General features: G+C 44.3%; 2 protein-coding genes across 2 annotated transcripts; both read left to right on the forward strand.

Moving 5' to 3' along the window:
- The first annotated feature begins 8100 nt into the window (after positions 1–8100).
- Tagap (T cell activation RhoGTPase activating protein) lies at positions 8101–16970 on the forward strand. Its single transcript, XM_057762233.1, has 10 exons — positions 8101–8188; positions 8892–8973; positions 9098–9151; positions 9596–9662; positions 10908–11074; positions 11624–11785; positions 12258–12367; positions 13622–13817; positions 14388–14502; positions 15142–16970. Exons 2-10 carry the CDS (start codon positions 8950–8952, stop codon positions 16374–16376), a joined length of 2130 nt encoding a protein of 709 aa, XP_057618216.1. The 5' UTR covers positions 8101–8188; positions 8892–8949; the 3' UTR covers positions 16377–16970.
- Positions 16971–20001: 3031 nt separating this feature from the next.
- On the forward strand, positions 20002–49604 carry Rsph3 (radial spoke head 3). Its single transcript, XM_057753868.1, has 9 exons — positions 20002–20005; positions 25961–26678; positions 33084–33171; positions 40185–40326; positions 42169–42314; positions 42960–43163; positions 44965–45127; positions 48398–48484; positions 49029–49604. The coding sequence occupies exons 1-9, from the start codon at positions 20002–20004 to the stop codon at positions 49367–49369; spliced, it is 1893 nt and encodes a 630-aa protein (XP_057609851.1). The 3' UTR covers positions 49370–49604.
- The last annotated feature ends 22090 nt before the right edge of the window (positions 49605–71694 follow it).

Here is a 71694-nt window from a genome sequence, read left to right on the forward strand (position 1 = left end):
GGATGCTAGGGAGACACAGAGGAGGGGGAACATACAGTACAGAGCAGAGATAATGGAAGCGCGGGACACAGCACAGAATAGAAACAAGTCAAATTGTAAGAGCTACTTGGAGAAAAGCCTAAGTTAAGACCAAGCTTTCATGATTAATAGTAAGTCTCTGTGTCGTTATTTGGGGCTGGGGGCAGAAAAGGAAGTCCAGCTACATTTGCTTGTGGTTTCCAGTCAACATCTGACAAGGAGAGATGTGAGATCACACAACTATGTCTAACGATTTCAAGAGCTCCCTATGTAATTTTATGGCCCAAAGTCAGGAGGAGTCTTGTTTCTTGTTCTTGAATTCTGTTTCTGTAGAGAGACCAGGAGTAGTGGGTCCCAAAGATCACAACTGGGGCCTCCTCTCTGCCATTCCAGGATGACCCTGGCAGGAGCAAGCTGAACATTTAAGTGTGTGGGTCACTCCCACAGGCAGTCTCCAGGTGCCCTTGCCCTGGGATCATCCCTCTGGGGCCACTGTGTAAGACTATTGCCTGCTGTCTGCTTGTGGGAGACACTCACCAGCCCCAACTCCTGCAAAGTAACCACTTAGTGACTGCCTACGCCACCTAATCCCTGGCTCTGCCACCAGAGCCCATTGCTAAGGGTTTCCCAAGTAAGCGTCAGACCTTAAGAAAGGAACCACGTGTTCAGAATAAAATATTTTAAAATTTTAAGTAGGGGCCCGGGCATGATGGTACACCCCTTTAATCCCAGCTCTTGGAGGCAGAAGCAATTGGAGCTCTGTGAGTTCGAGGTCAGCCTGGACTACATAGTGAGTTCCAGGATAGCCAGGACTTTTATTTTATTTTATTTTATTTTATTTTATTTTATTTTATTTTTGGTTTTTCGAGACAGGGTTTCTCTGTAGCTTTGGTGCCTGTCTTGGAACTAGCTCTTGTAGACCAGAATGGCCTCGAACTCCCAGAGATCTGCCTGCCTCTGCCTCCCGAGTGCTGGGATTAAAGGCGTGCGCCGCCACCGCCCGGCTCAGGACTTTGTATTGAAACTCTGCCCCCCCCCCAAAAAAAAGAAAAGAAAAAAAAATAAACCTTTAAATAGTTTAAATAGTAAGATAAGACCACTGGGTGAGCCCTCCCCTGCCCCCCTACACCCCTCCCCACCAGGACAAAAGAATTAAGTGCTAAGAAAAACAAAGCAAAAACCTCAAACTAGACTACAGTAAACATCTCCGAAAGATGAGGACGGACAATTCAAACTTGTTTCCTCAGTTTCTACATTTTTCATCCAGACTTTTACAAAGGCCACATCTGAATTTAGCTACTAACAAAAAAGCTCACTTGCCAGCTTTGCTAATGCTTTGGTCTTGTTTTTCTTCAAAAAGTCACTCAATTGCACCCTAAGAGTTGGAGCTCCGGGTTGCTGTGGTAACCTTTCTGCCACTGTGCTATCTTTGCTCACATATTTTTCAGGTCCAAATGGGCTCAGAAATCTTTTCAAAGGGGGGTGGGGATCCTTTGGCTCCTCCAGTGATAAATGCTGTGAATTGAAGCTCCGCCAGTGGCACCGTGGAAGTCTGAGACATCACAACGCAGATCCTAATCTCCTCTTTGCAGGATGTTTTATTTCTAATTCTTCGTCGGGATCCCAATAACCAAGAAAGGCAATTTGCAAGAATCATTTTGTCCCAACCTTTCTTGGATTTCAAACTGGCTTTCTGAATACATAGAGTTCCTCAAATATTATTTTATAGTGAGGCCATTTTATATTCTGACACAAAGATAAATTAATTATCGCAAAATCTGAGGTGAAAATTTAAGTCACTTGCACCAGCACTGCAGAAACACAGGCGGTTGTAGGTGCAGGGCATGGTTCTGCAAGGTGCGGCAATGATGTGCATTCTTTAAGGGACTCTGGGGTCCCAGCAAACCTCAGAGAACCTTAGGGAATCCTTGTTTGATAAAATCTGCCTGGGGCAGCCTTTTTCCTACCAAGGACAAGAGAGAGGGGAAGGAGACAAGATGGGGAGGGATAGGAGAGAGAGAGAGAGAGAAAGAGAGAGAGAGAGAGAGAGAGAGAGAGAGAGAGAGAGAGAGAGAGAGAGAGAGAGGTTGTAAACTTAGTTTATTCTGGCCCAGACTGGGCTGCTGTACCCTGCCTGCTCATCAAGTGTCCTAGAAGGTTCTTAGGAGACATGCAGATAAGAATTCACCATATAAGGAAACTCAGGGAGGCCAGGATATTAGGCAGCCTCCTGAATTCCAAGTTCTGACTTAAAGCTGAGAACCAAACCCCACATGGGACAGAGGACTGATCTCTAAAATATACAAAGAACCCAAGAAATTGGTCATCAAAAGAACGAATAATCCAATAAAAAAAATGGGTATGAATCTAAACAGAGAATTCTCAACAGAGGAATCTAAAATGGTTGAAAGACACTTAAGGAAATGTTCAACATCCTTAGCCATCAGAGAAATGCAAATCAAAACAACTCTGAGATTCCATCTTACACCTGTATGAATGGCCCATATAAAAAACACTGATGACAGCTTGTGCTGGATGTGGGGTAAAGGGAACACTCCTGCATTGCTGGTGGGAGTGCAAACTGGTACAGCCACTTTGGACATCAGTATGGCAATTTCTCAGAAAATTAGGAAACAACCTTCCTCAAGACCCAGAAATATCACTTTTGAGTATATACCCAAAGGATGTTCAATCGTACCATAAGGACATGTGTTCAACTATATTCATAGTAGCAGTGTTTGTCATAACCAGAACCTGGAAACAACCTAAATGCCCCTCAACCAAAGAATGGATAAGGAAAATGTGGTACATTTACACAATGGAGTCCTTCACAGAAGATAAAAACAATGACATCTTGAAGTTTGCAGGCTAATGAATGGATCTAGAAAACATCATATTGAGTGAGGTAACCCAGATCCAGAAAGACAAATATCATATGTACTCACTCATAAGTGGCTTTTAAACATAAAACAAAGAAAAATCAGTCTACAATTTACAATCCCAGAGAACCTAGACAACAAAAAGGACCCTAAGAGAGACATACACGGATCAAACTACATAGGAAGTAGAAAAAGACAAGATCTCCTGAGTAAATTGGGAGCGTGAGGGTCATGGAAAAGGGGGAAGAAAGGGACAGGAGTGGAGAAAAACGTATAGTTCAATAAAAACAATAAACGAACAAATAAATAAATGCAAAACTCAAAACCAAACCCTGAAAGAAAAAAATCCTGTAGAAAAAAATAAAAGCTGAGAACCAAGCCCCAACCTGGCTACAGGACCCATGAGGATGGTGAGGCTGTGTTGCTTCCTAGCAACCTCAGACCTTAATCCTAAATCCTGATTCACAGGCCTCTTCCTTCTCATGTAATAAGGATGTCCCCAAAACAGTGGGGTGTCTAAACTTACCGTGTCAGGAACTTGGTACTAAAGAATCCAAATAGAGCCCATGGGGACAGAATATCTACAATCCCTGCCACTGACTCTGGTGTCTGAAACCCACATGTGACAAGCCCCCCTTGCTCAACACTTATAGGTCAGGGCTCAGATCTTAACCATGGCTGTTCACAGACAATTGCTAATGGTAAGGACAAGGGGCAAAGACTTCACCTTAACCAGAAGCCACTCCATCAGCCTTTGCTTTATCATGTAAATAGCTTTCTCCAATAAACAAAGATAGTGAGGGGATTGTGTGTGTGTGTGTGTGTTTATACGTGTGTGCATATTCACTGGTGTGGATATATGGACACATGCATATGGAGAGCAGAGGTCAACCTGGAGGTTATTCCTCGGGTTACACCCCACCTTGCTTTTGACTTGGAACATGGTGATTCAGCTAAACCCCAAGAATTGCCCGTCTCCCCCTTCCTGGCTGGGATTATAAGCACGTACCATCTCACCTGGCTTTTTTATATGTGTTCCGAAGTGTTCTTGTTTACACAAGCACTTTACCAACTGAGCCATCTCCCCAGCCAGACAATTTTTAATCTTGGAAAATTCACAGTGAGCTTGCAATGCGCTCATTTCTCCAAAGTCTTAGTAGAAAAATAGTGATGTGCGGTGTGACTGCAGAATAGGAAACACTATTCTGGATGTGTCCAGGGATAAAGTGACCACCGTTCCCTGCTTCCTAGAGGCTGTCCAAGGGGGACGAGCAGGGAAGGGTCCCTCTGTGGAGGAGATGGAACTTCAGCTAGGTTCTGGGCCACGGTGGGTTTTCCCCCAGGCAGATGCTGGACTGAGCCTCACATCGGCTTAGCAGATGCAGAGGACTGGAAGAAGATTTTAGTGAGTAGCCAAAGGCTGCCAGCACATGAAAGGGGTGGGAGAGTTCACAGGGGAGCCTGGCTTCCCCTTCAAAATAATCCATAGCTTGAACTTTCGAGACGATGAACCTATCAGTCAGTTTGTAGGTAGCTAGGCAGGGGCGTGGTGCTGGAGGCTTGAAGGAAACTGAACTCTGAGAAAGCAGGAATTTGTGCAGAGAGCTATTGATGAGAAGAAGGAATAAGAAGACAGGGACCTGAGCCCCTAAGGCAGTGGTTCTCCACCTTCCTCATGCCGTGACTCTTTAATACAGCTCCACACAGTATAGTGATCCCAACCATAAAATTATTTTTATTGCTACTTTGTAACTGTAGTTTTGCTACTGCTATGAATCATAATGTAGCCATCTAATATGCAGGATATCTTATATGAGACCCCTGTGAAAGGGTCGTTCTCACCCTCCACCCCCCACAAAGGGGTCACAACCCACAGGTTGAGAACCACTGTCCTAGGTGGTCCTAAGGGAGAAAAAGATCTCTGCACAGAACAAGAAGACTAAGCAGTAAGTTGGTGCTTCCCAGGAAGGCAGGGCAAACAGTTCCGCGGTAAGTGATTCACAAAGTCCTGCACACCACAGGCAAGACAGAAGTGGTCACCAAGACTGGAAGTTGGAAAAGGAACGATAGGACTTCCCCAAAACTCACACACACACACACACACCGCAGTATGTGAGGCACGGGCCCTACAGCAGAGCCTTTGGTCTTTACAGACTGGCCGCAGTGAGAGCAGAGCTGGGTCTCCAGAGCAGAGCTGGGTCTCGGAGCAGAGCTGGGTCTCCAGAGCAGAGCTGGGTCTCGGAGCAGAGCTGGGTCTCTGGAGCTGGCTGGAACCAGGAAGCAGGTGATGAGAGTCCTGGAATTAGAAGCCTGATTACAAGCATGGTTCTCACTGTGGTTTTCTTCAGCCTGACTGACCCTGCAGAAGCCATCTGGGTTCCTTCTCATCAACTGAAGACAAAAGTTTGTCATGCAGGAGGATATGAGTTTGCTCTTCAAAGAAATGGGCTGGAGAAAGAAGATGTATTAAATAATAATCATCACCCTAAAACAGATCATTTCATCCTTGGAAAAATAGAGCTGGAGAGATGGCTCAGTGGTTAAAAGCCCTGGCTGCTCTTGCAGAGGACATGGGTTCGGTTTCCTGCATCTGCACGGAGGCTTACAAAGATCTGTAACTCTAGTTGCAGAGACTCTGGCCCCCTCTCTGTAGGCACCAGGCACACACATACATGGTGCAATACATACATGAAGGCAAAACACCTATACACATAAGATAAGGATAAATCTGTTGATCTTAAAAAAATAAAGACAAGAATACTTGTACATCACATACTGTCTGTACAGATAGTTCTACTGCTAAGAAAGCTGCCACCAATGTTATTGTAAGATTTTCCAAATCAGGGGGAAGGCTTGTCTTCCACGGACAGCTCTGTTTCCAACTCCGCTCCCACTGCATGGCATCTGGGTAGCACCACACCGAGGACAGAATATTTCTACAGTGCCACAGCAGACCATCTGCCATTGGCGCCTCTCTAACAGTCCCACAAATGTATCTATTAATTAGACTCTGGCTGTTAGAGTTTCCAGGGGCGCCAGTATTGATGTATGCCTTACCTCTGGGTTCCGTTATCAACAGCTGGGTCCTATAAAATCAACATGTTTCTGCTTTAGAAACATGAGGTCCCAGCTTACTCTTTTATATTGCCGTGGCTACTGCTGTATTTTAGCCCTAATTGCTCAACATCTCCCTTAGTTACTACAAGTTGGACAATGTTGGTCCATGGAAAGTTATGGATATTTGACAAATTTGTCAGTGTGGAGGTCTGGAAAATGACTCAGTTGGTAATGGCCTGCTGCACAGATACAGATAACTGAGTTTAGATTCCCAACACCCATGGAAAGGCCAGAATGGCAGCATGATCCTATAACCCTAGTGATGGGCAAAGGATGGGCATGGGGCTCTGTCCCAAAAGTAAGATAAAAGAGAGGAAGAAACCTAACTGTGGCCCCCGTAAGCACACCTGAGCACACATACATGTCATATGCACAACACATACATGCCCACACAAATCTACAGATAAATCTACAGATGTAGCTATTTCTGCGGCTCACCAAATCACTGACAATGTGGCTTGCATTTTATTTATTGTTAGAGAAAATGACAAATGGGGCCTCTTAAGTTTCAGGATTGTGCCTGTTCTAAATCTGACTCCCTGCTAGGTAAGTGTTCCTCATGAGGACCCCTGACTTGTCTGAAGAAATTAATAAGCCGGACATAGGCAACTTGCCTTAGCTCACAATTGAACCGCTTGAAGAGCTACCCTGAGAGAAAACGTCGGCACATTTGGGGCTCCAGATCAGAAGGCACATTCCAGCACAGTGTGCTGATATCTACGGGCAGCGAGGTACTTGAAGATACCCAAAAGAGTATGTGGCACCCGTAAAGGTTGGGAAGTACGGCTTCGCAAACTTACATCTTAACCTCTGAACCACGCGCAGAGTTCACGGTAACGCCGAGAATGAGAGCTGGTGACCTCGAGGACAGTGTTTGCACAAAGGCGCTGAAGTTTTTCCACTCAAGGAAAGTTGAGATATGGCCCTTTGGGTGATAGCACAGACACGGAATTAAGGTGAAATGCCTTGGGAAGGAGGTTCCATCTTCACATCGCCAATAGGCCTCCGTTTGGTGAGGAGAGCCGGCGTTGGTCAGAGTAGCAGAGCCCTTGACGCGGAAGAACACCAAGAGCAATCCTGATCAGGAGTGCAGCTCGGCGGTCAGAACATGTTCTGAGGGGCAGGTTTCGATCTCCAGCACCGAACGTGACAACCAACCTGGACAATTGGAACCTACAGAGCCAAACATCAAAGCCCTATCCCGAAGTGCAATGTAGGCCGATGTCCACGCGGGACGTGATGTGGTCTCAAAGCAGAGGAGTGATGTAATAGAGGATGGCGGCTTGCCGGGCCACTTTTACGTGCAATATGATTTACAGCATTTGCTTCTCCACCATTTCTTTCTGTTAAACTTGCCAGAGGTGCCACGATATTGACAGACACGTGACCCTTGACTCCACTTTTCAAAACAACTGATCCAAATGAACGCGGCTGTGCTGGGATAGCTACCTCTGACTGTATTTCGCAGTAAACATAGAGCTGTGGTTCTCTACATGAGAAATAAATATAACTCTCAGTGAGCATTTCCCCTAATTCCAAAGAAACTGAAATAGCTTTTGAGGGTGATGATTTTTCAAAGAGGGAAAGCCATTCCTTGGTCTCTGTTCTGCTTTAGAGTAACACCCTGCATCTAGATGTGCCATTAGCATCCGAGGACGGAGAGGGTGGTGGGTGAAAGGGAGGGACAAACGGGATAGACAGAGCAGGGAGGGGGGGCGAGATAACCGCTTTTGAAAATAAAATGTTTACCCGGAGAATAACAAAATTTCTCACACACGCACACTACCTTCGACACTAATCAAAGCCTCTCTCTTATGTTCACTATGTCATGTTTTCCACCCCCTAGGAGTTTGTAGAAATTTTTACTTTGAAATGGGGTGGGAGGGGGTGCGGAAAGAACCCTCGCCGCCCTAAAAGGAATGAGGAAGTGAGAGCTGAGCAGTGTCTGGCTGGCTCTGTCGGTGTGACAGCCAGTGATGCTCCTTCCGGCCCCAGTCATGTTCTAAGTTTCCACCTGCCCGCCCCCGCCACATATAACGCGCGGCACATGAGCCTGAGGGCTCCAGAGTCTTGTCTCTGTGGGTGGATTCCAAGGGTCGGGGTGTCATGCTGTGCCTCCTGCCGTCCACAGTTCTCTGCGGGTAGAAGAATTTCTGGTTACAGACCCTCCCGGGGTAAGTACTGTAGAGCGACAGGCCAGAACACAAACCTCCTTGAGGGTCCTGAGTCTTGGGTCCCGAAGGTTATACGTCACCGGGAAGGCTCTGCCGAGGAACATGTGTTGTTTTAGCAGGGCTCTGGATGCAGAATGCTCGGCTGTCCTGTGACAGCTGCAATCTGGGGCTTCAGGAATTCTGTCAATGTTGGATTTAATTTCTGTATACTGTAACTATCATCTTAGAAATAACTTTCTTTCTAACTTGGGTTAGATTGGAGTGTAGAGCATTTAATATAGGACGTAGGAGCACTCAAAAAAAGTGTTATAGTTGTATTCAGACACTCCTGATAGGAATATAACAACAGACAATGAAGTTTCAGAGTAGTAGAGACAGCTGGCTTAAGGAATTTAGAAATATGTTTCTCAGATGCTGTTCTTAATAATAGGTGACATTTAATAAGAAAGAATGATTTTTATCTTGTTTCATGGAAGCATAGGAAATTTTATTTCATTTGGGTAAAAAATGCAAATGAAAAATTGGATGGGATTCTTACACCTGTCTCTTAGTGGGAGGCTGGCTTCAAATGAAACCTTCTCTTGGCAGTAGCTTTAAGCTCACAACTTTTTGTTTTTGGTTTTTGTTCTTGTGTTCGGCAATCTGACTCTGAAATTTGCCTGGTTATTGTATTGTATCATAAATACAATATGATTTATTGTAGACAGAATCGGAGCCTCACACTGGTGAAATTCCCCCTTGGACTGTCAGCCCCAACTCCAATGAAGTTGACAAGCAGTCTCGAGGTGCGTGAGTCCGCCACGCTTGTTTATCCAGCTTGTCCACACACGAGAGCTGTTAAAGCATGGACACAGATCCATAGGCTCTGATACAGGAGACCTTCACCCATGCTGTTTTCCTCTCTTTCAGTCAAAACCACTTAACGCCAATGACATGGAGACCTTAATTGAATGTCAGTCAGAGGTAAGAAAGGAATGTCTTTAACATTTTATTTGCACTGTGTTTGTTGAATGTTTGGGTTGTTTGTCAGTGTAAAGTGAACATCAGATTATAAATTAAACATATGTATTGTGTTTTTGTTATTGTGTTTTGTCTTCTACAATAACGTTGGCCTGAGAAGGATGAAGGCAGAATCAATGCAACTGACTTAATTTTTAAGATGACTAAAAGGCCGCCTGTGTATCTGTGGAGAGGGAATGTGTGTCCGTGGAGAGGGGCTGTGTGTCCATGGAGAGGGGCTGTGTGTCTGTGGAGAGGGGCTGTGTGTCTGTGGACAGGGGCTGTGTGTCCGTGGAGAGGGACTGTGTGTCCGTGGAGAGGGCCTGTGTGTCCATGGAGAGGGGCTGTGTGTCTGTGGAGAGGGGCTGTGTGTTCCAGGTCGCTATTTTAACTTGAATACATTTCCAGGGCGATATCAAGGTTCACCCACTGCTGACATCGTGTAAGAGTGAAGACAGCATTTGCCAGCTCATTGGTGAGTTTTGAAAACATACCGCTCTCTTCTGTGGGCCAACCTAGCGCGCTCTCGGTTTGCAAAACCACAGGGCTTTTACTTTACTAGGAATTTGTTTTCTAAGAGTTCCGAGAGACCGCAGAACATTAACCCTTGACTCCAGCAGCAGGTGCTGCAGGAGGGAGCCGGTCTGCAGCTGGTGTCCAGCTCCACAGGGGATTTCCAACAAGGCTGGCGAGCCTCGGGCCTTGTAGACCTTGAGGATAAAAGCGTGCACATATTGGAGAAACACACACTGCTCTTCCTGCCACTTGCTTCCCTCTTTAGCAGGGATGGCATCTAAGAGTCCCTGAGGCAATTGTTGATCTCAAACCCCAAAGGATCAGACACCCACTGTTATTCTCTTTTATAGCGTATTTTATACAATGTGCATCGGATCTGATCACCCCTCCCCCCAAAGTATCAGGATGGGCCTCATTCTCCTCGTCTGTCTTCCACTTGCCAGGACAAAATATGTGAAAATAATGCCAGTTGTTTAGGAAACACAGCCTTTAAAATTAGAAGTGGGGGAAAGGGAAGACAGATAAAATGGGGACTTTTGAGTTCTGATACCCATTGCACATAAGTTTTATGACTATCAGAAGGATCAGATGCTCGGCAAAGCATCAAGTCTGGGTGGCCGCCTGTCTGGAGAACCATATGTTAGTTTCTGAAACATGCAGACTGGGGGACTGCAAGATTGCCTGGGTGATGTAGCCCCCTCTAGTGGTGGCTAAATGATACGACGGAGGTGACCAGGCAGCCCTGCTCAGAACCTTTGAAAGGATCTTGAGCAAGACACTTGCTCTTTTTGTAAATTTCACATTCGAAGAAATAAGTTAAAATAATACCCATTAATCAAAATATTCTCTGTAGTTATTAGGAACAATACATTAAAATGGGTGGCTTTGATGTACACGGTTAAATTTTGCTGGTTTTCTGTAGCTGATAGCTGTGAAGCTAGAAACAGGAAAGGTGGGGCTTTGAGGAACTCTGGTTGCTGATGTTTAGGGACTGGTTGCCCTGGAAACAGGGTAGTTGTTTGGGGTTAATTTTTCTAGATTGAGGATTATACCCTTGGACTTCTCAAGTTTTCAACAGTTTTGTTTTGAATTTTTTTTTCAGTGTGACATGATATAGATAGAATAACGAGGCCAACACCACCTATGTCTTGGCTTATTATTAACACTGTTTCTTCTCTTTATCTCCTCGCTGCCTTGGCTACAGAAGTTAAGAAGAGAAAGAAAGTGTTGTCCTGGCCCTCTCTCATGAGAAAGCTCTCTCCTTCTTCGGACTTCTCTGGATCATTGGAACCAGAGCTAAAAGTGCCACTGTTTGACCAACCCTTGTCAGTCATCTGTGGAGAAAATGACACACTCCCCAGACCCATCCAGGTAGGATAAACCTGCTTCCCCTTTCTGTGGGACCTAAAAAGGCTTTGGGAACTCTGGACATGGTGGAACTCCTCTTTTGAGGCCTCCCGCTGCTTCCCAGTGCAGCAGGGGAGCCGTCTGCCTACTGTTACCCACCAGTGTGCAGTGTTACCCCACAGAGTAACTTGTGGGGTGGAGACGGCAGAATGTTTGTAACTTCTAAAAGCTCTGCCGAGAGGGAGAGAAGGTGCTTGTGGGAAAGCTAGTGTCTCTATGAGAACATCTGAGAGGGGAAAGGGGGCCCACAGTACTTTTCAAATGTGCAAAATTAGTGGTTTCACAATTGACCGCCTCGGAGAAAAATGAGTAAAGGGGCATCCTTGGCAGCGCTGGCCTCGGTAGCTTGTGAAGGCTCTGCTGGCCTCGGTAGCTTGTGAAGGCTCTCCTGGCCTCGGTAGCTTGTGAAGGCTCTACTGTAACAGAGCCTACGGATCGGTGTCCGGTGCTTTAACAACGCCAATGCGTGTGTCTCCAAGTGACCGTTTTCTGCTGTTGTGTCTGCTCCCGCAGGACATCCTCGCCATTCTCTGCCTTAAAGGCCCTTCAACAGAAGGAATATTCAGGAAAGCTGCCAGCGAGAAAGCCCGCAAGGAGCTGAAGGAGGAGCTTAACTGCGGGGGCGTGGTGAATCTGAAGCAGCTGCCCGTGCACCTCCTGGCTGTGGTCTTCAAGGTGAGCCTGCTGCTTTTGTATCAGATGCCGTTTGGGGGGGGGGGGGTGGAGGAGAGAGGAGCCGACAAACCCATCAGGAAAACCAGCACCCTGCAGGCAAAGTCAGCTGATCTGAGAGTTTAGTCTTTCCTCAGTTAAACTTTTTAATTATTCACATAAGCACTCCTATTTCAGTGGTCCCAGGTTTCAACAGAAAGGGTGGCATGTAGTTGTCTCAAAACATTATTTGATTGCCCCACGGCCACGTCCATTGATAAATCTGGAGAGTTCACCTACCTCTGGACTGTGCACCTTATTATGCTGGTTACTGGGAGGTTCCTGAGTACAGTGTGAGCTTGGAAGACGCCCCTAAAGAAAGCAAATACAGGGATGTGCCTGGCGAACAGGGGCGCCTGGCGGAAGTGGGACACAAGGAGACAAAAGACTCACTGCACAGCACAGACAGGAAAACACACCCTCTTTCTTCCTCCAGGACTTCCTCCGAGGGATCCCCCTGAAGCTGCTATCCTGTGACCTCTTTGAGGAGTGGATGGGCGCCCTGGAGAAGCCAAGCGAGGAGGACAGAATCGAGGCCCTAAAGCAGTAAGTCCTCTGTCTCCATCCTTCCTCCTTCTCAGCCTGTGCAAGAGCTTTGGGATTCTTGTCTCACAGAGACCGTGAGGTCCAGGGAATCTGAGTGCTCACCTGCTCCCACCACAGATGCCAGAAGGAGCCCTGGGCATTTACAGGAAGTAATTCTACCCAAACAAGAGAAAGACCTTCTTAAAAAGAAGAAAGGAAACTTCAGTACTCACAGATCCCAAGATAGGAGGGAACCTAAACGCAGGAGTAGTTTTAAAGGCACAGAAAAAAACTCGGAGCTGTGAAGGCTTTACCACAGGCTAGGCAGCCACGGTTCTCTCTGATACCCTTATGGCCCAGCAGAGCAACTTGGAAGGGATTGTTTTGTTTCTTATGGTTAACAAAAAGGGGGGGGGGAATAGGAAAAGAAAGAATTCCAATAGTTGGTAGAAATCACATTTGAAATCGAAAGTGTGACCTCTGCATAACTGGAGTCCCAAATGCTTTCTGTCAGTGTCAGAACCTCAACCACATCCTGAGAAAGCCCACCACTGTGCAGGAGTTGTCCCCTACACCCAAATATTTGCCATGAATATTTACCAAGAGGAAGATAGTTTCTGTTCACCCTTACCCCAGAATTCTAAGATTTTCATAATAAATTTCTACTTGGGTATAAAACTCTTTCAAGAAACTAACACTAAGAAATGAAAAGATCCATGTGTTGGACTCACTTCATTTTTTGAAATACTGAAATGTAATAAAACAATCTATTTTTTTTATCACTAGAACAATGTATTTCAGTACTGCCTGACTCTAATTTTAAAAACACGCTTTTATAGAGTGGTTGATTCTATCTAAAGATTTCTCAGAACGATATAAAAATGGGTGGTCTTGCTCTAAAAATTACGTCCAAAGAAGTATGAGAAAATCAGTCTCATGGGGCTCAAAACAGGAATTCTGACACAGAAATTTGACAAAACTTTCAAATGCAAAGCAGATTGTGGCGGTTATACGGGCATTGCTTCCTGAGCAGCATCTCCATATCTCTATGGATAAGAGAGAAAGCTACTAGTGGAGTCCCAGTTACCACAACCTTGTGGTTTACTGGTCCCATCAATGTCAGCTGATGCAGCTGCAAGAGGGTGAATGAGCATTTCACAATGTCCCTTTTGGAAATGCACCTTTCTCATTTTAAAGGAAGTCCGGTTTGGGTAGAATCTCCTGAGAGGTCAGGCTAAAGCCATGTGAAAGCCTTCATCCCTCAACCTTTTCCAGGGTTGCGGATCGCCTCCCCCGGCCCAACCTTCTCCTGCTCAGGCACTTGGTCTACGTGCTGCACCTGATCAGCAAGAACGCTGAGGTCAACAAGATGGACTCTAGCAACCTAGCCATCTGCATCGGGCCCAACATGCTCGCTCTGAAGAATGACCAAACCCTGTCCTTCCAGGCCCAGAAGGACCTAAACAATAAGGTACATCCTGCCTCTGTAGGAGGAAGTCCCAGGCCATGAGTCTGCCCTCTACAAAAGCTGAGCACCGAAATGCTTCAGATTGGAGTTTCTCAAAATGATTCAGGGCCCACAGTGGATGTCCCAACTACAAGATGTTTCTCATGGATCCACTCTCTTAGACAGCATTTCCTCGAGTGAAATACGTGTATCCTCTGTTGTCCTGGGAGACGGGCCAAAGCACTCACTTCACAGCATTAACTCCCTGGCTAGAAAAAACACTTTGTTCTTTTTCTCCTGGGTATCACATTCTGCCTGTTCAACTAGAAATCTGAACAACTACTTCCTTAAATGAAAACTTCAGTTACTTCAAAGTAATTTTAAAAAATTAAAAGAAAATGTATACCTGAAAAAAAACATAGAATAATAAAGGGTGTTATTGGCACCAACCCAATGTGCTTTTCGGGCACATACATGTACCTAGTTCTATTTCTGCCACTTCCCTAGTAGTTGACCCCGATATGCCCTCATTCTTTTCTACCTTCTCTTTTATGAATGTATTTAGGCTGACAAACTGCTTTTGTTTTCTCACAGGTTAAGACATTGGTGGAATTCCTCATTGACAACTGCTTTGAAATATTTGGGGAGAACATTCCAACACATTCCCGCATTACTTCTGATGACTCCCTGGAGCACACAGACAGTTCAGGTACGGAACATTCTGTCACTGATTGTGCTTCTGGGGAGAAGCCCATGCCGGTCCTCAATTCAGGGATGAAAAGCATCCCTGGTATTAGAAGCAGGATTTGCCTTCACAAATCAGAAGTGTGTAAGAAAGTCATTAACTGTGGGGGCCTTGCTCTTAAATTCACCTCCTCACGCCAAACTCTTTCCCATCAATCTGGAACTTTCTCCTTCCTATCCTAAGGCACGAATAACTCCTGATTCTACTTAATAAACTTTAGTTATGGGGTTGGAGTAAGAACATTCCAGCTCTACAAAGGAGTGTGAGTCCACTAAAATGGAAATTGGTCCAATACAAGAGCTACCCAAAGGATCAAGCTTATGAATTCAGATCAAGAAGCCTTAAAGAATATTGTCATTGCCATCTTCCTTTCCTGATAACTCTTTCCCTTCCTCCTCCCTCCATTTCATTTTCCTATTTCTTTATCATTTAAAGATCATTTTAGATAGAGACAAAGTTTTAATGTAATCAATGTATTGACAGATCAAGCTCCAGTGTACTCCACCAAATCGCCATGGGGATCATCTCTAGAGTAGCCTACAATAAATACTGTTGCTAAAAGACCCTGGACAAAATGTTCACCTCTGCCTTAACTTTTCCCAGATGTGTCGACTCTGCAGAATGACTCAGCTTATGACAGCAATGACCAAGATGTGGAGCCGATGAGTGCCATCCCTTCTCCCAGCAAGCAGCTGGAGGGGCCCACTGGCCTGGATAACCGGGGCCCACAGGACACCTGTGAGTCAGGCTCAGAGCCCATTGTTAGCATGGTAGCCAGGTTGAAAAGCTCCATTGGCCAGCAAGACAGGCGATTCTCTGAACCCAACATGTCACCCTCACAAGAGTCTCTCATGAGTCAAATGACAAAAGAAAAGCTCACCAAGAGTGAGGATAACTGCACCATGCCCCAGGAAGCCTCTTGTTTTGAGGGTGATGAGGCTGAAGATCCATTTACAGAGGAAGTCTTTCCAGCAGTTGAAGGCACGCCCAAGAGACCAGTGGATTTAAAGATAAAGAACTTGACCCAAGGTTTAGCATCACCACAGGGACTGGGACCCAAAGTTTTCTCCAGAGTCTCCCCAGGTAAATCTTTGGACAGCTCACCTGTGCCTTCTCCTTCCTGTCCCAAAAGAAGCTTCTTCACCAGACACCAGAGTTTCACCACAAAGACAGATAAGGTCAAACCCCAGAGAGAAATGAGAAAGCACTCCATGTCCTTTTCCTTTGCCTCTCAGAAGAAAGTGCTGCCCCGGACCTCCAGCACTGGTTCTGAGAAACCCAAAGACTTTTCTAGAGACCAAATCAAGAAGGGTTTGAGGAAAGAAAGCCAGCTTGCTGGCAGAATCATCCAGGAAAATGAGTCAGAAATCCAAAGCCAAACAGCTCTGGGCTTCAGCTTGTCTAGAACCTGGGCACTCTCAGTGGATAACGTGTTCCAGGTAGTGGATGTGAGGAAGCCAGGAAGCCCACCATCGTACGAAGAAGCCATTCATTACCAGACATCCGGACTCACAGGCTGCAGCGGCCAGACAGTGGGCAGTATGAGAGCGAGGATGCTCAAATGGAACGCAGCTCCGCCTCCTCTACCTTCTCACCTTGGAGGTGACCACAGTGAAGGGAAACCTGATGGACACAAATCCTCTCCCATGACTGAGCACTGGAAACAGAGTCAGACTGTCTGTGTCTCTGTGGAAACTCAGGGGAGATCTGAGCTGCACCGATTGAGAACCGTGTCTGAATCCACGCAGAAGGCTACGTTAGACTGTCTCAGGCGACGACACAGCCACATGGTCTTTGAGTTCGACCAACTCCAATGTGCTAAAGAATCCTACATTTAGGAAAGGAGACCTTGCATGGCTAACTGGTGGTGCGTGTGAATATAGACTGTATGTAGAACTGCTGGTCAGTTCTACTTCCCAAAGTCATGAATAAGCTCATTCAGAATGTCGTGTAGAGCTCTCCTCTGTGAGGCTGGCTCACACAGTGACACACCAGATGTGTGTGTATCTGGGTTTGTGCAATACATAGTAAATGTATAAAATGTACTATAGACACGGTATTAGATGAAAAGGGTGTCTACACACATCCTGCATGCATGTCTGTCTCTGCACACTTTCTATATATTGCTGTTTTTTGCCCCCAGGTGCGTGTTTCTATTGATTAGAAAAATCTTTACTTTTCTTAGTTACCTCAGATGTCTTGCCAATGTTCACATTTTCCAGGAGCTGCATGGGGATAGAAATGTCTGAACCTCTGGTAGGTTTGTTTTCTAGACAGGCTCTTGACAACTATCCAGCACAGTAGAAGGAAGCAGCCTAGAAGAGACTGTGCTGTGTGGGAGCTGTCAGCAGCCGGGGAAGGTATTTCAGTGACCTAATGGAATGCGGGTGGTGTGGTGGAAACACTTTACGTCGGTATTAACGCAGGCAGAGCACTCTGAGCATCTGCTCAGTAGTGTCATGCAGCAGTGTGGAGGAACGTTGCATTGGGGGTCATGCATAAAACTTCAGGGCAGTGTCACTGCAATAAACCGCCTTCCTCCTGTTCATTCTTTGCTGCTGTTGTCTCTTTTCCCCCAATCCGTCAAGAACATTATCCACACTCTGGTGCATTCAGCCAGCATCTCTTCACCATGTTCTCATTGTTCCAGGTGGTCGTACACCTTGGGGAGCTTGTGTCTCTGTCCTCTGGGGATTTGAGACACTTTTTTTCAGCAAACAGTTACTCAGGGGACAAGAAAAACTATAAGGCACAGGATAGTCTGGAATGTAATGCTTCCCATTTGTAGCAAATGAAACTTTCCAGTGTCCTTACACAGCTCACGCTTGTGATGCTCAACTTCCTTCATTATCAGCAATCATGAGAATGAATGTTTATGATGTTAGAATTTTACTACTCAACGACAAAGTTATTTACCCAAACTTTTTTGGAGTCCTGGGCTCCAATCTTCCTGATGTTGCCCATTTTTATGACTCTGTGTGCACTCCTGGTTTTGGTTGTCTAGCCAACACATAAAAGAGGCTTGGCTCTTCCTCAGAGATGACTTGCTAAGATTTTGGTTAGTCATGTTATAAACTGGGCTGTTCAAGCAACATTAACCTTTAAAATGCTCTATTAAAAACTTGGCAGTGGTGGCACACACCTTTATTTCCAAAATCTGGGAGGCAGAGGCAGGTAGACCTCTTAGTTGGAGGCCAAGCTGGTCCACAGAATGAGTTCCAGGACAACTAGAGATACACAGACAAATCCTAGCCGTTGCTCTGCAGAGGACCTGGGTTCAGTTCACAGCACCCATCTGACTCCTCACAACCATCTGTCACTCCAGTGCCAGGAGATCCGATGCCCTCTCCTGGCCTCCAGGCATGCATGTGGTGAACATGTAGATAAACCATAATATATAAAATAAAAAATAAAATCCTTTTTAATGCTCTATTAAGCACCAATAATAAATCAATATCAAAGGGCAGGCCATCCACCTCTGACTGGTAAGTAAACAAAAATAACCCCTTCTCAGAGCCAAAAACTAACAGAGGTATGACGTTAGTATCTACCACATGCCAGGCACTAAGCCAAGTCTTTTAGTATTAGGATAAAATTATCTTCCACCAGGTTTTCAGTTAGATACATAGGTACATAGATAGATAGGATAGATAGATAGATGGATAGATGGATGGATAGATAGATAGATAGATAGATAGATAGATAGATGGATGGATGGATGGATGGATGGATGGATGGATGGATGGATGGATGGATGGATAGATTGTGTGTGTGTGTGTGTGTGTGTGTGTGTGTGTGTGTGTGTGTGTGTGTGTGTATCAAGCAATACCAGAATGTGAAACCTTACTGCTTTAGCCTGCTAAGCCCTGGGATTCCAGCCATGCATTACCACAATGGCTCTCAGTGACTTACTCATAAGAATCAGAGCACTGCCTCCAGTAGCTAACCAAGATGACAAATAAGCAAGTTTTAAACATATTCCCACTTTACTAGTGACTCGACCTCTGTGTGACCCTTCCTTGGGTCCTGAATACCCTACCCTCCTCAAATATCCTTTGATTCATTTATTTAAGACAGGGTTTCTCTGTGTGGCCTGGAACTCACTGTGTACACCTAGCAGATCTCAAGCTCACAGAAACCCCCTGCTTCTGCTTCCTAAGTGCTGGTATCAAACACAAGGACCGTCATGCCTGGCTAACTGTGCATATTCTAAAAAGTAACAATGAGCTGGAAGGCCTATAGTGCAGTTCACTGTCAGATACCTATGGCTCCTGGCAGGAAAGTGCCGGCCATTCTTGTTGATGGCGTTGACTAAGGAGAAGGCACGGTGACCATTTCAGATATTACACCTCATGGTACCCACTTGTTTCCACACAGGCCCTGATGATTCCAAATTGGATTTCCTAATTCTCTTTCCAAGTATGTTCATTCGTGGAGGCAAGGGGTGCTCAGATAGCAGAAATGCACTGTCTCTGGTCCTAGAGACTGGAATTTGGAGACCAAGGTGTTGGCAAGATCCATTCCATGCTCCTCTTTGACAAAGATAGCCATCCTTGTGTTTCTTCATGAGACATTTTCTCTCCTCCTATGAAGAGGGGACGAGAGGAAAGGTGACAGACAATATATACTGCAATCACTTCCAAAGACACATTCTGTTCCGGGACTTAAACAGACTGAATCTTCCCTACATCTGTTGCCTTAGGGAAATTTATCAAATTTGGGCACTTTTGCTAGAGGCAAAAACAATTACTTAAAACTTAAACCGACTGGACGCAGCACAATGGCAGGCCCCAGAGCAGTTCACTTGTAACACTAATATACTAAACCATGGCTAACGGCCACCATGCTTCCCAGCACTGGGGATGGGAACGGATTACTGTCTGGATTAATGCATGCTTCAAAGAAAAATTAGGTAAATACCTGATTGTGATCTCACTGGGAGAGCTGCCAATGTACGCTTTCCCCCTGAACTGTCAACCATGCAGGAAGTCGCATCAGATAGGTTCTCAAATAGTTGAAGATTCTTCATTAATTGAATTATGTGGTTTTTAACTCTTCATTTGCAAAAGGAGAAATACTAAGGAGGCCAAAGTTCATATATCAATTGGGAGAGTTGGTACCTCAAAATTGTTGAGTCTTCCACTCCATGAAAATAATATATCTTTCCACTCACTTAGGTCCTTTAAAAAATAAATGGTTTTGGGAACTGAACCTGAGTCCTCTTGCATGTGAGGCAATTGATCTAACAATGAACTATACCAGAGCTCTCATTTAGCCATTTTAGGATTTCACTCAGCAATTTTCTGTGGTTTTCCATATCCAGCAAATATTTACACATAAATCTCTCTAATCTCCAGGAGTGACAAGACGTTTTGGAAAAGAATGACCTCTTCTGTGGGTATGAACAGTTGGACGCTGTGGGTACAAACAGTCGAACGCTGTGGGTACGAACAGTCGGACGCTATGGGTATGAACAGTCAGACATCGGTCTCCCTAACCAGACCTGAAACCATTCTAGAAACTATTTGTCTAAAATTCCAGGTAACGGAAGGGATCTCGCAGATGCAAATCAACACCTGTGACAATTCTTCGGCAAGAACAGCTAGATCTAGAAAGAGCAGCCCAGAAGTTTGAGAAAGGATCTCTCCAGGGCAAGACACACAATTTTACAACTTCAGTTCTTTTTGCTGCTAGGATCTGCTCTAAGTTTTGCTGAGTAGACAAACAATCCCTATCTTTAATAGAGTTCTTGGACGACCTTTCTTAGTACAAGTCCCCAAAGGAACTCAGCTGTATACATCTCAGTGCGCCCTGAGTTACGGGGATGCTCTCTGTCTGCTAAAGACTGAGACACTGAGTTATAACGAAGTTATGCTTAGGACCAATAGGATGCAAGTGCTATACCATATTATGTATCATTTCCAACCTCAATGAAAATCCTGAAACATTGCTATAAATACTCAAACAAAAATAACTGGAATCATTGGTGAAACGATCAGATAGATGCCCTATCGCCTAACGGTAGAGCCTTCACTATGTGTGTTCCTAAAGAGAAGCCCGCAACATTCTAGGCTGGACTCTGATCCACTGCCTTCTGTAATAAGCCTGTTCTAGTTTACAAACTGAAATGTTTTTAAAGTCACAGAATAATCCCACCAGTGAAGCTTACATTTGATCAGTTATTAAGACAAAGAAACTCATGCCCTTAAATTAAAATTTCACAAATCTGAAACTACTTTCATTTCTCATTCCCACATTTCCTGTGTTCTTAAACGGTGGCACACAGTTTAGGGCTGTCTCAAGGTGGCATGTAGGGGAAGAAGAATGAAATCACAGAATTATAGGCCCTATCATAACTGGTCAATTAAAAAATACATTCAGGTCTCAGACATTTGACAAAAATAACTCTCATTTTCAAGAATAGAAAGTGTCAGGGGGTTTTATATCTTCTTATAAGAAATTTCCATCCACTGGATGTAAATTTTACTTTTCATTCAAAAACACAACATGTTTTGTTACTGAAAACTTCCCAAGAAGGGAGCTATTCTACACACTCTGAGTCACGGTTTTGCTCTGACTGGGAGTCTGTGCTCCCTCGGGCTCTTACTAGAGAGAATTTTTGAAACCGTTAGATCAAAAGGAAATGATCGGAACATCATCTCTGCTTCTCAGGTCTATAGGAAACCGAAAAGCAGTGTGTCTCCAGTTCTGGGTATTACCGCCAGATTCAAAGAACCACCACCATACAGAGCACCGTCAACCTGAAGCCGGGCTCTTTCAGGCCAGAATGAGGTGCTAAGGCCCTGATGTTTACATGATTCTGGAGTTTCTCTATAGGAAAAAGAAAAGCTTGCAAATACAAATTAAAGCACAAACACAGATGCTTATCTAGGACAAAAACCCAAATTGTGAGTTATGAACTTAAGAGACTGGCAAATGCATACAAATCCCCCCACACAGGGGACATCGTCATCAGAAGCCCGACAGGCTTCTCTAATGCCCCTTTTCTGTGTGTTCTAACTAACGGGCACTTTAAGTCCCTTCTTCCTAACAGCTTTTTCTTGCAGCTTGGTACTAAGTCGGGGTTCCTTTCAACATGACAAGTGCAGAGGAAATTTATTTGCTTTAGCTTTTCAAGTTGGTAATAACTTGGAGATGTTTAGGACCACCAATGTAGAAAAATCTCTCACGTTTTTCATACGGGAGCTAGAAAATCTAGGAAAGTTCTCCACAGATCAGTCTGTTGCCTGTCTGCCTTTCGAGTCTTTGGCATTCTGTAAATACCCTGCTCACTCACAGCTGCGAGCCACCTACACGACGTGTGCCCATGAACTTCAGAATTAGCAGACCCAAGCCAGAACTCTGGGCTCCCATTCCCTCCAGCAGACGACTGTAGCTCACGGAATCGTGTGATCGCTGTGTTACTTCATGTTAGCCTAAACCATGGTGAGCATTCCGTATCCATCTACTCCCCATTCCCACATCTGATCCTTTACTAAGGGTTCTAATTCCATTCTGTTGCAATGACAAACTAACCAAAAAAAAAAAAAAAAGACCAAAAGATCTTAGGGTACGAAAGGGTTTATTTCATCTTACAGGTTGGTCCATCATCGGGGGAGTTGGGGCAGGAAACCAAGCAGGAACTTGAATCAGAAACCATGGAGGAATGCTGCTTGCTGGCTTGGTTACAGAGCCATGCTTAGATAGCTTCCCTTTCTCCTCTGACTATGGAGGAGTTATCCATCCTGCTTGTGCAAAAGGGGCCATCTCTTACCTCTATCATCCCGCCAATTCTTCTCCTCCTGTTCTGCATCCTCCATACCCTCAGAGTCATCCCTATAGGTACATACAACATCAATTTTACCGTTAAAAACTGAAACTTTCTCTTGGTCCAACTCATCTGTCTACTGGACCATTTCCCTTCCTTCATGGCAACCCTGACTAGTCCCAGGCTGACTCCTCCTGCTCCCTCTGAACCCTCTATTAGCTGAGCTTTCTTGTCCATGACTGCACAGACCAACTCCTTCCCTCTTGCCGGTGTCCTTACTTTGGTTGACCTGTGGACATTAGAAATTGTGGGCCTTCCCTCTCCTTCACTTTCCTCCCTTGTCTCCTAGGTAATCAGACTTTCTGCATTCTTCAATCTCTCTGGCCACTCCTTTTCAGTCTCCTTTGCAGGTTTTTCCTCGGCGTCCTGACTTGTATTGGGAGAGGCCAGAGGCCTGTTCTTTCTCTACACTCCTTTAATAACCGTATCAAGGTTTACAACTCTAAATACCAGCTGTCTGCATTGTGTCAGAAATCCTTCTCTATGCCCCCGCCCAGTCCACAGGAACTCTACGCTCCCTGTCACCATCCGCTTAGTCAGTCCCACTCAGATGACACATGCGCACTTCTGTCTTGAGGAGTTTCCAACGACCACCCCTAAACCTGCTCTGCTCTCGAGCTTCCTGTAAATGTCAACTCATTTTTCCAGTCACTCTGGTCCACAGCCTGAGTGGCCTTTACCTGTGACTCCCAAACAGAGTAATCATTCTTCAGGAATAATTATAAAAGTTTTTTTTAAAAAATGCAGAAAATTTTATCAATACAACTTCACAGAAACTGTACAAGTGGCTTAAAGGTGCTGGAGAGTGGTTGGTGTGGTCAGGGTGAAAAGGACAGGGTCCCAGGTAGGATGGGAATACAGAAAACAGTACACAACTGTTGTTTTCCCTCCTCAGAGCATTTAAGTAAAGAACAAGGCCATGACCTAGAGGCTTCAGGAGTCTTTCCAGTATGGGGAGAGAAAAACTACAGCTGAGAACAACGGCCAAGACTTGAAGGGACCAGGCACAGAGATGCAGAGAGTGTGGTGAGGAGAGCCTGACAATTCGCTTGGCTTTTAGTGGAGCTATCTACTGAACTCTACGCTAGAGAGGCACTAACAAGTCAGAAAGCTACTCGATGGCTAGAGAGCTTCATAGACCTCTCAACAATCTCACGAAGCTGAAAAAGAAATATATATATTTAGTTCAAGTTCATCCAGAGATAGGGACCTGCTGAACATCCTTGGCTTTCTTAAGGGCAGAAAGATCTATGCTTTAGGGTAACAGCAGCTAGGAAAACACAACAGAACAACAAAATGCAGATTTCTGCATCCTCTCCTGCGCTGTCAACTACAGTAAAATCAATGTTTAAGCTGGGGGAGTGCTAGAGCGCTTGCTTCCCCAGCTAGCATGCTATGGTCCTCAGCATCAAAATAAGTAATCAGTTTAATCCCCTCTGGAGAAAGATCATGCCAGTCAAGGCATTCGGGCAAGTTTTTCTGCACATTGTGCAGTGTTTCCCCGCACCCCTTCAGAGTCGTAAATCTCTTGGGGTGTGGGGATCTCCTGCTAGGTCTCCCTGCCCATGCTTCATGGCAGTCTTCTCCCAGTGAAGGAACTGGAGTGCTGTGGTTCTCTTTAATCACATGGTCAAATTTCTGCTCAAAACTCTTCAGGGCTTTTAAGCCTGGAGTAAATGCCCAGGCTTTCACACTGACTGTCAGTGAGACACCAATCTGGTTACTGACTTCACCTTCCTTCTGCATTCCTCCTCCACCCACTCTTAGTCCTTAGCCTTGCCTTCGAACAAGCCTGATGTCAGAACTCTGTTCTCATTGCTTCCGTTATCTGGAATGCTCTGCTGGTCTTGTTTCCCTGATTCACTCCCTTCTCATCTTTGCTGGAATGCCACTGCCTCTGCATCCTTCCAAGGCCTTCTCTAACCAGCCTACATCCCTGTCTCCCTAGACCTAGCCTTCCGTGGTTCTTTTTTATGCTTAGTTCTTATACAAATTTTACTTCCTTGTCTTAGTTTTATGATTATCTGCTAAAATACAGATTCCACAAAGGCAAGAATGTTAACTTTTGTCATTGTTTTCCACTTCTATACCTGTCGTTTCCAATGACCGGTGCGTGGCATACAGCATATACTCAAAATCCTTCAGCCAAATCACTGCATTCCAGACCATTCAAGGCAATCACAGAATGCAGACATCTAGTACTGTCAACTGAAAGAGACTACACAAAAGATTTTATTACCACAAATAAATGCTACTATAACCAAAAAAGTAAACCAGATTGTTCTGGGCGTAATACAAAGAGAACCAGACCAAGGACACAGACTTATAGAACTTTCGGTAGCTATCATATTACCGATAAATCCCAGCTATGCTTGGGATGGGACCATTGGTTACTCACTCAGTGTGCAATCCTCCCTATGTAATCAACCAACCTGTTCCTCCTTCCTCCTGGAAGACAGAACACTGAAACCCCAAGTTATCATTCTCTCTGAACTTATGTGAAACGATTCTTTACTGTTTCTGTTTGCAATTGGCTTCTTGCTCCAAGGGGGCAAAAGCATTCTGATAAGCTGTCCAACATTTGTATGAAATAATGCCAACTTTTCTTTAGTTGTTTCTACAAATGATCTACACAAACCCTTCTGGATTTCTACATCTCAGACCTTTGAGCCTTTGATCACAGTCACTTTTTAATTTATTAGTGTGCGAGTGTATGGGGTGTGTGTGTGAAGCTGGGACAACAACTGTCAGGAACTGGGTCTCTCCTGTGGGTTCTGGGGCTCAAACTCAGGTCAACAAGCTTGCTTTTAGCCCCATCCGAGGCATTCTAAAGGTTCCTTTTACCAGAGGCTAAAACCTCAGCATGATATTCGCTCGCTTCAGTGCCATTTTCTCAAAAGTGTCCTCAAACTCAGTCAGACTGAAGGTCTGCAGCAGTGTGTCTATAGCATTTACTACAGCCTTTAATGGTACTAATTACACAATGGTGATCGTCTACTTTAAACTGTAGACTAGTTTACCAGGTACAGTTCTAACTACCAAAGCTTCATTCATGCTTTTAATCCTTACAAATCCAAAGGGATAAATTCTATTACTCCCATTTTGTGGATTAGAAAAGTAGAGCATGCACGGACAAAATTTACAACTTGCCCGCGTGTTGCTGGGCTAGTCCACTGCAGAAGCTCGATTAGAGCCTGGACAGCGACGAGCTGCATTGAAAGTGTCGCTGCAAACCCAAGTAATTAACCACAAGGGATGCATACACTTCACAAACAAAATTCCTAACCTCTCTAGCTCTGAAACGAGTCCTAAAACGCTCCGCTCTTGGGCGCCTGGGGCCGGAAAGATGAAAACGTAAGGAGAACCCTGTTTCATCAACAACCTGCCCAACTCTTTGCCAAAGTTAGGTGGCTAACGGGGGGTACAAGTCGCCGCGGGAGCCCAGGGGTCCTCTAACGTGCTGGCCCAGAGCGCTGAGTGGAGAAGGCAGGTACGGAATTTACGCCAGGGAGCGGAGGAGGAGCTGGGAAACCGGAGACAGCCCGCCTCCGCCCGGCTCCAGCGCGTAACAGAGCTGCGAGCCCGACTGCCCAGGGCGTGTCACCGCCGGGGAGAGGGAAGCGCTGCGGCGTGACAGGGCAAGAATCAACGGAGAACGCCCCTCAAAGAGCAAGAGCACGTGGGCCTGCGAGGATGGCGCGGACAGCAGCCCCGCCAGGCGGCGCCCCGCAGCCGGGCCGGACGACTTTACCTCCGCCCCAGTGGCCACCGCCAACACCGCCACGGCGCCCTGGCCGGTCAAGAAACGGTCAATGCGCAGGCTTGCCCGCGGACCAGCAGGTGGGCGGAGTCACGAGCCGGAAGTGGCCTTTACTACGGGCCCCTCCGGAAACCCGGCCGGCCGGAATTGCCTGGAGTTCCTGCCTCCAGGCGGAACCTCGCGTTGCTCGGCAACCGGTGCGGGTGCCGCAGACTCGCTCCACGCTACCCGGAGCAAGCATAGAGTAGCGGCTCCCTGCTGCGCGGGCCCGCCTGCGTGGCGCCCGCTTCCCCGAGAGCCGCGTCCCCGCGCGTCGCGGCATCCCTGCCCTTGGCACTATTTACACGTCTCCGGCTCCCACGACTCCTTAACCCCCACCTGCCACAGAGCCCACCTCCACCGAAGGGGAGGTGGTTCGACCCCCGACATGGCGTCGGCGATGACAGACCGCAATCCTCGGGCGGCCGAGGCCTCCGGCACCTACACCTACACCAGCAGGCCCCGGGCCGTGCCTTGCCAGCGCCGCCGCTACCGGGACAGCCTGTTGCAGCCGTGAGTGACCAAAGTAGCTCCTGTCTGGTCTCCGCTTTGCATCCCAACTGTTTTCCCTTGACTACACCCAGTCAAAACCCCCTGCCCTAAAATAACACAACTATGTGGTTAAACAGAAGCACAGCTGGCCTGAGTCATGACGTGAACACGAATGGTTATAGACAGCCACCACCAAACACCACACGGGGCGTATTAATCCACAGTTCTGCCAAGTTGGCTTCATCACTCCATCATGCAGAAAAGTGAAGCACAGAGAAGTACATGGATAGCATATACCGAATGAAAGAGCCAACCACATAAAGCTCTTTTCATCCCAGTCTGGGTGGATTAGCCTTCCATGCAGGACCACAAAACATATTGCTACTCTAGTGAATATTTGCTGAATTCAGGCCTGTATATGTAATAAAGACCACGGGGTTTATAGTTCGCTTAGAGTTCTTTCTGTAAGCTTCAAGTTTTGAAATAGCAGGACTTAAGAGCGGGAGATTTATGGAAGCAGGCATCTCTGAACCTTTTGTTCACCTTGGACCTTGCCTGCCACACAAGAAGCTCTCAGTGTAAACTGAATTTTAACTCTGGGCCAGGCCTGACACAAACCTGTTATCCTAGCTCACTCAGAAATAAGTCAGTAGGATGGCTGAGTTGTTTCTTATAGTTAGTTGATTTTTATGTTGAAATAGTGTGTTTACTAATAGATCAGTGTATCAAAGTAATGCAGAAATGCATAGTAAAGTGTTTCATGAAAGTAGTTAACAAACCAGAACATAGAGACCCGTACCACAGGAATGGTTACCTTCCATGATACCCTTATAAAGAATATATTGAGGTGACTGCCATTAGCTAAATTATGTAACCACGTCCAAAGAATGAATGTTTTTAGGTCAGTCTGCCTCTGTTCTACAAGGTTCTTAGTCTAATCTTGTTCAGAATTTTCTCTGTTGACCCTAGTAAGTAACTCCAGACAACACATGTCTAGACTGGTTAACAATGTGTCAAAAGGGAGTCAAGATTACAAATTATCTTGATGGGTATATGACTGGGCTGAATCCCAGTTTTATAATTAGGTATGAGAAAATCTCATTTTACTCTCAGAGTAACTTAAAACTTTCAGATTAATCCAAGCCTGATATGGTTCAAGGGCACCTGCCTTTTTGTAGCACAATAAATTGTAGAACTGAAAGAAACCATTAGAGTACAAGTTTTCCCGTTTTCAAACCAGAAGTTTTAGTGGTTTGTGCATCCCTAATCTGGAAATGTGAAACTTTTTTTATGAATGAGTGCTCTTTCTGCATGTGCGCCTTTATGCCAGAAGAGGGCAACCACTATAGCTGGTCGTGAGCCATCATGGGAATTGAATTTAGGACCTCTGGAAGAGCAGCCAGTGTTCTTAATTGCTGAGCCATCCTTCCAAGCACGTGAAACCTTTTTAAATGTGTGTGTGTGTGCGCGCGTGCAGCACAGGTGTTAGTGGAGCCCAGAGGAAGGCATCAGATCCCCTGGAGCTGGAGTTGCAGAGGGTTGTGAGCTGCCTCACATGAACGCTGGGAACCAAACTCTGGTCCGCTGAAGAAGCAGTAGGAGCATTTAGCCCTTGAGCCTTCGCTCTAGTCCCCACACCTTCTGAAGCTCTTTGAGTGCCATGATGCTGCACAGGAAAGTTCCACATAGGACATTGTGTGACTGGTCATAGAATACAGATACACTGAAAATATTGTATATAATTACCACCAGGCTGTGTATGTAAAGTATATATGAAACATGTTTACATTTGAGTCATATATGAGCAAATATTCCAAACTGTGAGGAAAAAAAAATCTGAAATATGTATAGTTCCAAATATTTCAGATAAGAGTTGCATATAATATGTATTATAATTATGAATTTGTTGGTAGTTAAGCAATCACAAATACATAAATGCAGTAACATTGACCTGTAGGCTTGTGCCCAAACCAAAATATGACATTCTCCTCTTACAAATCTGTTAGTCAAGATTATATAAACCTTTATATAATATATAATAAATATTATATAAAAGTATTTTTAATACAAATAAATAAAAAACTTGCTCTCTACCTTTTGTTTGACGCTGATCAAATGAAGCTTAACATTATCCTGGTAGCCAGAACGTTGTTGGTTCCCTAGAGATGGCCTCTCCTTAATCCCCAGTACCTGTGAGCTCACAACCTTGTCTATTCAGATGTTAAGAAAGTAGGTGGTACTGAATGTCTGGGCGGGGCCGGTGTCACGCCAGTGAGCCCTTTTCAGTCTATTCAGCTGTTAGGATGGGGAGGTTGTCCTGAAAGTCTGGGCGGGGCCAGTGTCATCTCTGGGAACCCAAACAAATGAAAGGGAAAAGGGACGCAGAAGCTGGAGGAGGACTCTTAGTCTCTCCTCTCTGGTAGCTTTGATCAGAAGTACCCGACAGAAGCAATCAAACATCAGACGGAGGAAAAGTTCATTTTGACTTGTGGTTCATCGTAGAAGGGAAAGTGGCATGGTGGTGACGTTGCAGAGAGAGATTAGGGCTGGTGTTCAACTTGCTTTCTCCTTTCACAGTTAATCCAGTCTAGAAACTCTCTCGTAGACATACCCTGAAGTTTGTCTCCCAGGCGATTCTAGATCCTGTCGCACTGACAGTATTAACCGTCATAGAGTCGACGCCTGGGGACGGGCCCTGTAGGACTGGAAAAGGCAGCAGAACACTCCCTGTTGTCTCCAGAAGAGTCTTCCCTATAGGACCCGCTGTGGGCCTCTGGCCTCCAGAGTTCTCAGAGAAATGTGTGCTGACTAAAACCATGAGACGTGTCTGTCGGGGGAGGGGTTGTTGTGGATGGAATTACGTCCTTACGTTTTCCTTTGCTTCATCCAGAGTCCCCGGTGGTCTCTAGTTGTCTTACCCAGTGCCCCTTTCTTTATCCATTTTCCTGTGAGAACAGTAAAGAATTTAGTCTCCAGTGGCTCTGATGGAGTGAGGGAATGTAGTTAGTTCCATAGTTTTATTAGCCACTAACTTCTAATCCTATGAGACAGTTTAAACAAGTAGGTAGTTCTAGAAACGCCAGAGAGCGTATGTCGTCCTCTCTGGGGGCAGATGCCTCACTCATCCTCCAGAGGCATTTGGTATCTCTGGCGGCAGTGAGGGAAGAGAGAGAGAGGCCAGGCATACTTTGGTTTGGAAAGCTTTACCTTTGGTTCCTCCCTTCCCTCATTAACTCCTTCTCTCTGCCTTCTCTAACAAGGCCTTTTCTTCCACACTAAGTTTTCTAGATGTATATTTGATCCATTTTTGGTTCATTTTTACATTTTCATCCCAGCGATAATATTTTTCTTAGTTTAAATCCACAGGTAAGGCATTGAAGCCCCATCCTGTGAGGCTGAACATGCAGGTGTGTTGTTTTATCATCAGCACGGTGGCTGCTCCTGAATCTACTGCAGTTTTAGCTGCAGAGTGCAGCTCCTCCATCTCTGTCCCGCTGCCCAGCAGGACTTCTGCATCCCCTGGAACCGCTTCTGTCACTACAGCCACGTGTAAACTAAGTCTCTATTTTTCTGTTTTACCAATACAGACTCAGGAGTCAGATACTGGGGTGAAAACCTGCTAGCTCAGAGAGGCCAAGAAGCAACAGCTGACCTTTCTTCTTAGCCAGTGACCAGCAAGAGAGCTTCTCTTCCCATGCCCCAAACCAAAAAAGCTGCCAAACTCAAGTCCCTCCTCATTATTGCCTGCGCATTTCCCTGTCAATTTGCCCAGACTCCCTCTTACTCTCTATGCTACTTCCTGTCAACTAGTTGCTGGCGCTACCTCTTGACCTAAGGTTTTATTTAATTAACACAAACTTGGGGTTCACAGTGTGATCAAATAGCCCACAACACAAACGGATTATTGTAACTTTTTAATTCAGATTTAAAGAGATCCCTGCATGGGAATTGTTCCTGTTTATTAAATGCTGCCGTGGTACCAGGTAGCCCTCGCAACAGCTCCAGGAAGTAGGTGGCATTACTTTCATTCCCAAGGGGCAAACCATGTTATCAGTTTTGTATGCATTTTTCTCTACTTCTTTCCAGGCTCACATATTTATATTCAAATTCATGGCTTCTTATTTATGGATAAACAACAATAGCTCTCTTTGTGAACTTTCTCTCATTGAACAGGGACTAGGAACACTATCAGAGGAGGGAGAGGACTTATTTCAGCTCCTACTTGCAGAGGTTTTGGTACATGGTCATTTGGCTCCATGTTTTTGGAGGTGAGGCAGAGAACCATGGTGGGAAGGGTGTGAGGGAACAGAAATGCTCACGTCATGGCAACCAGAAAGCAGAGGAGAAAATGACAGGGAAGATCCCGAGCCAGGATTCCCTCTTCAGTGTCATACTCCTAAGTGATGTCACTTCATCCAATTGAACCCAGCTGTCTGTAAGTCCACATCTCCATAGTCTGCAAGGATGAATCCACCAATAGCCTAAATTATTGAGTCAGAAAGCTCCTGATCTAATCACCCTGGGAAATCCTCACAGACACCTACAACTTTGTTTTACTGGTCTCCTAGGTATCTGTCAAGCCAGTCAATCAAGATGAACCATTACAGTTTATTTCATAGCAACATTAACATACACAGGTCTGAGCCTCCTCTGCCCTCTTAGTAATTGGAGTGCTCAGTTGTCTTCCATGGCGCTGTGATAATGCCGAGTGTGGGTGTAACTGTCACTGCTAAAACTTTGCACTATTAATAGATACTCAGTTTGCTTCCAGCTTTTGCTACAAAGAATGAGGTTTGACAAACAACTGTGTGTGCTAGGCCTTTTACTTCCGGGAGGTAGGTTCTTAGGAATGTGATTGTTAAGGCATAAATTTACTTAATGTGAATGAATACAATGTACCTGTCCTCCAAGAATATTTAAACCTATACATTGCATCCATATCAACAGTCAGTGTCACAGAGCTCATTATTTCGACAGTGTCAACCCAGTATCTTCCCTTATTGTGATTAGCAGTGGGAGGCATTAGCCAGTTCAGAACCGCTGCTCTTCTAAAATGCCACTGGTCTCAGTGGATATAGAATAAATTGAGAAGAAATTTTGTTCTATTCAACTAAAAGAGGACTTGGCTGTCCAGGTAAAAGACAGGGATGTCAATTGAGCAGCAGATAGTGTAAGAAAGACTGGGGCATGGAGTCAGAAATTCCTGCAGCTGTAGGGATGGAGAAAAGAATGTGGTCATACATGACTCCCAGCGTTCTTGAGTAAGTCACAACTGTGGTCATTGGAACCATTTAGTCAAATAGAAAACACTTGAAGTAATAAGCTGGCAGGGGAGAAGACTAGCTCAGTGTTGGAACTGCCTTCTAGACATCTTAGTAAGGTATCTCTAGGCAGCTGGATATGCCTAGAGTTGAGAGTAGTGAACTAAAAAGAAAATAAAACTGCTATGTGGGTTATGAGTGAAGCTTTGCTGGTGGACAGAAAACTGAGCCCTTAGAAAGTCTAGCTAAGTAGCCGGGAATCAGCTCTGGAAGCAGTGCACAGGGTAGAAGAGAGAGCCGTCCCGTGCAGGAGCTGGCACAACCTGAGACCAAGTAACGCAGACAGGAAAACATGCTCGTGTGTTCAGGAGAGGCTTCAGTCTGCAGCAGCCTAGCCCACGTGGTCAGCTCCGATAGCGTGTCAGGGTGTAGGCTGAGGGTGGGCCTCACAGTTATGGACAGCCGTGCACTGATGGCCTTGAGGGCCAGCTCTGGGGCTGTGCTCTTCAGGCTCATTCCGGCTCCCAATATTCAAATTTGCTGACATTTCAGCAGCACCTTTAGCTTGGAGGAACAGTGCGAAGTCTGACTTTCCTTCTAAAACCTGGTCTGTTACTAAATGCACATTTCAGTCTCTGACTGGGACTTTCCACATTTGCTGAACAGTCTTCAGTGTTTACACACTGAGCCCAGCTCTCTCTTACTAGGAGGGGAATGTGGGCAGGTTCTTTTCCATTTTTCTCCTGTTAATTAGGAGTATTAGTTCCCAATATGAAGTTATTGTTAGCAATAAATAAAATTTGTAAGGTTCAGCCATATAGTAACTTATATAAATGATAGCTGTCTGTCTCTTTATGTTATGACTGTACTACAGTTTCTTTTATACATTTTAAATATTTTTATTTTATATGTACACGTGTTTTATCTGCATGCATGTGTGAGTATCAGATACTAGAGACACGGTCCCATGAAACTGGGATTACAGATGGTTGTCAGATGCCATGTGAGTACTGGGAACCAAATCCAAGTCCTCTGGAGGAACAAGTGCTCTTATCTGCCATCTCTCCAGATTCTACAAGATATGTTTAATCTAAATTCTATTGAAATAGGTTCACTTAATGGATTCAAATAATAAACCATTCACTTAGAATTTTCTGTTTTGCAGAGCTGACGAACCTTTGAATTATGGAAACATAATGTATGACAGAAGGGTGATCCGAGGCAACACCTATGCACTCCCCACAGGACAGGTGGTAAGCAGTCTGAGTGGTGTCCTTATCACTTCCACTGTTGTAACAAACACTGAGAGCAGACGTAGTTAGAGAAGGAAAGGTTTACACTTCCTTATATGACCTACACTTTGGGTAGCAACTCAGCATTCAGGACAGTCAGGACAGGAGCTCAATCTTACACAGCCTAGGGTTGGTGCCTCCCACAGTGGGATTGGCCCCCACATCAGTCATTAGTTTATTCGTCAAAACAGCCTTGCACAGACAAGGCCCCAGGCAAATGCAGTCTGGGTAGTTTCTCAGTTGAGCTTCTCTCTTCTCAGCTGACTCTGGTTTCTGTCAGGTTGGCACTAAACACTAACGAAGACAGTTGTCTAACACAGCTTCCCTGTTATCTGTTCTCAAGGATCAGTTGTATGTTTGTGTCAAATTTTGATCTGTTACCTAAAATATTTATAAAACGAAATTAAAAATTAGTTGAAGAGTAAATTTTTTAAAAATACATAGAAGCTGGAGGTGTGGGTCATGATAGAGTAATTGTCTATCATGTGCAAGGCCCTCAGTTCAGTCTCCAACACTGCACCCTGAAGTATGTATGCATGCATGTGCATATAGTATGTGTGTATGTATGTATGTGCACAGATATGTGGGTCTAGTGGTACGTGCAGGAGCTAGAGGGGAAAGGAGTTACTGTTTGGGGGTCTAGAGTTGGAGTTCCAGAAGGGCAAGCAGTTCCCAGAGTGAGTAGTGGTGCTGGTCACAGCAAGGCGGCTGTGCTCAGTGCCATGGAGTTGTACATCAGGACGATGGATGTGGTGCACAGCGTTGTTTCCACCCTGTCTGCTGCACTCGCGGTACTAAAGAAACCTGTTTTCTTCAGTCTGCACTACAGGATGAACCAGCCTGTATATTCCCCAGCCTAAGAAAAGAGGAAGTGGTAGCTTTTACATTTCATGTATTTTCCACAGTAAATAATTACTAAAATAAGTCCTAATATTTTACTGAACAGGATTCTAGTGAACCCTCTGAAAGCTTCTAAACTTTGACTCTGGATTTTGTACTAAGTTGCTGCAGATCAATTTAAGCAGTTCACAGACACCACTAGTGTGAAGCCATGCTCTGGCTGGTGTCTGACACATTCCGTTTGTTTAGATTGTCTTATCCTCTACTGCTGATATTAATCAGAAGTCTGAATTGTGTGTCTTTTCTTTACCCAATTCGAAATATTTACTGAGTTTCAGGGTCTAGCTAGTCTGAATAGCTAGGATACAGAGTTGAGCGAGACATGCCGAGTAGTAAGTGGCTATTTCTTAGCATAGATGTCACATGCAGTAACTCTGTAAGCCCTGCAATGGCCTCTGTGAATGTTACAGTCAGAGCAATAGCTCCCATGCCTGGGTCTGTATCAGCATCATCTGGAGCCTTCCCCCTTACCCCAGTCTCCTGCATCAGAACCTCTAGGGCTTGAACACCAAACTATGTTTTCTTTTCCCCAGACAGACTCACTATCAGGACTGTGTGTTTTTTAACAAGCTTCTCTAAACACTTAGGTCCAGCCAGGAAGATCCACACATGGGGTCTAGACATCTTGTGTCACTTTGTTTAGCAGTACAGTGACTTCTTTAGTCAAATAATCAGCACCTTACTATAAAAATCTGCCCTAAAACTTCCTGTTCCTCCTTGTTAGGACTAAACCCCCTAAGACACACTTCAGAAACCCTAAAAGACTCGAGGAGGGACGGCTGCAGCCTGGCCGGGGACTTTGAGACTCAGCTGAAAAGCAGCACAGCCTGTGTTCCCAGATTTCCTCTCTACCTCTCCGTAACATGCTCACGATGCTGGAGAAGCATACCACCAGCCCGCAGGCACAATCCCAGGGGGATCCATACCTCAGCCAGACACTCTCACAGTACCAGCGAGTCTGGGCAGAGTAGGGAGCACTCTCATTCCACATACAGAGCAAGACAACCCACATCCCACATACCCAGCAAGAGTGCAAAGCCATACCCTACTCCACATTTTGAAGCACTGTCCACAAAAGTAGAGCAGAAAACTGAATTTCCACCCTCACACAGCCACAGTGAGGTATGAGGTAGGGAGTAGAAGACAACACAGGTTGGTGCCCTGCTTTTTCTGAGTGTTGGTAACAAAGCCAGTGTGAAGCTAAATGTATTTTTATCTAATAGTAATAAGGAGAAACAATATGGTAACAGTAGGTGCTGTGGCCCTTCCTGCCCCGCCACATCCAAACACCAGCATCAGCAGAGCTATGCCCCACCCAGTACCTTTAAGTAGAGCCTAGCAGGGAGTTAGACTCCCATTCCCTCCAAACATGTACCTACTGCAAAATGAATGACCTCCTACTGAAAAGATTAAGTAGTACCCGAAGTCCCACAACGTAGAGTTCCAAGTCTCCAACAAAAAAAAAGTTACTCATCACCAGGCAGTGGCAGTGCACACCTTTAATCCCAGCACTCAGGAAGCAGAGGCAGGCAGATCTCTGAGTCGAGGCCAGCCTGGTCTACAGAGTGAGTTCTAGGACAGGCTCCAACGCTACACAGAAAAACCCTGTCTAGAAAAAAAAGTTACCCATTATAAAAACCAGGATAGTCTCTTATGAGATAAAGCAATCAAGATGACAATACATGAGACTCAAATATAGGAATTATAAAATGTAGGAAATGTAAAGCAGTCAAAATTATCTTGACCAGAAGTGAAAAATTATGAATATTTTATACAAACAAATAAGCAACTTGGCAGAGAAATAGAGAATATAAAAATGGACCAAATGGGAACGGTAGAACTGAAAACTAAAGCAGAGTAAAACACTCACTGGACCATCAGTAGTGCATTGGAGATGACACGGGAAGAAATTAGTGACTCAGAAGAAAGTAAATCACATGGGGGAAAGCTATTTGAATAAATAGTGCATGAAAAGTCTACAAACTCAATGACAGAATTACGAGTCAAGAGATCCAGGGCACGGTAAACCCCAAGGAGAAGTCAAGTCCACGCCAAGCCTCATCAAAATCTAACTTAGGAAAACTGAGTTGGAAGGAGAGAAATGATGGGGACAACATCACTGCTGTTCTGCTAGCAGGTTCCCACCGGGAGCTTTCATTGGCCCATGTCAAGACATTCGTTCCAGGAGGTCGTGCCATGGTCAGAGGTGATCACTCTGCATCCAGAGCGAACATTGAATCTCCCTTATAAAGGCAGCAGGAAGGCAGATGCTTGGCTGACTAGGAGGAGCTATGTCTTAGTTGACCAGTGGTCACTGGAAGGAGCAATTTTAGATGGGATATATTATTGAAAACATGTAAGAGTAACTGAGCCCCGAACGTTAGACATTTTAAAACTAGATGCCAGGGGGGAATGCACCTCAGCAGTGAAGTATTTGAGTAACATGCATGGGGCTGTGGATTTGATTCCTAGGTCTGAAAAACAAAAATAGATGCCAAGTCAACATTGTAAGTTGCTATGTTGTAACTTATTATGTAAGTACTATGCCCAAATTCAAGAAAAAGAATGCAGAGAATTTCAAAACAATAAACAAATAGAAAACAAAAATGACAGCCTATACCCTATCATGTGATACGATCTTATCAATGATTTTGTTAAACATAAATGGTCTGAATGAAGTAGTTAGAAGTTAACAGAGATTATAAACATAATCCAACTACATTCTATGTGTAAGGAAAATCCCTTTAATTGTAATTAGGTCCAAAATAAAATTATGAAAGAAGATACAGTATGCAAACATTAATTCTATATAAAGACTTCTATTTTTAGTTATGTGTATGTGTGTGAGTGTGTACATGAGTGCAGGTGCCCTAGAAGGTCAGAGGCATCAGGTGCTAGGGTAAAGGTGCTTGTGAGCCGCCTGAGAGAGATACACAGATACACCATTTGATTGGACAGTTTTACTCAAGATATCAAAAATACAAAGCAGAAAAATAGTATTAAAAACTATGAAAGGGAAACAACTCACCTACAAAAGCAGACACATCAGAAAAACATCACAGCCCTAATGGCCAGGAAGCATGGAGGGTAGAGTTTAAACCCTGCAAGGAAATAACTACAGCCAAGACCACTGTCCCCAGGAAACCCGTCACTAGAGTGATGAAGACATGAGCCATGTGAGGACACTGTCCCAAGGAAACCCATCACTAGAGTGATGAGGACACTCCAGCACTTCAGAAGATGCCTAGAGCACTGTCCTCAGTGGAGGAAGAATGTCTCAGTTCCCAGAGCACATCGTAACTCTCATGTCAGATAGACTGACGACAGAGAGCTAGGAAGGAGTCCATCTGGTCCAGCACAATAAACGAGAAAACCCATAGTAATTTATAAAAACCTAAAACCAACACAACAGCCTATAAAGTCACAAATACTAGCAAGCATCCCTCAATAACCTCACATGTAAATGGACTCAACTCACCAGTAAAGAGTACTGGCTGATTAGATTGAAAAAAAAAAAAAAAAAAAAAAAACAAGTTCCAGCTATCTGTTACTTCCAAGAAACAGCTCACAGGTCCTAGACCACGAACCAAAGGATGGAAGTCAATTTAGATAAAAGCCAAAAATCAGTTGGCATAGGTAGTTTTTCTGGCAGGTGATAAAGTAGACTTCAGAATGAGCTAGAAGAGATGAAGATCACTGTGCATTAGTAAAGGGGACAGTTCACCAAGACATAATAGTCGTAGATGCAAATGTGTGTGCTCCAGACGTTACATAAAGCAGCACTAACACGGAGAAGGCCTGCTGCAGTAATAGAAGGGGGCCTCGGTGCCCCACTCTCTCCAAACTAGAAGTCAACAGACTTGAGGGTTAACTGTGCCATGGATCAAATGGGCCTAATGTTGACAGAATATTCCATCTAACAAAGGAGCGCACACCCCCTCAGCAGCTCCTAGAACCGTCTCTAAAAGAAACCACTTACTAGGTCGCAAAGAAAGGACTAAGCCAGGCAGTAGTGGCATACACCTTTAATCCCATCATTCAATAGGCAGAGGCAGGGAGATCTCTGTGAGTTTGAGACTAGCCTGAGCTATAGAGCAAGTTCCAAGACAGGACAAAGCTACACAGAAAAACCCTGTCTTGAAAAACCAAAAAAAAAAAAAAAAAAAAAAAAAAAGTAAGGACTAAATGGAGTCACTGCCAAATTGAAGAAAGAGCTAACCAATTACATTCTTAACAGTACTGAAATTTCTGTGGAATCAGCACAGACCCTAAAATACCAAAGCAATTCTATACACAAAGGGCAGAGCACTTGGGGAGGCTGAGGCTAACCTGAGCTACATAGGGATATCTTGTCTCAAAGAAACTGAGGGGAAGAAATCAAATGGATCATGGATTTAAATGTGAAATATAAAACTTGTAGGAGAAAACCTCAATAACCTTGGGAAGAGTGCAGAGCTTGCATGACCTGAGAGGGTAGCATACACAGAAATGAAGCTGGACTGATGAAAAGCCTTATACGGATGTATAAGGGCAAGCTACGAAACAGTACACATCATATTTCAACAGACAAGCTGCACATATGACCAGTGTCTTATACTGAAAATATGTAATTCTCAGAGCTTGAAAGCTAAAAACTATGCAAACCAAATAGAACCTGTCAAAAGTTGAGAGCAGAGGAAGATACTGATGACAAGCCTGTCAAAAGATGTTCAGCATTAGCCATGGGGGAATGAAATTTTAAGCTATTGTGATATACTTAATATACACTTATTCCAACACTAACATTTAGAAATTGGCAATAATGGCTTCAAGGTTACATAGCAAATGGAAAGAAATATTCAAACCTACAGTTGCGTCTATGTGAATCAAATAGACATGGAGACTTACCTTTGCACATGAGCCTGTGTATGAACATTCAGAGCAACTTCATGTGTAGTGTAAACTTACCTTTGCACATGAGCCTGTGTATGAACATTCAGAGCAACTTCATGTGTAGTGTAAAGAAGCTGAAAGTGTATTCTAAATGGTTTTCTTTCCCATTAGGTAAATGTTTAAAATCGAACTGGTGTGTTCATTCAGCCAACTTGTATTACTCAGTGAAGGTAGAGTTGGGGGTGGGATACTGGAGAGACCCAAGAGTTAAGGGGACCTGACTTTGGTTCCTAGTGCCCATGTTGGGTGACTCATAACTACTTGTAACTCCAGCTCCAGGGGATCCAGGGCCTCTTATAAACTCCTAGTCTGTGGACACACATATGCACATAATTAAAAATAAAAATATCTTTAAACAAAAAGGGGTAAGCAGTGAGGTTATTGGGACATGGTACAACCTAGATGACTCTCAGGGAAGTGCTTAGTAAAAACAAGTCACGCTCAAGAAGTTATCTGCTGTAGAATTCCTTATGTATAACATTTAAAAACATTTTTATGTAACTAATAGGATTTTCTGTATTCCCAACTCAAAAAATGACACACATGCTTGTTGTGATAATCTGATCACTGCATATTGTATATGTGTGTTGAAATGTCACACTGTGGCCTGTAAATAAATACAATTGCTTTATGTTGACTAAAAATAAAAACATGGGGGTCAGGAGATATTCAGTCAGATTTTCTTTTCATAATTGTCTTGACTTAAAACGGACAGTATTTTCAGCCTCTAGTCAGCTTTTTTGTTGACTTGAAGAAGCTTTCTTTGGACCCAGGGTGTTTTCTCCTTGAACTGATAAAAATTTTAAGGGAAATCTATTCAATTGAATTCAGATTTTAAAAAGTCCTACTAGTTTTTCATTTCTTAGCCATCTACCAAAGTTTACTGTAACAAAATAAATGTATCCGTTTTACTAGGCACCAGAGGTTGCTTGAGGAAAACCAGGTGATTAGCTAGAACTCTACACCCATGTGACCCAGTGTGGATTTGCTGTTAGCTTGGCATCACCTGACCACACCCCCAGTCACCAGGAGGCATCAGCTGACACACGCTTTGGTGCTAGCCGGGATGCTTTGTCAGTGGCAGCAGCTGCCTGCTCTGAGAACTGATGTCTGGTGTTTCTAAGCCTGTCTGTCCCCCTCAGCCCGGACAGCCTGATCCTCTAGAGCTTCAGCGGCAACAGCAGGCCAGGAGGAGGGCTCTTGCCAGAAAGCGAGCCCAAGAGCAGCTCAGACCGCGGACACCTGAGCCCGTGGAGGGCAGAAAGCACGTGGACGTGCAGACAGGTACCTGACCATGCCGCTGGCATCATGGCTCACGAGCTGTTCCTGTCAGTCCACTGGAACTTACCTTTTCTTTCCTTTCTATTATTTATGGATCTCCGGTGTGTATCTGTCTCTCCCCAGAAATATGGTAGGGATGTCTGTTTAGTAAGCAACTACATAGAACACATGTTATAATGTTGAGAGAGCTAGAAGTAGGGATTTGGACTTGATAAGAGTTTCCTAACTACTAATTCTCTCAGCCCTTCCCTCATATTATATGACTGTCTTAGTTAAGGTTACCCCTGTTGTGATGAAACACCATGACAAAAGCAAGTTGGGAGAAAAGGGTTTATTTGATTTATACTTCCACGTGTCAGTTCACCACTGAAAGAACTCAAACAGGGTTGGAACCTGTAGACAGGAGCTGATGCAGAGGCCATGGAGGGGTGCTGCCTACTGGCTTGCTCCCAGTGGCTTGTTCAACCTGCTTTCCACCAGCCCACAGATGGCCTCACCCACAATGGGCTGGGCCCTCCCCTATCAATCACTAATTTAGAAAATGCTCTACAGGCTCGCCTACAGCGGGTCTTATGGAAGCATTTTGTTAATCGAGGTCCCCTCCTCTCAGGTGCCTGTGTCAAGTTGACAAAATTAGCCAGCACAATTTCAGAGTAGCATTATTACTCACAACCCAACTTAAGTCACTTTTCATCAAGACTGATGAGAGCTTCGCAGCTCTGTGTGGACATTTGACTTGTCTGTCCGAAAGGTGGCGCCACTCGTATGTAGTCATCTGCCTTTCACAAACTCTCTCTCCCTTGCTCTCCATGGCTTTGCACATTAGGTGCCCTAAAGCAGGTTCCAGGGTTTACTGCTTTGTACAGTCTGCTGGCAAAGCATTTCCTGTTGACAGACCTTGGTAAGCTGAAGTACTTGGTGTTTTCCATAGACTAATGTGACTTGAGATTCTTCTACCTAGTGAAGACCATGAGCAGATTCACCAAAGTTCTTTCTGGAGTAAAAGCAAAAAGAATAAACTTCCCCCTGCCCTTGAGCCAAGCCTAGAATGAGTGAGTGCCAATGATTAGCCATCTTTGTGATTCTAACAACTAAGGCTTAGTCTTGGTCCTTGATGTGTCAAAAGCTATAAATGTGGCCAACACAAAACTGTAAACTGAAAACATGAAAGGTTTTACTAATTTTTTTGTACCTCGATTGTGCTGTCTCAAGCATTCACTTTGTAGATGCCACATCAAGTCATAACTACAGAAGACTGGACACATAATATTCATGTGATCTGAATGTAAGTGATCCAGCCCCTACTTCTTATTTACTGTTGCTTCTGGCCCTTTACCTATGATTTTCTTATGTTAAAAAAGAGTCTATGTGGCAAGTAACTTTGAACCTTTTTACACATGAGAAACTTAGGGCAGAGAGCTATATCTTGGTTTGACCCTGTGTTCAGCATTTGACACAAGTGTTCAAGTCTTCCTGTGGTACCACATTGCCCTGCCTCATCAAGTTATTAACGTGGCATTTATTTATTAAAGTGTCTATTTCTAAACTGTGCATAGAGAGAATACCAAAGAACAGTTTGATTTGATGCATGATTCTTCAAAACCCAGGCACGTAACACACGATTATAGCAAATCTTGTATTTACTAGAAATGCAGTCTCTTACTGTGGATCCTGGGTTGGCCTTAAATGTAGCTCCTCCTGCTTCAGCCTCCTAAGTGCTGGGGTAGCAGTTATGTGCCCCTGTGCCTGATAACTTCTTCTATTTGTTGACATTTCACAAACATGGGAACGTCTTAAATAAACCATAGTTAATTGTAAACCCACAGTACATAATGTTCTTCCTAGAATTATACCTTGAAGAGATTGCTGACCGCATTGTTGAAGTCGACATGGAATGCCAGACGGATGCATTTCTGGACAGACCACCAACACCGCTCTTCATTCCTGCCAAAACTGGCAAAGATGTGGCCACCCAAATACTAGAAGGAGAGGTACAGTGCATCCTTCTGGCTTCCCTCTTTCTTCAAAGAGGACATACAGTTATGACATAAGTCACTTGTGGAATGCATGACTTTTATGAAGGGATTACATGTTTAAAAATTCTGAATGGCATTTTCATCTCCATGTAGAATGCATGAATAGGTCAGTTAGTGGAATAAAAAGTAATGACTACATGAATACTGGAGTAGAGAAGTACAAGGAATTTGTTTAATTGTCATTAAAATTAGAAGACAAAGTTAGCTTTCAGTCACATAGAAAGCTCTGATGTCCGACATGAATCACTTCAGATGTGTGCTATTCTCGGTCCTGAGTCAGTAAATGTTTAGCAGAAAAAAACAGACCATGAAAGACAGGGACATTTCCCTTTAGTTTCAGAGTTCTGTCTTAAAATCATTGAGAGTTGTAGTTCATATTGATAAATGTAGATTTTTTTATTATTTTAACTTAGTAGATTTTTGCCTATAATCAGAAGACTCTGCTGTGTGCCTTGTAGGGCTGCTATGAGAGTACAGACACAGAGGCTGTGCAGAGCCTGACACACAGCCGGCACAGCACCTCCTGTTGGCATTCTCCTTACATTCTCTTACACATTTGGTTCAGGATTCAAATTGTGTTTGTTTTCTTCTGTGTTTAAGCTCTTTGACTTTGACCTTGAAGTCAAACCAATGTTACAAGTTCTGGTGGGGAAGACGATTGAACAGGCCCTCCTGGAGGTCATGGAAGAGGAGGAGCTGGCCAATCTGCGGGCCAATCAGTATGCATACGAAGAAATACGCAACGTGGAGCTGGCTGAAGTTCAGCGATTGGAAGAGCAAGAGAGACGGCACCGAGAAGAGAAGGTAGAGCTGTCTGCCTGCCTGCCTGCCTGCCTGGCTGTCTGGCTCTCTTACTTCCTCTCTCATTTCTTTGGGAATGGACCCAAGGCCTTCCATCTTTTATATATGATACCCGAAGCTGATCGTTAGTCTTTTGGCTACTTAATACATTACATTCAAGCTTACATAAAGCTGGTGGTCTTTTTAAATACATGTGAAGAAGATCTACAATATTTGTTGCTCAGATCTCTCTTGTAGATCATAAATCTCTCATTGTTGACTTACGTTGTAAATTCCACCTTCTATTAATCTACCTTAGTCAGCTTCCAAAAGCTTCCAATGAAGTGCAGGGCCTATATTACATGTGTCCAAGATGGATGGCACTCTTAAATATCAAGAGCTTTGGAGGAGTGCTAGAAAGGAATACCTTGATTTGCCATCATCCAGCAGCAGAGAGATGAAAGGAAGGAAAGAGGTTTACGGGGGTAATGAGCAGAGATCTGCAGAGAGCGCTAAGTCTGTCTCCCAGTGGCCAGGCTCTGGTTTCCAAAGTATCTTTTATGAATCTTCAGTAAGAAAAGTTGTATAACTCATTTTAATATTTAACAGAAAAATCCATATTTAATCATATTTAAAGGTCTTTCTGGTATTGACAGTGGCTGTTACCCTTTCTTATGCACTGAAACAAGGCATAGTGCCAGAGTACTTAAACCAATGAGAATGATTTCCCAAAGAGCCCAAATTACTGTAAAGAAAAGTATGTTTGCTGGGAAATTATACTCAATACTTAATCAACTCGATTTTGTATCTTCTTCCAAAATTACTATTTATATGAAGAACATAGGACTCATAGTAAGGCATGTTCCTGTGCAAATCTTTGCTTGCATATATAAAATAGACACTTTCTGTAGAAACTACATTGAAATAACAAAATTATCAATATGTGTGTGTGTGTGTGTGTGTGTGTATATATGAAAACTCTAGAACATAAGTCATCTAGATTTGTATATGTTTTTAAACCTTGAAAATAGAGTATTTAAAAATATGTTAATGCTCCCACTTTTATATAGACACATTGAAAAGCATTTTTTAGCTTTGTAGATGTGATATGACCTAAAGGAGACAGCCACACACAGCACAGCAAGCTTCATGACCTTCCAAGTCATTTCAGCTTTATTAATTCAAAGAGGTGAAAGGCGATTATCTCACCTGAGGAAGTCTCTGCGCCCTTAGTAGGAGACATAGCCTCAATCCTGGTACTAAACACAAGTCAAACAATTGGCTGGTGTTCTTTGATGGAAGATTCATCAGGGTAAAATTTCTTATTTTACTACTTTATGGTGTTGCTAATAAAATGCATGTCATCATCTACCATGGTTGTTTAGACAAGGTCTCCTGTGTAACCCGGGAGAGCATTTAACTCATCTACCGTGGTTGTTTAGACAAGGTCTCCTGTATGACCCAGGAGAGCATTTAACTCGCCATTCTGTCCTGCCTCGGTCTCCCAAGTACAGGGATTAAAGGCATGTGCCACTACGTCCAGCTGCCATTATCTTTTTAATAGCATGCGTACAGTTAAGTGTAGAAGTTAATTTACTTGAACATGGGTCAGGAGATGGGTTTTTCCTCAGGTTCCTTTATGTCTCCATAAGCTCATGCCCACCAGATGCTCAAACAATCTACAGTGCAGTGAGTCCTTGCAGACATCTTGCTGAGCACTTTTGACAGCTGTAGACTCTTCCACATACCTGGCCACACTGGCGCCAGTGCTAGGGAGGATGAAATAGTCAGATAGCCACATGCAGTGACATCTTTCTCTTCACAGGAACGCCGTAAGAAACAGCAGTGGGAAATCATACATAAGCACAACGAGACCTCACAGAAGATCTCAGCTCGTGCGTTTGCACAGCGGTACCTGGCTGACCTCCTCCCGTCTGTCTTTGACAGTCTCAGGAACAGTGGCTACTTTTATGATCCAATTGAAAGAGGTCTGTGGAGATTTTTGTTATATTGACTGTTACACCAGGGATGTTCTTACTGCTTCAAATTTATTTTATATGTATGATCACTGCCCTAACAAGCCAGCCTCAAACTCATGATCCTCCTTTTCCTCCTGAGTGCTAGAAGCACAGTGGTGTGTGCCACTATGCACGGCCTCATGACCATTTCTATTTTAAATTGGAATTTCTATATTTCTGAAACAAAAGTTATAGTTGTTTAAATGTTGTTCATAATAAGTATCATGCCCCTAATTTTGTACCATTAATAGATATCAAAAGAAAATTTAAAATATTTAAAGTAGTATATTTATTTAGGATATTAGCATCTCTATTAAGAAGCAGGATTGCCGGGCAGTGGTGGCGCACGCCTTTAATCCCAGCACTCGGGAGGCAGAGGCAGGCGGATCTCTGGGAGTTCGAGGCCAGCCTGGTCTACAAGAGCTAGTTCCGGACAGGCACCAAAGCTACAGAGAAACCCTGTCTCGAAAAACCAAAAAAAAGAAAAAAAAGAAGCAGAATTATATATTAGAAAGTGCAATGGACTTGATGTCAGAACATGAGTTTAGGTTCCAGTTTCATTAGCTTTTTGACTTTCAGTTGCCTCATGTTTGAAATGATGAATTTTTTAGGAATTAAATCATAAAGTACATGAAATTTTATATACAGAGATTCATTCTGTTTCTCTAGAGAACCTTGGCTACAACATACTTTGGCACTAGATGTGGTTCTAGAGCAACAAAGTATAAGGATGAATTTTTTTAAGTATCTGGATCAATGCAGGCAGTGGTGGCACAGTCCTTTAATCCAGCACTCAGGAGGCAGAGGCACGCGGATCTCTGGGCTTGAGGCCAGCCTGGGAGTATCTGGAGCAGATTTTCCAATTGCCAACAGTTATGGTTACTAAAGCCTCTCTCAGAAGCATGGAGAGCAGCAAACACCTGTGGTGTGAGTGTTCAACAGACTTCTCTAGACAAACGCGTTTGACTGACCTACTGTGAGAAGCAGAGTTTAGTGACACTGTATATGAAGCTATGACAATTTGTGGAAAAAATAAGAAAAATGATTGTGCTGGTTGGTTGCCCCTAGCATGGCTGGATAAATTAACAAAACAGTAGGTCCCATGATAAAATTCACCTACTGCTAGCATCTCAGGTGATGGAGGATAGCAGTGAACTCAGTGACAAAATTGACTGGTCGAGATGCGTAGTAAAGTCTCGAGGCTTCTAAGTACACGCTGGGGGTGAATCTTTTCTCCAGCAGCACAGAGCACAAGCTGCAGAAAATCAAACCGAAGCCCTCATTATACGATTGGCTGAATTCAGCAACGATTCAAGTGCCAGCTTCAGGCTGCTGGTGGCTAAAACACAGGCCCTGACTGGTAACGAATGGCATGCTGTCACTTTGGGTGTGATGTGAGGGAGGACACCACTGAGGCTGAGAACTGAACTCTTGCATTCTCCATCACTTACCTCCCCAAGGATGTGTCTGCACCCTTAGCAGAAGACATAGCCTCACTCCTGGTACTGATATCTGTACTAGTCAGGGTTCTCCAGAGAAGCAGGGCTGATAAATAGAATGGATCTATGTGTATAAAAATGGTATTTGTCAGAGTGGCCCATCTAGTAAGGAGTTTGGTTCATGAGGCCGGATTCTCATCTGGTCTGAAGTATACACTGGAATCCTGAAAGAGGCTCTAATACCAGGGAAGGATGAACTTACCAGTGAGTGGGAGGGCATGCGGACAAAAAGCCAAAGCTTCCTTCTTCCATGTCCTTTGTATAGGTTGCCACCAGAAAGTGTGACCCAGGTTTTAGCTGGGTCTTTCCACCTCAAATAATCCAGTCAAGGAAAGTTTCCTCACAGGTGTGCCCAGCTGCTTCCGCTCTAGTTAATTCCAGATGTAGTCAGGTGGACAATGAAGAACAGCAGCTGAGGTGTTTAGTCTCCAGCTGCCGTGGAACTGCAGCACCAATGTTCTGCTGCCGTTCCACCTTGTGTTCTAGCTAGGCATGTCAGTCAGCCGCCACTGTGACAGAACACCTGGGTGAATCGGCTAATCGTGTAAAGGATGAAAGGTTGCATTTAGCTCAGGGTTCAGGAATTTCAGTACAGATCCATACAGAGTTGTTTGACTCCGTTGTTTCTGGGCCTCTATGGGAAATCAAAGCTGTTCCAGTAAACAAAACTGGCCGGGTGGTGGTGGCTCACGCCTTTAATCCTAGCACCCGGGAGGCATAGGCAGGTAGATCTCTGTGAGTTCGAGGCCAGCCTGGTCTACAAGATCTAGTTCCAGGACAGGCTCCAAAGCAACACAGAGAAACCCTGTCTCAAAAAATCAAACCAAAAAAAAAAAAAAAAAAAACAAAAAAAACAACCCAAACAACCAGAAAAACAGTAAACAAAAGGGGTGTGGTCCCAGCATGCCCTTCAAGAGCACAGCACACACTTCCTCAGGTAGGCCCCACCTCCCAGCACACCATCAGCTGAGAACTGTGAGCTTTGGGGAAATAGTTAAGATTCAAGCTGTAGAGCAGACTTCTTACTATTGGTCACAGAGAACAGTAGTGCTTGTTTTTGTTTTGTTTTGTTTTTTGTCTGTTACATAGTTTAAAGCTTGAAAATAAAAATCTTGCCTGAGATATGTCATATATAATAACAAATACTATATTCTATCATTCTCTATTATCATCCTATTAAATAGATGCCTAAAAACTAACTTGAAACTTTGAGTGTAGATTCAATGGGCAGTCTTGTTAAAATGCTTAATACAGTGAACTTCCCACTGAAGTTGGAGCAAAGTTCCTACGAATAGAAGTGCTTAGTCTCCACCGCAGCAGCAGTGTTTCCTAGACGGCCCCTTCCCAGAGCCCCTTTCATCTGGTCAGGCTCCATTGGCTCCGACCTCAAGGGACGAAGTCTCTTTCCCAGCAATACTCGTGCTCAGGCTTGTCCCACTTCAGCAAAGGTTTCTCAGATCAGCATCTTCTCTCTGCCATCCCTCCTTCACCTATCTCAGATTGTGCTTGTGGGCCCAACTGTATTTCGACTCTGGAAAACCTCATGATTTGTAAAATACCATTTCTACTGCAGTAGAAGGGAAGTTGAGCAGAGCATATGTAGAGAATACGGCAAAAGTGATGCTGTGTGAGTCAATTTAATGTTTTATGTTGAGAAGACGGTGCTGCTGATTATTACATACATTAGTATGAAGACATACTAATGATTTGCAGAAATGCTTAATGAAATTCTTTATTGCAGACATTGAAATAGGATTCCTTCCATGGCTAATGAATCAAGTTGAAAAAACCATGGAGCACAGCATGGTGGGAAGAACCGTGCTCGACAGTAAGTTATTTTATATAAGAGTTGTTCCTAAACTTGTCAGTGGGGAAGAACAAGTGACGAAGGGATATTAGTGTTGGTGGTGCTTCTTAGACTTGGTTGATCAGTTGTACTGAAACAAGGGTGCAGCTTCCACCCTCTGTAATTTCATCATGGAATATTTTGTTGTTGCTTTGTACTTGGTATTCAAAGAAGCAAAGAACATAACTTGTTCAATGCATTAATTGATACTTGTTGTATATGATAAATTTATAAAGGCTAATGGGAAGGGGGAAAGGCCTAAGTGGTACTTTCTACTCATTTATGGGCGGTGGTAGCACACAGCTTTAATGCCTGTAATCAGGAGGCAGAGGCAGGTGGATCTCTGTGAGTTCAAGGCCAGCCTGATCTACAAAGTGAGTTCCAGGACAACCAAGGCTACACAGAGAAATCCTGTCTTGAAAAAAAACAAAACAAAACAACAAACAAAAATAAAACAAAACAAAAAAAGCTTCTACTTATCTAAAAGGAAAGTATGGAAACTCATAATGACCTCTGAACCTTTCAGTGTTGATCCGTGAAGTGGTTGAAAGAAGGCTAAATAATTACGAGAACAAGGAAGACACACAGCCCTCTATGAGGTCGGATGGTGTGTATAGCGGTCCTGACACAGTGACAGACCCCTTGGTGAGTTTAGAGTTACAGGAGTCAACCTTATCCCCCACCCAGAAGCCACCTTTAGAAAGAGACTCCTTACAGAAAATACCATCCCAAGAAAGGAAGCCTGTGGAAGAAGGGGAGCTCTTTTGGCAGAATGACCAAACAGAACTAAAGGAGTCTTTAGGGGAGGATCTGTCACAACCAGAAGAATCATGGGAGTCAGGAAGCCAGTCAGCAGCTGGTCAGTAGTAATATAGTCAGGTACTGGTGCATGTGATCCCAGACTTTAGAAATTATGTGACATTTATCCACCAAGTCATCTTGTCTAATTGGCTGAACACATCAATTTCGATAAAAATAAAACTAATAAAAGAGACCCTTTTCATTTATTTAACAGAATATCCAAAGACCATATTGTCATACTCATAAGACTCTTTTCTAATCACTAGTTTCCATTACTGTCCTGTATAACTAGTAAGTGTATCTTTTCTTAATCCTCCTCATTTTGTGAATTAATTCCTTCTTGGTAAGTCTAATATCTCATGTTAGTTAATGCTGCTGTCAGTCATTAAGCTTGTCTTCTCTGCAGGAAACTACCCCACGCACTTTGTGAAGAATCCCTGTGTGTTCCTCAAGGCTGAGGTGCATCCTCCCTGTGAGGAGCAAAAATCCAATCCTTGTTTATATAAAATTAACCACCACCCCCTCCACCTTCAGTATTTAACCAAGGCTTACTGACTGCTCTCAACTGGTTTCATTCTTGCTTTCCCCTCACATTTCGTCTGTAGAAAATGTCCAGGCAGCACCAGTAAAATCAAAGGCCATCTCTCCCTTCACACACAGTCTCTGCTGTCGGCTGGCTGGAAGTGCCCAGGCCTTCATTGTGTGGATTGTTTAGGTCTATTCATGTTTCAACATTAGAGAGTCTAGGCTTTTGCTCTGTAACTAATAAATGTATTGTTTGCATTTTAGTCTTTGCTAAATACTATGTCTTCTTTTCATACTAGTTTACATAAATTGCCTGTCTCTTTAAAATGTGGCAAGGTACTGGAGACTGTAGATGGCTGTAGTGCACATAGGGAAGTCACTCTCTGCAGTAGTGAAAAGCACAATTACTTCATCATAGTCTTTACTACTGGCAATGGCTGAAGCCTTGTGAGTCATCAGGCAGTCAGGCATTGGTCAAACCTTAAAATGCTGGAGTAGATAGAATCTGCAGTCCTTTGAAACAGTGTGACTTATTTACATTTGCACTGTAATCTCTCTAGACCAGTGCAAAGAAGTGTATGTGATTACAAATATGAAATGAGTGTCCCCAGTTGCCTGTGTATTATCACAATACCGTCTGAGCCTCATGGAAACTTCCAGAATCGTGTGATCATATTTATATTTCCATCTTCCTTTAGTTTAGTCAGCCGCGGACATGATGGAGTGTCTGCTGTGTCTTAGGCCCCAAGCAGGAGGTACAGACCATAGAGGTGACAGTCTTTTTTTTTTTTTTTTTTTTTTTTTACTTATTTATTTTTATTCTTTTTTAATTAAAATTTCCACCTGCTCCCCATTTCCCATTTCCCTCCCCTCCTCCCAAATATTGCCCTCCCCCCACTTCCCTCCCCCTATCCCCACTCCTCTTCTCCTCCCCCCACTCCATTCCCCCTCCCTCTCGATACTGAAGAGCAGTCCAAATTCCCTGCCCTGCGGGAAGACCAAGGTCCTTCTATCTACGTCCAGAAAGGTGAGCGTCCAAACAGGCTAAGCTCCCACAAAGCCAGTTCATGTATTAGGATCGAAACCTAGTGCCATTGTCCTTGGCTTCTCATCAGTCTTCATTGACCGCCATGCTCAGAGAGTCCGGAATCAACCCATGCTTATTCAGTCCCAGACCAGCTGGCCTTGGTGGGCTCCCAATAAATCAGTTCCACTGTCACAGTGGGTGGGTGCATCCCTCGTGGTCCTGATTTTTTGCTCATGTTCTCCCTCCTTCTGCTCCTCATTTGGACCTTAAGAGCTCAGACCGTTGCTCCAAATTGGGACTCTGTCTCTACCTCGATCCATCGCCAGATGAAGGTTCTAAGGTGATATGCAAGATATTCATCAGTATAGGATAGGGTCATTTCAGGTTCCCTCTCCTTAGTTGCCCAAGGTACCAGCTGGGGACATATTCCTGGGAGGTGACAGTCTTAACACGTGATAAAAGTGAGGACCCAGAGCTAGGACTGTGGAGTGATTCGCCATTGCCACAGGCGACAAGTGTAGGAAGCTACTGGGCTGCCTGCCACCAGAGCCCGAGCCACTTCCTCCTCTGCCCTTGTGAGGCACTTGTTACCCACTGCTGGCTACTTCAGCCACATGAAACAGTCTTGGTTGTCACCCTAAAATTTGTAGCATGCTGATTTTGGCAAAAAGACCAAAAAACTTTGATTAAGTTTGTGGCTAATTATTAAATTGTTTTAATTAAATTTAATAAATTTAATTGTAAAAAATTATTTTTAAATAAAATTTAAAATTAGTGTTAACATATCTTCAGCTTTCTTAAACTGAATTTGAAGCTGATTACTTTCTGCAATTGTTACTATCCTTTATAAAATCTAGTTCATTCAACATTTTGCAACAGTTTGTTGCCAATTTCATTAGAATTACTTAATACCTCCCACTCTCTTTTATCTCCCTCCCACCCCTGCCAACCCTGTCCTCATCCCTACAAAACCCTTTCCCAAAGCTATGTCTGTTTTGTTTTATGACACACTGAGTTTAACTAGGCCCGTCTGTGTGATCATGGGTTTGGAACTGTCCATTGGAGCCTGCTGGGCTCACCAGTGGGTACATTTGAACAATGGATACAATGACTCCCCTTCTCCCAGCGTCTATCAGTAGCCAATAGTTAGGGGACCCATGACCCCCTCTTGTCTTTAAGACTGTTGACAGGGCCAGTGTTGTACAGCTGTAAGTTCAGGATTACAGTAGCTGTGCTGTATTCAGAAGATGCTTTTCATAGCCCCTGTCTATCTTCTGGCTCTCACAGTCCTTCTGCCCTCTCTTCTATAGTGGTTCTTCAGGGGAGGCATAAAATACCTGTGTAGGGCTGACCTCCCGACCATCAGCTATTCTCAGCAGCTTGATTAACCATTGAAGCATGGTTAATAAAAACTCAGAGACAGAAATTGGGGTTCAACCTAAAGGTCAGAGAGGCAAAACAGCCAGCCACTGGATCTTACCCCGACCTCAGGTAAGGTCGAGGTCAATGGAGATCCTCTCTCCAGGAATCTCAGAATGAGCCTGAGATTGAGAGCTGTCTCCTCCCGTTTTATATTCCTCTCATTCTGGGATTAATGGCATGCACCACTATCACCTGGTTTCTATGATAAACTAGTGTGGCTGCTGGGATTAAAGGTGTGTGTCATTGCTGCCTGGTCTCTAAGATTGACCAGTGTGGCTGTTTTACTTTTCTGATCCTCAGGCAAACTTTACTATTAAAATGCAAATGAAATGCCATGGGTTTCTTTATTCACTGCCAAGACAGACTTCTCTGATAAAGTTAAGACTACTCTTTATCTTGTCTGCAGGTATAAACAAAGGGCTTTAGAAGACAGATAAAGCTGTGCCAATTTAACTAAACAGTAATCAGTCCCTGCTAGGGTTTAGGACTTCCTCATCCATGTGCTCTGACCATTTTTCAGATATGTGCTAGACATACAATGTATGTTGTATAATTCCATGACTTATTGAAATACATGTAAATCCAGAGACCCCACACTGAGATGGGTTTAGCCTTGTCCCAGACTGCTCTACCCTAAAGAGACAAAGGTAAGTGAGAAGTCAGGTATTGTACCGGAGAGAAAAAGAAACCATTATTATTATCTGGAAGCAAGAATTTTTTTCATTTTTATTTATTTATTATGTATATACAGTGTTCTACCTGCATATGTCCCCGCAGGCCAGAAGAGGGCACCAACTCTCATTGCAGTGGTTGTAAGCCAGCATGTAGGTGCTGGGAGTTGAACTCAGGACCTCTGGAAGAGCAGTTAGTGCTCTTAACCTCTGAGCCATCTCTCCAACCCCTGGTAACAAGAGTTTTAAGTGAAAAGTTTGCGTTTTCATCAAGTTTATGCAGCATTCCTTCAGGCACATACAGGTCGTTGTGAAAATGTGTGTCTGAAGACTCACCACAACCACAAGCAGCTGCACAGATGGCTGGATGTGCAGACACCTTCATTTCATCTCCATCTGTTCACCACCATCTGGTAATGCTTCTTCCCTGAATCTGTCCTTCCTGCTGTCTCAGCTAGCACAGAGATGACAGAGGGAAGTGATGGACGTGTGACCAGCATGCAGAGCTTGCAATCTTGGCATTAATTCCCATATTACTAAACAGACCAAAGCTAGAATGCCATTTTCTTCTATTTAGCTCATTAGGTTTGAGCCATGTGAGGGGGACTAACATGGCCTGCAAGTCCCTCCAAAAACTTGCAGGGTGCAAACTGGCTCAAGCCAGACCTTCTGGGCTGGAACCTGCACCTGCAAGGAACTAACCCTCACCTCCCGAGGAGGACTTTCCTTTGTAAAACTGGGAAAAGAACTCATTTATTGGCGGTAATTAAATTTTTAACTTATGTAGAAGAAAAGCATTTGCAGCATGTGATTTTTTTTAAAGTCACAATGAGGGGTCAGTTGGGAAAAGGGGTCTTTTTATACTAGATCAAAATGTTAATGGGACCTATGTCTTCTACCCCAGCAAAGCTTCATTTTCTTATGTTGGCAAAAACATCAAACACATCAGCCAGTTTTATCTAATTTTGATTCCATATGTTCTGCCCACTAAACAAAGTGTGACATATTATCCCTTACTCTTTTGTTTGTATGTATTTATAGCTAAGTAGCCTTGGCCTTTTTTCCTTACCATATCTAATGTGAAGGCACTCTGCAGAGGCCCGAGCTGGCTTCATCTGCCATTGATGGAACCAAAGCCAACATGTCCTTTCTGAACAGTACTGCCCAGATCTAACCAGAGTCTAGCAATTTTAATTCATTGCTGAAAGTCGAGTTCAAAACAAGTATTTGTCAGTGTAGTGATGCATGGTTTAGAAAATAAACTTTAGAGTATATTAATAATCATATTTGCCACTAGGGGTCAGTAAAGCCCTGTGTCAAAGTGAACTTGAGCTCAACTTCATGTGTAATTTAATGGCCATCAGAAAGCTTGGTATGCACATACATTTCATTGTGTATTTGTGCCACATTATTCAGCCCTAGAGAGGAATGGAATCCTCGCACCGGTAGGAAAAGGGACGCAGCTGTTATTGTTATGTTGAGCAAAATAAGACAGACTCAGAAAGACAGGTGCCAAATTTTTCTCTTACATGTAGACTTTAGCTTTAAATTTGTGTGAGTATAGATGTGGTTGTGTGGCTGTGTGTGTATCTGTGTGTGTGGCTGTGTGTATGGCTGTGTGTATCTGTGTGTATCTGTGTGTGTGGCTGTGTGTGTATCTGTGTGTAGCTGTGTGTGTATGTGTGTGACTGTGTGTGTATCTGTGTGTGTGGCTGTGTGTGTATCTGTGTGTGTGGCTGTGTGTGTATCTGTGTGTGTGACTGTGTGTGTATCTGTGTGGCTGTGTGTGTATCTGTGTGTGTGGCTGTGTGTGTATCTGTGTGTGTGGCTGTGTGTGTATCTGTATGTGTGGCTGTGTGTGTATCTGTGTGTGTGGCTGTGTGTGTATCTATCTGTGTGTGGCTGTGTGTGTATCTGTGTGTGTTGTTGTGTGGCTGTGTATGTAGCTATGTGTGTGGCTGTGTGTGTATCTGTGTATCTGTGTGTGTGGCTGTGTGTGTATCTGTGTGTGGCTATGTGTGTATCTGTGTGTGTATCTGTATATGTATCTGTGTGTGGCTGTGTGTGTATCTGTGTGTGGCTATGTGTGTATCTGTGTGTGTAGCTGTGTGTGTGGCTGTATGTGTATCTGTGTGTGGCTATGTGTGTATCTGTGTGTGTAGCTGTGTGTGTATCTGTGTGTGTGGCTGTGTGTGTATCTGTGTGTGGCTATGTGTGTATCTGTGTGTGTATCTGTGTGTGGCTGTGTGTGTAGCTGTGTGTGTATCTGTGTGTGGCTGTGTGTGTGTATCTGCGTGTGGCTGTGTGTGTATCTGCGTGTGGCTATGTGTGTAAGGTAGGAAAGGAACTGAGGGGCGGGGACGTGGTGTAAGGAAGGTGGTAGTGAGGAAAGAGCAATTGATGTGAGGTGAAAGGAGAAGAGAGAAGGGGAGAGAGGGACTGGGAGGAGAGTGTGGGAAGGGGATGAGTAAGGACCATGTATAATGACATAGATGTTAGAAATGTCATAATGAGCCTCAATGTTTTGTGTGCTGATTCAATAACTTGTAGGGAAAGCATGTAAAAATGTATTGCAGTCCTTGGAGGTCCAGACTCCCTCTGAGTAGTTATCTTGCTTTAACATTGTCTGCCTGCTTTGTTGGGGTGCCAGACCCTTAAAATGGTTATTTTAGATTGGGCGTCTGTACTCACTACCTTCAGTCTTCACCTCAGTCTGGATACATAAGAGATGGGTCTTCTTACCTGCTACTTTTTTTCCCCCTCCAAAACAGGGTTTCTCTGTGTAGTTTTGGAGCCTGTCCTGGAACTCTGTAGACCAGGCTGGCCTAGAACTCATAGAGATCCGCCTGCCTCACCTCCCGAGTGCTAGGATTCAAGGCGTGCGCCACCACCGCCCGGCTGGCTACTCTTTTTAATTACCGCCTCCGCCTGTGGGGTCAGAGGATCACTCTGGGAGTCAGTTGTCCCCTTTCACCGTGAGCATCCTAGGGATCGAATGTAGAGTGTCAGCACCGTCACATGCGAAGTGACCTCGCAGCCCTAACCTTGCTTTATCCACTGTAAAAATGTGGGAGTTTTACTTCTGAGCTAGGAACAGTTCTGTCTCCCCAGCCGAGGCAGTGGTAAATGCTTGTCAATGACTTGCTCTCCATGGCTGTCTTTGGGAGTGTTTGTTCACCAAAACTAAAGCTGTCCCAGAGCCAGGTACCGGCAACTGCCACGAAGCCTGACACTCAAGTTCAAGCTTGGGGACCCACAGAGTAGGGGCACAGGGGACTCCTGGAGTTGTCACCTGACCTCTACTTAGCTTCTGTGGCATTGCTAATTTTGGTTGTCATGGAGCATGACTAGGGCAGGGGGGGCAGAACTTTCTTATCACACAGCACAGTCGTACACCCCAGGAAGTGTCTCTCTTTTCCCTAAGCGTTCCTGGGGTCAACTGCCACTCTAGGCTGTCCTCATAGGCACCGCTTTCCAACCTCTCGTCCCCTGCTCTGCAGCTGCTACCGTGAGCTTCTGTTGACTCGGGTTCCTCCCGTGTCCTTGCTCATCTGCTGTTGCAGCTGTGAGCTAACATGCTAAGGAGCACATAGGACTCTTATCCCCATGATTTAGATAGCACCAGTAAACACTGTCTATCTCCAGTACATACACACACATCTTCTAGAACAGTGAACACCGTCTATCTCCAGTACATACACACACATCTTCTAGAACAGTGAGCACCATCTGCCTCCAGTACATACACACACATCTTCTAGAACAGTGAACACCCTCTATCTCCAGTACATACACACACATCTTCTAGAACAGTGAACACCGTCTATCTCCAGTACCTACACACACATCTTCTAGAACAGTGAACACCCTCTATCTCCAGTACACACACACACATCTTCTAGAACAGTGAACACCGTCTATCTCCAGTACATACACACACATCTTCTAGAACAGTGAACACCATCTGCCCCCAGTACATACACACACATCTTCTAGAACAGTGAACACCATCTGCCTCCAGTACACACACACACATCTTCTAGAACAGTGAACACCGTCTATCTCCAGTACATACACACACATCTTCTAGAACAGTGAATACCGTCTATCTCCAGTACATACACACACATCTTCTAGAACAGTGAACACCGTCTATCTCCAGTACATACACACACATCTTCTAGAACAGTGAACACCGTCTATCTCCAGTACATACACACACATCTTCTAGAACAGTGAACACCATCTGCCTCCAGTACACACACACACACACATCTTCTAGAACAGTGCTTCTCAACCTGTGAGATCAAATAGCCCTTTCACAGATATTTATTTTACAATTGATAACAGAAGCAAAATCGCAATTATGAGGTACCAACAAAACTAATTTTATGGCTGGGGTCATCACATCATGAGGAACTGTATTAAGGGCTACAGCACTAGGAAGGCTGGAAGCACTGCTTTAGAGCACAGGGAGAGGGTCCGAATGATTCTGAGTAACTGCAGCACCACAGAGTCCACATACCACAGAGTGCCTTGAACCCTCATGGTCTACTCTTAACATATACTAACCATTTTAATTTTGGTAAATAACTCCACAGCAAGTTAAAGGTGACATATAAAAATGAAAAAATAAAATCTATGCCCTTGGCAATGTTTAAGCATGCATGGGCAACCCATATATGGTGGTTCTGTTGAACTTGTCTATGTAGGTTTCGTGGTCTAAGTTGATGAGAGAAACTGACCAGGTCTCTTCCTCAAAGGTGACATATAAGGTTACCTTATTGCTATGAGAATACCCATAGAGTTAATAGTCACAAGAGAAAAGGCATAAAAAGATGTCTCCTAAAGTATAGCAGTCTAGGCTAAAACAAAACATTCTTCAGTTCATCCTAAACATACCATTATGTTAAGGGACAGTGCAGGAATTAGCATATATAGAGGGGAACACACCACCACCTCAAATAGTAGAATAAGGACTTCTCAAAACTGCTCCTCCACAAAAGCAGTAGGGGCAGCAGGCAAAAATTACCCAGATCAGCGTGTTTGAAAGTCTGGACTTTAAACAAAGACTTGCAGCAACAAAACCTGCTTGTTACAGGAAGCAGCGGCTCTCAGAACAGCAAACTCCATGGCATTTGTTCTGTCTCAGTCTTGTTTCAGCTCCATGGCCATGGAGACCAGGGGACTCATGCCATAGCAGCTAACACAAGAAGTAGCCTAGCAGCCACTGAAGGGAGCAAAATAGGCTCAATGTCCCTCAAAGCCACATTCCAAAGACACTTGTCACTATTTGACTTTGTGTCAGCTCCCTGGAAGAGCCCATTTTCAGGGCCTGACTTTATTTGATTTGACTCAGAGTTTGCTCATTAACAAAGGTCCTAACACCAGGGCATTGTTGTTCAATAGTTTAGACCAGGAGTGAGTGTGACATTTACCTAAGATGGAGACAGCAGCAGGAGAGGAAGAGGAGGATAAAAAACAGGTGGATGCGAAGGCCATGGGGAGCTTTGAAACCCGTAAATTCCTGGAAATCTGTTTGTAGGGTGACAGTGTGCATGCCCAGGGAAGACTTGAGGTGGCATGGATCACTCATCTCTGACTGACCTTGATACAAGTAGGAATTGAAGGCAGACCCCAACCCATACAGAGCCTCTCAGCAAAGAGTGGAAGACAGTGATTCACTCAAGTCTCTAGGGTCAGCCAGACAGTGTGGTGGACAAAGCCACTTGTACCAAGACCCACATGGTAGAGGGAGAATACTGACTTCTTCATGTTGTCTTCTGGCCTTCCTTAGGCACAGTAGCATGTATCCTTCCCCCACACAAAATGTTTTCTTATGTGTATTCTAATTGCTGACCCACTAACTTTACTCAACAGACTGGTGGTCGGAGATGACAGAGAAGAGAATTTAACAGTATTTTTGCAGGAAGGTTATTATAATATAAATAAAATATAATATAAAAACACAACAAAAACTCAAAGTAGAAGTAGAACAAGAATCTATCTTCTATTTACTCAAAATGTCCAGTACTTACCCAAAAAAATTACAAAACATACAAAACTCAGAAAGTATATTGGGCAATTTCAGAAGCTGTGTGAGAAAGTCCAGATTTTCAGATTACCAGAAAAAAATACTTGAGTCATCTACATGTTCAAAGAGCCGAAGGAAACAAAAATATACAGAACTGAAGTTTGAGCCTGCGGTCTCATCAAATAGCAAAATCAGTAGGCAGTCAGAACCAGTGGCGCTGGAGAAATGGCTCAGAGGTAAGAACACTTGCTGTTCTTCAGAGGAACACGGTTCAGGACCTAGTCATAGCATGGTGGCTCACAATAGTCTGCAGCACCAATCCCAGGGGATCTGACACTGTCTTCTGGCCTCTTCAGACACCAGGCACATATGTGGTGCACAGACAGAAATCTAAGCAAAACACCCATATACAGAAAGTAAAAATGAAATCTTAAAAAAAAAAATAGGAGTCAAAACCAAGAAGAACCAAGTGGGAATTCTGATGTTCAAAAAGTACAGTACAGTTACTAAAATGAAAACCTCTTTCCAGGACTTCCAAAGCAGGTTTGATCTGCAGAAGAAAGAATCCCGGAAACTGAAATTAAGTTACATAAAATAATCCACTCTGAGGAACGGGCAAAGATGAGTGAAGGAAAACAAAAAGAGCTTTGAAGATTTGTACAAAGTTGTCAGGCATACCAAGGTGTGCACAGAGCCCTGGAGACCTGTGCAAAGCCGTCAGGCATAGCAGGGTGTGCACAGAGCCCCAGAAACCTGTGCAAAGCCATCTCAGGCATAGCAGGGTGTGCACAGAGCCCTGGAGACCTGTGCAAAGCCATCTCAGGCATAGCAGGAAATGCACAGAGCCCCGGAAACCTGTGCAAAGTGTCAGGCATAGCAGGGTGTGCACAGAGCCCCAGAGACCTGTGCAGAGCTGTCAGGTGTACCAGGATGTGCACAGGGAATTACCAGATGGAAAGAAGAGAAAGAGTCCAGAAGAGGATTTGAAGACACATGACTAAAAAATAACACATGGCGGAAGATACCGGGTTTCCACATCCAAAAGACTCAGTGAACTCTCCAGAGAATAAAGACATCTACATGGGAGGTGCCGAAGCCTTCCAAGAGAACAAGGAACTCACGGCGGTAGCAAGACAAACATGATCCATCATGTGCATATGTTCTCAGATTATCAACTGACTTTACAACATACAGACACTGTGGGGGTCAGAAGGCAGTGAGACATAGGTGTGTTCAAGACATAAAGACTGTTTGTTGGTCATAGTTCTGTCTAAAGGACAGTGAAACTGCACTTCAAAATCATCAAAAACTAAGACATTGCCAGAGAGTAAAAAACTGATCAGTCCCAACATACCTCATAGACTCATTGTACACAAAAGAGCTATGGCGAGTAGCTCTATCATACAGGAACTACTAAATGCTGAAGGGAAAGATAATAACTCATATCACACAAATAAAAAACATCAACAAAAAACATATATAAAAATTGAAAAAAAAAAAAGTCAGGCAGTGGTGGCGTACACCTTTAATCTCAGCACTCGGGAGGTAGAGGCAGGAAAATCTCTGTGAGTTTGAGGCCAGCCTGGTCTACAAGAGCTAGTTCCAGGACAGGCTCCAAAGTTGTTAGACAGAGAAACCCTATCTCCAAAAACAAGAGAGAGAGAGGGAGAGAGAGAGAGAGAGAGAGAGAGAGAGAGAGAGAGAGGGAGGGAGGGAGGGAGGGAGGGAGGGAGGGAGGGAGGGAGGGAGGGAGGGAGGGAGGGAGGGAGGGAGGGAGAGAGAGAGAGAGAGAGAGAGAGAGAGAGAGAGAGAGGAGAAGAAAAGAAACTGCATCACAGTGGTCATTATAAAACTACCAGCCAGCTCCAAATGTATCAATATGTAATTTTCAGATTAGCAATACAAAGGCAGAGAAGCGGGATGATACTAGAGGGAAATGTTCTTATACTATTAAAATTAAGCCTGTAGTAATTTGAAGTAGATTACATTCAATTAAAAAGTGAACTGTAATCCCCAAAGCAGCCACGAAGAAAATAACTTTTAAAGAGAATAATAAAAAGGAACAAAAGTATTATATTGTGTAGTTGAAGACATGCATTTAAAGCAAAAATGGGGTAATAATGGAGGAATAGAAGCACAAAAATACTTAAGACCTATAAGAAAAAGGGCAAAAAGGCAGAGGATGTCTTATAAGCAGTTACATTAAATGGTTTAAACACCCAGCGGTCAGAAGGCAAGAGCTAGCAGAGTATAAACTAAAATGGTCCAACCATCTACTGTCTGCAAGAGCCACAACTTAACACAGTTGGGGAGTCTCTGTGTAAGGTGCGCCTAGGAAAGCCCGGGATTCAACGACACAAATAAGGACACAAATAAGCTGAAAGTAAAAGTATGGAAATCAAGACAAAAACTGAAGCCACACCAGAGCTGGAGAGGCTCTTGCCGGCAAGACATAGACCACACTCAGACGCCACTGCTGTGACAGACACGGGCGGCAGTTACTCGGAGCACATGCTTACTTTGGGTCACAGTTTTGGAGGTTTTAGTATGCAGTCTCTTGACTCCATTGTATAGACCTGTGAGATGTGGTAAATAGCAGGAAACACAGGCTTCTCACCTCAAGGCAGCCAGGAAAACCAGAGAGAAGAGGAGGAAGGATCTTAGAACCAGACCACGCCCCTCCACGGCATGCCCTTCCCGTGATGTACTCCTTCCAATGAGGGGCCCCTCCGAATGTTTCTAGCACCTCCTTAAAGAGCACTTCCAGCTCCTGGAGAGCAGGCCTTCTGCATGGCCTGTGCCAAACCGAATAGTCAGCCATAGCGTCGACTTGAAGACCAAGAGTAACGAGAAAGAAATCATCTGAGGATGCTAATTCTTCCATGAGGAAAGCACACTTAAAATGTGTTTGCACCTATGAGTGTGTGAGAATTAAACTCTCAAATCCAAGAATGAGAATTGTCAAACACCTTTCTTTTTGTATTGAAGTTTTTTTTATCTTTCACTATCTTCGGATTTTATTTTTAAATCAAACCCCTACTTTAAACAGTGGAAAATATAACTTAGTGGAAGATCAAGAAGTGTCTGGTGTGAACTCCTAGATATCATCGAGCACACTCCTCAACCACAGAGCATGTGCAGCATTTCCCGGACCGTGTTAAAGATGCAAGACAAAGATAAATGCCGGCAAAGGAGGGAAAGGGAGCCCTTGCACACTGTTACTGAGACGGTAAACTGCAGCAGACACCATGGATCCTTAGAACAAATGGAACTACTGATAAGCCAGCAATCTGACACTCAGTATTCATGGCACTGCTCACAGGAGACAAGATGCCAAGCCAGCCTCGGGGTCCACTGACGGACGGATGGACTTTTAAAATAGGATATAGATGTGTAATGCTGTAGTATGCAGCCAAACAGATTCTGTCATTTGTAGCAACGTAGATGGTATGGAGACACCACGTTACATGAAACCAGGCTGTAGTAGGAGCTGCGGGCTGCATTCCTGCCGCCTGGCTCCCAGCCACTGGCTAGCTTTACCCGAAATAACAAGACACAAATTGTATTCTTTTAAACACTGCTTGGCCCATTATATCTAGCCTCTTCTTGGCTAACTCTCACACCTCGACTAACCCATTTCTAATAATCTGTGTAGCGCCATGAGGCAGTAGCTTACCAGGAAGATTCTAGCCTACGTCCATCTTGGGTTGGAGCTTCATTGCATCTGCCTCAGAGAGGAGAGGCATGGCGACTGCCTCACTTCCTCCCAGCATTCTGTTCTGTTTACTCCGCCTACCTAATTTTCTGTCCTATCAAGGGCCAAGGCAGTTTCTTTATTAACCAATGAAACAACAGATAGAGACCCACCTACATCACCAGGCACAGAAGGATGCATACATGTCTTCATGATCTAGAAGCTTAATTTTTAATCTAAATATAGAAACACTCAGAGTGGTTACTGGAGGGTGGGAAGGATAAAGGGGCAGAAGAAAAAAGTTAGCTATTGAGTACAAAGCTACAGCTGTAGAGTATTTAGTGTTCCAAACAGAGCACAGTTGGGAGATTATAGATTGTAACAGATCATTAGACATCTGTAAATAAAGGGAATGTGCAAATAATAAAATATTTATTTAAAAAAATAAGTGAAGGGAAGTTAAAAGCTTCCAACAGAAATGTGTGACAAATATGAGGATATAGAAATACTAATTATTAATTTGATCATTACAGATCACATACATATATCAGTTATCACACCACTTCCCATAAATATGCAATTAAATATGTCAATAAAACTCAACTTACCTGTTATAGAAAAAAAAAAAAAAGAGAACATATTCTAAAGAGAAAACTGCATCCTAGGCCAAGATGTACCAGCTCCTGGGACTAGCAATGGCAGCTTTTAAACAGGTCTGTGAAATGTCTCGGATGAAGTAAAGCAAAAATGAAGTCAGGAATAAAATATCTCAGCATTGAATTACCAATGGGTATTCTGGAGCTAAGAAACAGTCCCAACCTCCCATTTGTGCGCTAAACAAACTGAGCTCAAGAGTCGCTACTCCGAGAAGCCTTCTCGGGGCTCCAGCATCCAGCAGCCCACACGTTGCTCACGGGAAGGAGGAAAACTCATGAAGAAAAGAGAAGATACAAGGACAGTTCCCCTCTGTGCACAGTCAGTGACTGACTGTGGCTGAGCAGAGCTGGCCTTAGTGATTCCAGGAGAGGGACACTGGTCCTGCAGCCTTCAGTGGACACGACCTATCGCAGATAGAAGTACCATGCCTTCTTTGGCATAGTCAGGTCTTGGGACAACAAAGCTTATTGCTATAGCTGTATAACATAGGTGGGTCGAGGTTTCCAGCGAATTCTATCAGGATTTACTTCACTGTCTTAAGCCCTTGGCTACAGCCAGCCTCTTTGCTGCAGAGGCTGGACCCTTGTGATCACAGGCCACAAGGCCAGCCCCATCTCTGGAAGGCCGATCTGCAGGAGACAAGTTCGGGATTAGTCCACTCTGACCTACATCCAGCCCCACATCCAAAGCGTGCTTCGTTCCTAGACGTCCCATCATCTAGGCCTTCGTAGATCTAAAGCAGCACTACCGGGCAGACCATGGGCCACAGGGCTGTTTCATCAATTGACTCTAATTGTTACCTGTGGGTCTAACTCCATGACTTGCGGGTGTCCGTTTCACATTTGGTTTCCTATTGATTGGTCACCCACAGTGGCCACTTCCTTTACTTTTTGTCACACAGCTCAGAGAGTTAGCCTTAAGTTATGTGACCTTCAGAGCCACACAGAACCCAGTACTCCCAACAAGACTTGATTTTCTGTGTCATAGTCTTAAAGTTCTTCATCTTTAAGCAAGGGCTCTGTTCTCATTTGGCACAGAGCTCCTCAGATGGCGTACTCAGGCCTGTCCAGCCTACTGTACAGCTGTAGGGTAGCATCCAGCCTTCTTCCGTTTTCCTGAATTTTTCCCCCTTATCACTGATGTTGACCCTATTCAACACGGCAGGGTAGACACACCCATGACTGGCCCTGCATTTGAAATGGTCTTGTCATCTAGAACTGCCACGGCCAGTCCAGTCCACTCGACATCAGTGACTTGGGAGTCTTACTAACCATTGGCCAAGCGTAGCTGAGAATGGCTTCATTATGGTGAACTCAGTTACACAGAACCAAGAATGAAACAACGTGTAGAATGGAGGGGCCTTCTATATTCCACCAGAATAGTCTGCCATCACAATGGAGGTTGCTTGGTCATAGTGGGCCCGCGGAATGACCATGTATAATCACAAGAAGCAGTCGGTAGCCATTCTCCTGTTAGTGGACGAAGCTGAACACAGCTGGCTTCTCAGAGACCCTGAGAATGGGCTACCGCAGAGCATTCTTGGATAGCATCTTGACAGGATGAGTGTGGCCTGCTCAGTTTCAGGGCCTGCAGTCCATGCCCAGCAGGCAGACAGTCTGTCATGTTCCACAATGTTATGGGCATTTACAGCCAGTGATCACCAGTTTCACTAACCTGTGAGGCCCTTGAGGTACATTGTGTGTGAATTCTCAGCGTCCATGGGGATCTACAATATTTGTTGACTGAATAAATAAAAGGAGGTTTAGCCATGGGATGCTGACCTTAGTGTGGACAGACTTCAATCCTATCAAGCCCAGTTCATTTGTTTCCTGTGTTTTTCTAGCCCCTTGATTTGCAGATCACATGGGCGCTTGGTTTACTTCATTTCACAAGTCTCATTTTTAGCTGCTCAAATAACCTTTCTGTTCACTTACTTGTTTCATAGAATGTGTAATTCTGTCATGTCAGCCTGGTTTTCAAGTCTTTCCAATGACTGATTCTCCCCGAATCTGTTTTCCGCTTCTTTCTGGGATGGGTCACTAACACATTATTTCAGGAACTGGGGATGTGGCTCAGTCAGCAGAGTGCTGGCGTAGCAGGCCTTAGCCCTGGGTTTAATGCCACCCCCACACACACACACACTGGATAAAGTGGGCGGAGTAGAGGATCAGAAGTTCAAGGTCATCCTCCTCTACTTAGTGAGCTCAAGGCTAGCCCTGGGCTATATGAGACCTCACCTCAATACTAAAAAAACTATTACTACCAACAATTTATTTTAGAGATTACTCACATCTTAAAATTCTTCAAAAATAATTTTTGGGCCAGGCAGTGGTGGCACATGCCTTTAATCCCAGCGCTTGGGAGGCAGAGGCAGGCGGATCTCTGTGAGTTCGAGACCAGCCTGGTCTACAAGAGCTAGTTCCAGGACAGGCTCCAAAACCACAGGGAAACCCTGCCTCGAAAAACCAAAAAAAAAAAAAAATTTTTGGTTATCACATGCCTTCCTTTTTAGTCACCTTGCTGGGATGAGCCAAGTTGCTCCGTGCTGTAAAGGAGCCTGCATACCACTGCTGGGTTCTCCATCCCTTGCGGTAGGCTCCAGGTGTTTAGGTGGGACTTCCTTCTCGAAAGAAGCAGGGTCCCAGAGGCCAAGCAGCATGTGGCCATGTGCTTCATGCTGCTTGGCCTACAAGAAGGCACTGGCTTCCTGAGGCAGCAGGGGAGGAGACGGAAGAGCAGGGTGCAGCCTGTATGGGAGGTGCTGTGTGTTTTGCACCGTGTTCAGGCAGCAGAGGCTGCGAGGGCAGCGCTCCAGAGTCCCACCTAAGCTCCCACAGTTGGAGCTAATTGCCCTTGAGCAGGTTTATTACAAAGCGCACGGTGCTTGCTGGCCAACAGTAAACAATGCGTTTAGATACTAGGTAAGGAGTACTAGCCGCCGTGGTCCAGCAGCCACTGCACAGCTACCTCCTGTTTCCCACAGTCCCTGCTGGCCTGGCCACCTCTCAGAAACCACCTTGAGCACAATGGCAGAGCAGGCTGCTGTGCCAAGTGGCCAGCCGTGCTGCGGCACCCAGTTAGTTCAGCAGCGCTGGTAGCCAGAGGGGCAGAGCAGTGTTCTTCCCATTGGTGTATGGTATTGAAAGAACCTCAGCCAGCTCCCACCAGGAGCCAAGGCTCGGGATGTCTTTTAGACACAGAGCTGTTCTTGGACACTGCACGGAACACTGGCAAGTGCCGAACAAGCCTCACCCTGCCCACCTTCTGCTGCTGCAGGCTGGCAGCCTCCCCACAGGAGGGGCAGTACAAGGCAGGAACTTCCAACAGTTCCCTTTGAGAGGAAGCAGCAAGGTTGTGCTGCCACCACCCTACCTGAGGACCTTGACGGCAGATTCTCCCTGCCTCTGGCCCTGGCTTCTGAGACATCAGAAGCAACAGGCATCTACAACAAGGTGGAAAGAGAAAAAGCAGCCAGCACCTGCCTGCAGCTAGCTGATGGAGAAGTTGGGGTTTCCAGCCACAGGAGAGGTGGGGGGTCCTATTTATTTATTTTACATTATAATTTTTGTTTTTTTTTTGTTTTTGTTTTTTTTTTTTCTCCCTTGGATCAGGGTTTCTCAGTAGCTTTGGAGCCTCTTCTGGAACTCTCTGTAGACCAGGCTGGCCTTGAGCTCACATTGATCCGCCTGCCTCTGCCTCCTGAGCGCCACCATTGCCCAGCTATTTTATGTAATTTTTAAACACCCAGAAAAGTTGTGGGCTCTGTCCAGGACTTCATCTAAGAGGAAAAAGGAAGCAGCTCTCCAGATTTTTAACTGCTGCCAGCCCCCTCCTCCAGTCCAGCCTGTTGGGTAAAGTGACCACACCGTGTAGAGCTAAGTGTGCTGTTAGCCAGCGACCAAAGCGAAATTCTTGCACTGACATCTGTTGTTTGGTTCTTTGTTTCCAATTATTTATCTTCTCTAAACATAACATGAAGGGAGGGCAAACAGACGCTCATAGAGCATTGAGTTTTTAAACAGACAAGGCCACCAAGCTGCCACTTTACCATGGCCAATTTTAGCACTTGGCATCCAACAGCATCCCCACAGGTCCTTTAAATTTATAACAGAAGCCATTGTGACCCATGGGAGGAACAAAGTGTGGCTTCTTCTCCTTTGCACTGACGCCTTTAGGAAGGTTCCATAGACGCTTAGACACTTCCCTGTATGACAGGAACTTGGAGCTTTCTGTACAATGCTGAATTGAGTTCACTTATAATAGCTGTGAGAGTGTATTATTTGTCTTTGTAGAACTACATCTGGTTATGTTGTTTTTGAAAATTGTATGGAACATTCATAGCCTGAGGTTGCATAGACAGAAATGAAGATAACTGAGGCTCTCTAAGAACAAATGATACTTTAAGATTTAAGATCTGACAGCTGAGCATAAGAGAATTATATTAAAACAGTCATGAGCCCAGAGATGCAGGACAGGCAACCACCGTGCTGCGATTGGCAGTCACATCATAAAAATCCAATACCGGTGTGCAAACATGGCATCCACCAGGGTCATAGCGCTAGCCTGCATTATCCAGACAATGAAGTCATAAAACACTATGGTTTTTATCAGTCTGTATAAGGTCTAGGAATATGCCAGTATTATCTCTGATGGGTTATTCAGACCATTCTAGTACATTGTGTATGGTTAGAAAATGCTAATTTTGGGTGGCACACCCCAGGCCTTTAATCCGAGCTCTCAGGAGGCAGAAGTAGGTGGGTCTCTGTGAGTTCAAGGTCAGCTGGGTCTTCAAGAGCTAGTTCCAAGACAGCTAGGGTTGTTATATAGAGAAACACTGTCTCAAAAAGCGAAAAAGAAAAAGAAAATGCTAATTTTAATCATAGGATTTACTGCTTAGTTACCAGTAGGCCTAAGCAATTTAAGGATTGTTTGGTTAGTCTGCTGCACACCTACACGGATCCATTTGATGGCTTGCACTCGTCAAATGATTAGGTGGAGAAATACCAATTCTTTCAAAGGATTTTCTACTTCATGGAGACTAATTGGAAATGTATGTGGACTAAAATTACTTTTACCTAGCCCTCATTCTGAGCTGTAGGAAAGATTGTTTTGTTCTGTCTTGTGTAGACTGACATTTTCTGGTGACAAGTAGGGCAGACCTTGAGCAGAAAATGGTATCATGCTTATATTTTTTAAAAATAGCTTTAGCAAATCAGTAAAATTTGGAGAAGAATAGAAATAAGAAGGTTAAGTGCTAATATTCAATTGTTAAGACAAAGGAGGAAGGCTTTACAAGGGTGGTACTGAATGCCAGGGCCAGAGACACAGCTGGGAGGGATGGGGAGACGTCTGTCTGTGAAAGAGGACCAGGAGGAGAAGCTAAGTTCTGGTGAAGAAACTGGGCTCCAAACTCAGTCTGATTTTGTGTTCCTGAGTAGAATTTGACAGCATGGCATCTGACTTACCAGGCCATTCCTGGAGTGGAATTTGACAGCGTGGCTTCTGACTTACTAGGCCATTCCTGGAGTGGCATTTGACAGTGTGGCTTCTGACTTACTAGGCGTCCCGGGCAGTGAAACAGGTGCCACTCAAATGGCCTTGCAGTTCCAGGGACAGAAAGCAAACACTGGTTATTTTCTGCTTTAAATATTTTTTCCCCTAAAAATCTCTGTGCCAGAACAAAGGCGCATCGTGTGCAAATGCAGCTGGCTGTCCTTAGTGTCATAGATGTAGTTTTGTGTGTTTGCCTCAACTGGGCACTACCCCTCTGGTTTCAGAGATGATGGCATGATCAAAATGGACCTGACCTCCACCCTCAGTGGTATGCATACCCTAGACTCTGACACTTGGGGCAGTCATTGGGAACCCTACTGTGAGTAGAGACAGTAGAAGATTAAAGAATAGGGCACCCCTGGCAGTAACAATGGCAATAGCTTTCAGGGCAGGGAAGACAGCAGCTGCCATCTTGAAGTCAGGAGGGTTTGAGTTGTGTTGTTGGGGTTTCTGTCCTGCCCAGTTTCCATGACTGTTTAGCCCCAAAGAAATCATACAGAGGTCTACATTAGTTATAAACTGATTGGCCCGTTAGCTCAAGCTTCTTATTAACTCTTATATCTTAGATTAGCCCATTATTCTTGTCTATGCTAGCCACATGGCTTGGTACCTCATTCAGCGAGGCAGTCCATCTTACTTCTTCTGTGGCTGGGTCATGACTGTGGATCAAGCTTTCCTCTTCCCAGAGAGTTTTGCAGAAACACTCCATAGATGAGGACGTAAACTACTCAGTGACAAATGTCTGGGCAAGAGATACTGGATTGGTCCAGGGACATTGAGCCATGAAGGAGAGAAGGGAAGGAAATGAAGCCTCAGAGTCTGGAAGAGTGGAGACATCCGCAGCAGACAGCCGTAGAAGACAGTGAAAGGGTGCGGTGCACGGTGGGCAGAGGAGCCAGGGAAGGAGCAGATGACCTAATCAACAGAGGGCCTAATCAGAAGAACAGGAGGAGTGGGTGTAGCAGATCTTTCTCTGTCCCACCAGCCAGTTCCCAAATCACCACACGGAGACTTATTAGTTATGAAAGCTCAGCTGATACCTTAGGCTTGTTTCTAACTAGCTCTTATAACTTAAATTAACCTGTTCCTATTAATTTATATGTGGCCACGTGGCTCATGGCTTGTTACCTCATCTCTTACATATCTTACTTCCTCTGCATCTGACTGGCGACTCCATCTTCTTCTGGCATCTCTCTGCACTGCAAATCCTTCCTAACTATTGATCATTTAGCTTTTTATTAAACCAATCACATTGTAAAGGAATATTTCACAACAAACAGGGACCAAGGAGGTGGACTGGCAGTTAGGACATTGCTCTTAAAGAATCTGTCAGAGTTCCTTTAGGCCGTGTTTTATGATAAATTGTAAAACAAGCACATAAAAGTCAGATTTTATAAAGGAGATATATAAATATTTGTGTTTAGAAATCACATGAGACATGTGGTTTATGAATAAAAATATAACATTTATAAATATGAAAAATTATATAGACATATATGTCCCATACATATAAATATTTCATGGAAGAAATCATCTGTATCATGTCACATTTTGACATCCAAAATGATATTCTGACAGTATATAAGAGGAGAGTTATAGTTTCTGTGAATGCATGTCAGTTTCATCGAGAAGTCCGTAGTGGCTGGTTTTTGGTTTATTTAGCACACACTCTATTTAGTCTGTCATTTAGGGTAGAGCTGTCACTTTGTTTTTATGCCCACAACTCCCCCAAAGAAGAAATGGCTGTGGTTGGTAAAATGACAGTGTCCCCCAAAGAAGAAATGGCTGTGGTTGGTAAAATGACAGTGTCCCTCAAAGAAGAAATGGCTGTGGTTGGTAAAATGACAGTGTCCCCCAAAGCTGTCTACTGTGATCCCTGGGGTCTGTGACTATGAGCGCTCATGGCAGAGGAGACTTTGTGAAGAGATATTGTTACAGCTTTGGAACAGAAAGGGGACCCTAGATTGTCCAGACAGACTCCGTGTTGGCTTCTTTCCTCATTTCTATGTCAGGATATCTAAAGAAGCAATTAAAAAAAGGAAGGGATTAACCTGGGTTACAGTTTAAGAGATACATTCCATTATAGTGGGGAAGGTGTGGTGGCAGGAGAGGAAGCACACCGGTCACACTGCATCCGAAGGCAGTGGGCCACCAGCAGTAACAGTCAAACATTTGTGTGTGCAGAGAAACATGGAAGGCTGCCAAGTGTGAGCAGAAAGCCTGCTCAGTTTTCACTGCGGCCTCCTAAGTGCTCATACATGGTGAGTGCCATGGATAGTGCATTCATGAGGGTAGAGGGATATCCCATCATCCCCCTCTATACACAAGGGAAACTGAAGCTATCATTGATCCAAGCCTAGAGAACTAACTACTCAGAGGTAAGACCAGAGTACCCACCTTACAGCCGGCTCCAGCCCTTCCCTACTGAGATGGGCAGCAGTGATCAACTCACAGCAACTATCTATGTGAATTAGGGAGACAGGAAATTTGTCTAGAGAAATTGTGTTAATGTTAGTTTTGCTCATGCTTACAAGTGACATCTGAGCCATGGGTTTCCAGATTCCCCACAGTGCTACTTTGTGGACCATATGCAGACAGAACAGAATGTCAGGTGGACCACGTTTGACATTTAGAAGCGACTATGTTCACGTGTTTCACACGGGACTTATTGTCTCCATGTTAGTGAAGAAATGGAGCAGGAGCTTACACACATAGACTTCCCAGGATGTCAAGAGAGCAGCTTGTCCAGAAGTGTAGCTATTGGTGGGACAAGAGTTCGAGCCTGGTCTACATGGTGAGTTCCAGGAC

The sequence above is a fragment of the Chionomys nivalis genome, chromosome 2, assembly GCF_950005125.1.
Source record: "Chionomys nivalis chromosome 2, mChiNiv1.1, whole genome shotgun sequence".
Lineage (NCBI taxonomy): Eukaryota > Metazoa > Chordata > Mammalia > Rodentia > Cricetidae > Chionomys > Chionomys nivalis.

What these genes read in the sequence shown, in the direction of transcription:
- Tagap (XM_057762233.1), top strand. Translation starts at nt 8,950, where the DNA reads ATGAAGTTGACAAGCAGTCTCGAG. An exon ending in AGTTGACAAGCAGTCTCGAG is followed by an intron (nt 8,974 to 9,097) that starts GTGCGTGAGTCC and finishes CCTCTCTTTCAG; the next exon opens with TCAAAACCACTTAACGCCAA. An exon ending in TAATTGAATGTCAGTCAGAG is followed by an intron (nt 9,152 to 9,595) that starts GTAAGAAAGGAA and finishes ATACATTTCCAG; the next exon opens with GGCGATATCAAGGTTCACCC.
- Rsph3 (XM_057753868.1), top strand. An exon ending in CCCAAATACTAGAAGGAGAG is followed by an intron (nt 42,315 to 42,959) that starts GTACAGTGCATC and finishes TCTGTGTTTAAG; the next exon opens with CTCTTTGACTTTGACCTTGA. An exon ending in GACGGCACCGAGAAGAGAAG is followed by an intron (nt 43,164 to 44,964) that starts GTAGAGCTGTCT and finishes TTCTCTTCACAG; the next exon opens with GAACGCCGTAAGAAACAGCA.